Source organism: Trichosurus vulpecula, chromosome 2, assembly GCF_011100635.1.
Source record: "Trichosurus vulpecula isolate mTriVul1 chromosome 2, mTriVul1.pri, whole genome shotgun sequence".
NCBI classification, from domain to species: domain Eukaryota; kingdom Metazoa; phylum Chordata; class Mammalia; order Diprotodontia; family Phalangeridae; genus Trichosurus; species Trichosurus vulpecula.
Window position 1 is genome coordinate 5,714,468 of NC_050574.1, and position 72,089 is coordinate 5,786,556.

The 72,089-nt window shown below is 42.4% G+C and overlaps 2 protein-coding genes and 1 long non-coding RNA gene across 4 annotated transcripts; 2 read left to right on the top strand and 1 right to left on the bottom strand.

Annotated features, from left to right (window-relative positions):
• Positions 1-6,827: 6,827 nt before the first annotated feature.
• LOC118835732 (vomeronasal type-1 receptor 1-like) lies at positions 6,828-7,766 on the top strand. The gene has a single exon (XM_036742974.1). It carries the CDS (start codon positions 6,828-6,830, stop codon positions 7,764-7,766), a length of 939 nt encoding a protein of 312 aa, XP_036598869.1.
• Positions 7,767-19,773: 12,007 nt separating this feature from the next.
• On the bottom strand, positions 19,774-25,961 carry LOC118838598. Its single transcript, XR_005009596.1, has 4 exons — positions 25,695-25,961; positions 24,158-24,224; positions 23,414-23,598; positions 19,774-19,813 (listed from the first exon to the last, which is right to left on the bottom strand). It is a non-coding gene; the product is annotated as an uncharacterized LOC118838598 (long non-coding RNA).
• Positions 25,962-26,745: 784 nt separating this feature from the next.
• LOC118835386 (zinc finger protein 260-like) lies at positions 26,746-37,357 on the top strand. Of its 2 annotated transcripts, XM_036742575.1 has the most exons (4): positions 26,746-26,821; positions 29,545-29,636; positions 31,866-31,992; positions 34,850-37,357. In XM_036742575.1, exons 2-4 carry the CDS (start codon positions 29,571-29,573, stop codon positions 36,589-36,591), a joined length of 1,935 nt encoding a protein of 644 aa, XP_036598470.1. In that variant the 5' UTR covers positions 26,746-26,821; positions 29,545-29,570; the 3' UTR covers positions 36,592-37,357. The 2 variants fall into 2 exon arrangements, with proteins under 2 accessions (XP_036598470.1, XP_036598471.1); XM_036742576.1 differs by lacking the exons at positions 26,746-26,821; positions 29,545-29,636 and adding an exon at positions 30,590-30,610.
• The last annotated feature ends 34,732 nt before the right edge of the window (positions 37,358-72,089 follow it).

Sequence of the window (72,089 nt, forward strand, 5' to 3'; positions counted from 1 at the left end):
CTAAAGCCAGACTGAATTCTTGGTGAATAGCCTTTCCCAGCTCTGACTGTCCTTCCCTTGTGTGGTTAAATAAACCTCCTTTTGTTGACTATTAGATGAATGAAGAGTGTCTCATGTCATTCCTCTTTAAAGCACAAGGTACTAGCCTGGCCTGAGACACAGCTGACATTTGATAGGACCTCATCTTTTAGGGTTTGCCTTTACTCCCAACCTTCATGAGGGCAAGGATTGGGCAGCCATGCCCCTCCCAGTGCCACTGTACCCATAGTCACACTGTCCTCTGCCCTGCCACTGCCTGACAGACTTCCTCAGAAGTATTTTTGCCTGAGGTGAAAATATTCTTGGTTGCATCTTTGGGAAGGATCCCCCTTGAGCTGGGAGACAAGCTGGGAGTAGAGGAATATGGAAAATCAAGACACCCTTTTGTTGTGGCTGCCTGAGTCTCCTAGAAGTGGACACACAACTTGTACCAGTAGTCAAGTGTGCAGAGTTGGCCTAATGTTTCCCAAAAATCAAAAGGGCCATTCAAGTCCTAGAAGACTGGACTAGAAATATAGGGATCTGTGTAGTTTGAGCATTTTAGTCACACTAAGGATGCAGTGGAAACTCTGAGACTGTGGAGGCAGGTTGTAAAATAGAAGAGACCAGAGAGCACCCAGATGGATCCCCAAAACTAAAAAGTCAGAATTTATGTAGCGCTTAGTGTTGGCAAAGTTTTTCATACATATTATACAAGTTGATCCTCTCAATCCAGTGAAGGAGGTGATTCTTTATCCCCATTTTACAAATGAGAAAACTGAGGCTGGGAGCAGTTAAATGCCTCGTCCAAAATCTCAGAGCTAGTAAGTGCCTGAAGCATGTTTTCCTGACTCCACATCTGATGGCCCTGATGATCAGCCCATTTTTCTGGATCCACTCTCCATCCTCAAATTTCGTGACATTGCTTCCTCTGAGTCATTTGCCTACCTTTCTGATTATTCCATATGTGTATATGTACGTACGTGTGTATGTGTGTGTATCTCCAGCCCTTATTTCTCTCTTGAGTTCCACCCAAGAGATTCCTCTACCCGCAATGAAACTGATGACCCAAATTCTGGTCTTGAACAGAAACATAGGGCCTTCACATCTCAAACTTATTCACTGCCACATTCCCCTCTCTCTGTGGGATCCCATCCAACATTCTCATCCATCTCCCTCAAAGCACAGGAAAGTTTCTAGCCAGCTGCTCCTTTCTGTTCAGTTGCCATTTCTCATTATCCATAATTAGTTTCCATTGGGGACCTCATATTAATTAACAGTAATTGCTGATGATAATTTGCACTTGGGGTAAAAGTTCTCTTTTTCTGGGTCATCCCTGACTCCACCTGTTGACAATGTCAATGTCACATCTTTTGCAAGTGACACAATAAACATAGCTCCCAATGAGGGGGGGTTGGAAGGAATTAAGACCCTATAATTTTGGGCCTTGCTTTACATACTCCTGCCCACTCGCACATTGATTGCTGCTGCCATGCCTGATGTTCCAGAAGCTGAGACCAGTCAGGTGAGTTGCATTCCATGTCTCAGCCTCAGAAATAGGGATTGTCTATTAGGAAAGAGAGAGTATTCTTTAAGAGAAGAAAGAGGTACAGAACCTGGTACGGATTTCCTACAAGATGAGGGAAGAAAATTGAATATAAAGGAAGGCTCTGGAAAAAAGTAGGCTTTTACCCCAGGATTCAAAGGAAATAATATATTTCCTTTCTCTTTTCAGAACTCAGCTCAAGGCCTGTCCCTCTCTCTCTCTGCTGAAACTTCTCTGATGCTTCTCTCTCTTGACCCTTCCTTCTTTTTGTTTCTATTATACAATTCTGTAGCATAGTTCTAGTTTTTACCTTTAAATGGTTTTGTTTTGGAAAGCCACAGGTTCATAGAACTACAGATTCCAAGTTGGAAAGGACTTCAGAGTCCATTTAGTCTAATACCCTCATTTGAGAAAGGAAGGGACACCTTGTCATATACATACTGAAAACAGTATTTTAACCATTATGAGAAAAATGAATGAGTCTATAAAACAAAATTATGTATCTCTGCAACATACCAGAAGACTCTTGTCTGGCTATCTAATGAGCTCTCATGAATTTTACTTCCAATATAGGTGATTAATAAGGGAATTCCCTAAATTCCTTAAGGGAATTCCATGAGCTTATAGGGAAGGGAGCCTTGGTTTAGGATTTTAATGGTATTTTCTATCACTAACTTCTACAGGATCTGTCCTCTGGTGATAGCCACCCATGGTGCTGGCCTATAAAAGTGAGCCAAGAAAATATTCCCTGAAGGATTATATTCAGTTTTTCTAGGTAGGTTATTCTTGATTGTAATCTTGGCTCTGTTGACTTCTAGAATATCATATTCCAAGCACTCTGCTCCTTTAACATGGAAGCTGCCAAATCTTGTGTGATCCTGACTGTGGCTCCAGGATATTTGAATGTTTTCTATCTGGTAGTTCGCAATATTTTCTCCTTGACCTGGCATCTCCGGAATTTGGCTATAAAATTTCTGGGAGTTTTAATTTTGTAATCTCTTTTAGGAAGTCGTTGGTGGATTCTTCCCGTTTCTATTTTATCCTCTGAAACTAAGATATCAGGGCAGTTTTCCTTTATAATTCCTTGAAATTTGATGTCTAGGCTCTTCTTGTAATCATGGCTTTCAGATAGTCTAATAATTCTTAAATTATCTCTCCTCTATTTTCTTTTTTCTCTTATCTATTCTCCAGGTTAATTGTTTTTCTGATGAGATATTTCACATTTTCTTCTATTTTTCATTCTTTTCACTTTGTTTTCTTGTTTCTTGACATCTCATGGAGTCACTAATTTCCATTTATCCAATTCTAATTTTTAAAGAATTATTTTCGTCAGTGAGCTTTTGTACCTCTTTTTCCATTTGACCAACTATGCATTTGTTCATTTCTTCAGTTATTTTTTGTGCTTCTTTTACCAAGCTGTTAATTCTCTTTTAAGTATTTTCTTGAATCACCCTTGTTTCTTTTCCACATTTTCTCTCTACCACTCATATCTTTCTTTAACTCTTCCAGGAATTCTTGCCAGGCTTGTGCCCAATTTGCATTTTTTTCTTTGAGGCTTTGCTTATATCTATTTTCACTTTGTTGTCTTCTTCTGAGTTTGTGTCTTTCTCTTCCCTGTCACCATAGTAGCTTTTCATGGGCAGGTTCTTTTTCTTTGCTCATTTTCTAGCCTATTTCTTGTCTTTATACTTATGTTAAAATTGAGCTCTGTTCACCTGAGAGTGGGATGGCACTGTCCTAAGCTTTAGACTTTTACTTACTCTTTCATTCATCTGTTTATTTTTTTTTCTTTAATCCTTTCATTTTTTAAAAATTTATGGAATAAAACAAGAATGTTCATAATAGAGTACAATAAAAAAGATGATTTTATAAGAAACTGCAAATCCACCATGTACAGCTTGCTATTCCTTCTAAATATACAAAAAAGTTATGTAAATTTTTCTTTTTTTTCCTTTTTTTCTTCCCTTTCCCCCTGCCCCACTCTAAAGAGAGCTACTGTTACACACAAATATATATATATATATGTATGTAAAATTATTCTACACATACTTCTATTTATCAGTTCTTTCTCTAGATGTAGATATTATCTATCTTCTTGTGTCCTTTATTTTTAATTTTGTATTTATGATAGTGAAAATGACTTAGTCACTCAAAGTCATTCTTGATACATTCTTAATACAATACTTAATACAAGGTTCTCTTCTTTCTGTTCACTTCACTCTTCACCATTTCATGTAAGACCATGCCTTTCTAGGATCATTTACCTCATCATTTCTTATAGAACAGTAGTATTCCATTACAATCATATACCACAGGTTGTTTGGGCATTCCCCAGTTGATGAGTATCCCTGCAATTTCTAGTTCTTTGCCACCACAAAAAGAACTGCTATAAACATCTTCAAACTCCCCTAAACATCTTTGGAAATAGACCTAATGGTGTTACTGAAGGCATAGACAGTTTAATAACTCTTTGGGCATAATTCCTGATCGCTCTCCAAAATGGTTGGATAAGTTCGCCAATAATGAATTAGGAGACCCTGGCCCTTTCAGGCTGTCTTTTCAAGTTCTCAGTTTGAGTGAGGTAAGGCCCATTTGGTGAACAGGCCTCTTTAAGAAGTTAATCAAGGGATTGCCCCTTTAATCAAAAACTCAAAAAAAAAAAATCAAACTGGGAGGGGAATATCCTCAGAGTTCCTGCCCAAAAGAGAAACAATTACTGTCTCCTAATGCATCCTGAGCCATCTCCAGTCATCCTGGGGAATATCAGGCCGCTGGACCCAGATGGCTCTGGAGGAGGAAGTGAGGCTGGTGACCTTGCACAGCCCGCCCTCAGTCAAATCAAAGTCAGCCGCGAGTCGTGTCATCATTTCATCATTACCCCCGATGTCATGGTCCAGAATGAAGGACAAACACAACCTGTGAGTAGTATCTCCTCTCCTCCCCTCTCCTCCCTTCTCCTCCTTTCTCCTCTCCTCCCCTCCCCTCCCCTCCCCTCTCCTCCCTTCTCCTCCTTTCTCCTCTCCTCCCCTCCCCTCTCCTCCCTTCTCCTCCTTTCTCCTCTCCTCCCATCCCCTCTCCTCTCTTTACCTGAGGGTGCTTTGCCCAAAGGAAGATACATTTTGATGGGGGCAAAGGCTGTCTCTTTAACTTTTGGTTTACTGGCTAGTACCCCTCCTAGCACAGAGTGAATATTAAAAATTTATTAAGCATTTACTATATGCCAAGCGCTGTACTAAGTACTGGGGATATGAAAGACAAACAAAAATAGTCTATGCTCTCAAAAAGGTTACATTCTAATGAAAGAAGATAACATATAGAAGAGATTTGAAAAGCAGGGTAGTGAGGCAGTAAGGTACCCACTAGGGTAATGGTAGCAGAGGCCAACTTGGGAGAGGAATGAAGAATGTCTGGCCGGGGCCCCTCCTCAAAGTGGAAGTTCTGGGAGGAACTAACTGAGGGAAGGGGCCTGGGAGACAGAAGGAACTTCACGGATAAGAAAACTACCAGAGCTGGGGGAACTTTTGAAGTCATGAGCCAGATAAAGCATGGTGATCAAATACAGAGAGTCAAGAGAAGAAATAGTGGCGCTCTTGGGGCCCTCCTCAAAACGGAGAGTTCAATGGGAGAAGGAGGCCAAAAGGACAGCAAGAACTTCTAGCATGAGAAGGCCGCAGGAGCAAAGAGAACTTCCAGAGTGAGAAGGCAGCAGAAGAATGGTGGACGAGTCAGATAATCAGGGATAATGAAGAATCAAGAAAAGATTGGAGGAGGGCTACCCTGAGGCTCCCCCAAAATGGAAACTTAGGGAAAGAAATCACCAATTGTAGAAGGGGACCACAGGAGTAGAAACAGGAAAGTCTACAAAGGAAAGTTAACATGCCATTTTGATGTAAATGAAGACTATGTGAAGGGGGATAAAATGAAATAAGATAGGAAAGAGAATCGGAGGAATGATTGTAGACATATTCAGAGACCAAAGAGAGATGAGTGAATTTTATTTTACAGGCAACAAGAAGATAGTGAAGATTTTTGAACGAGAAAGTGTCGTGGATTAGAAAGGTAAAAGACTTGTGGCAAGAAGTTCCTTTGGAAAGCTGTTGAAATGCTCCCCCTATCTCGATCAAGAGGTGAAGAGCTCAGGATGCAGAATGGAATGTATATTTATGGACATGGCCAACATGGGAACTTGTTTGGTTTGATGATGTATATTTGGTAGAGGGAGTTTGTTTTTATTTTTTCAATGAGAGGGGTGGGATGAAGGGGGTAATGAAATAAAAATTTTAGTTAAAAAAGCTGTTTCAGTATTCTATGTGAAGGGTCACAAGGCTTTAAATGAAAGACCAAAATATAGGAGAAAGGGAAGAGAATGAGACAGAGATAAGTGTTTTAGTTCTCTTTCTCCCTGTCTCCTCTTTCCTTTTGCACATGCAGAAATACATATAATATTTACTGGCATATCCAGCCATGCATCAAACATTTAGGATCTTTTGAGAGCCAACTATTTATAAGAACTTCTTATAGCTAGTGCATTTCCATAGGAAATCAAATACACACAAATATGCAGAAAGCAAACCCTGGTATCGTTAGAGACTGGAAGCCTTCTGCATCCTGATTCTCTAGGTACTCCTGGCCAAAGTGGACCTCCCTGATGTAATCCAGCTGCCTGCACAGTGACACCAGTTTGTTTATGTATGTTTCTATAGAGACACTTTTCTTAGTTAACTAGAATTGTTAAGAACTGGGATAGTTTCCCCTAAGATTTTACACCCTCAGTGCTTAGCTCAGTTCCTGGCACATTAGTAGGTTCTTTAGAAATGTTTATTAACTGATTTATTAATACTGATTATTTGATTGATCCGCAGTGCTGGTTTAGAAAAGTGTCTTCAAAACACCTCCAGGAAGTTGTGTTTGATAATCCTGACACCACAGGACTCCATCCTGCCCCTGAATGGTCATTGGGAGCCCTCATCTGTGGCAAGACTATAATTGTAGGGATAATTATTTGAATATGTCATGAACCATTACCCAAATGAGTAGAGTTTAAAAGAATAGTATCCTACCCCTTACACCAACCTCCCTGCCCTATACAGGGGACAAAGCTACGTGAGAACATCTCTGTAAAGCTATGAAGGAGACATTCTCAACAGGACCTTCTAAGTGAAATCAAGGGGTGAGGGGAATACTCAAAAATGCCCACAGCTTGTGTTTTTCTATAGGTCCCTCTGATTCTCGTGTCATTTCTTCTCCTCAAGACAACAAGAACATGAATACTAATGAAAAAATTATGAGTATCATCTTCTTCTCCCAGACAGGAATTGGGGTGCTAGGGAATTACTTTCTTACTTGTCTCTTCATCTTCATATATCTCAGTGGATATAGTCTGAGACCCATAGATACTATTCTCACCCAGCTGACGTTGGCCAACTGCTTGGTACTTCTCCCTAAAGGGGTCCCTCAGATAATGGCAACTTTGGGTCTGAAGAATATCCTTGATGACACTGGCTGTAAAATCATCTTCTACCTTCACAGAGTATCCCGGGGTCTTTCCCTCACAATGACTTGCCTCCTTACTGTCTTTCAGGCCATCACCATAACTCCTAGCAGTTCCAGTTCAGTAGAGCTTAAAGCCAGAGCCCCAAAGTACATATTTCCCTCCAGTCTCTTCTCATGGACTTTCCACCTACTTTTAAATGTCTTCATTGCCTTGGGAATAAAAGGACCAAGGCACACTGGGAACAGCACAGAAATTCAAGATTTTGGATATTGTTCTTATGAATCTGCTCCAAGATACCAAGCTATCATGTTTTCAATCATATTATCTTTTCCTGATGCTGTGTGTTTGGGGCTCACGGCCTTTGCCAGTGGCTACATGGTATTTCTTTTGTATAGGCATCATAAGCAAGTCCAACAAATTCACATTTCCTCCACTTCTGCCAGAACCTCCCCTGAGGTCAGGGCCACCCAAACCATCCTACTGCTGGTGAGTACCTTTGTCTCCATTTACTCACTCAACTCCATCTTCACGGCATATATGCACTTTAGGAAAATTTCACTCTGGCTCACACAGACCTCCGCCTTCCTGACTTTGACTTTCCCAGCTGTTAGCCCCTATTTGCTGATCAGCAGTGACTCACAAGTTCCCAGGTACTGCTATACTCTTTGGGAGAGGAAAAGACCACATTCCACCTTAGCGGCAGATTAATATCCTCTACCTAGGATGACCCTAAAACAACTCTAAGCAGAGGAAAGGAATAAGACCTGAATCTGTCTCTTGATATTAGACGAGGCTCCCATCTACTAGAAGCAGGCGAAGCTTGAGGTGATTGATCATGGGTGCAGGGAGTGAACAAACTCAGGTTGATGATTCTTGGGGCTATTATTCCTAAAGGAATCCCTAGAATCCTGAAATATCATATGTGGAAGTACCTCTTGGTAGGCCTATGTCCCACAGAAATCAACATAAGCAAAAGGAATTATGTCTACAACAATATCTGTGGTTGTTTATTTCATGGTAGCCTAAACTGGAATCTAACATAGTGTCATTCCTGTTGGGGAATGGTCAAACCAACTGTAGCATAATATTGGAATGGAATATTCTTATGTAATAAGAATTGACAAAAGGCACAATTAATATGGAAAAGACCTAGATGAAATGATGCAGAGGAAAGGAAACAGAGTCAGAACCATTTACATAATGATAAAGCCATTATAGAGAAAATTGTTTTGAAAGACTTTGCATCTCTAGTCAAATCAATGATCAACCACACATCCAGAAGACTGAAAATGAAACATGCCACTCACCTCTTATTAAAAAGTTAAAGAATCTAAAATGCAGTAAGAAAAATACATTTTCAGACATGGCCAACATGAGAATTTGCTTCATTAGATGATGTATTTAAGTATTTAAGGAACTGGTCTGCAGAGTTTGAAAAAATTTGCTCATTGGAGGTAAGGTTCATGGTAGGGATAGATAAATAAAAGAAAAATGGACAAAATAGCATAGTACGGAGAGGGTGAGGTCTACAGGGTGGAGGGATTTAATGATATTAAAGCAAAACAGAAAAATAAAATTTTTCAAAGAAATTGATGTTCCTAAGAAACCTTATGCAACCTTACAACTAAAAATGCCATGTAAAAAAACCTTGACAGTCTGTCACCCACACACAGATTGAAAACCTTTTGAGACAAGAATCTCACTTGCTCATGAAGCAAATAATTCAATTGATAGACAATATTTGCATATTTAACCACCAGGTGGCAGCATGAGCTACTAACCCACTCAATTAGAAAACTATCCATTTGAGATTCCCAAATCCTGCTCACCCTGAGGTGCCACCCCAGTCTGTAGTTGTGCACTCCGACCCATGGGAGCAGAAAGTGCCAAAGTTTCTAAAGGTGCTTGGGGTAGGCAACCTTCCATCTCTCAGCTTCACCTCTCTAGATGGCTATACTCACTGTCTCATCAGTCTAGGTGCTAGGTGGCTGAAGTGGATTAAATTCATCCAAATTAACTCTCTAATCTACACTCATTGGTCTCCTCCCAGAACTTTGGGTATTTGTCAGGTAAACTGATCATAATGGAAATTACTTCTCCAAAAGAATAGATGCTTAACTGGATATAGCACTTTTACTTTGTAAATCTGTAAGCAAACAAACAAAAACCTTTGTAAAAGGAATAAAATTACATATACTATAAAGCATCTATTGTCCTTCTGTATTCCTGCTGATTGTCACAGACTGCTGTCTCCCTAAATACTATAAGTAGATAGATAATAGATAGATAGATAGATAGATAGATAGATAGATGGATGGATAGATAGATTTATATAGACCATATATACATACAAATATGTTTATATTCATATATATTGTTAAACCTGAAAGTTTAGTTAAAGGAGGCAAACAAGTTAGGTGATAGAAAAATCCATGTTGTTTCTTATTTTCCCTTAAAGCATAGCTAAGCTAGCTTACTTGTACGTACAAGGAGTCAGAGCATAAGCTCTGGCTGTCTGAACAAAGAAATGAGAAAATGTATATACATTATTTTTAGCAGATCCAGCATGCCTGTGTTACCTCACTTTTGTGACCCCCATGGATGTTTAACCATGATACAAGAAGAGGATTTTCCTCAGTGGAATAGATTTTTAAATACAATAAGAGTGTTGACAAGAGTCAGTTGAAACTACAACCCAGCATTCTATGTTTCATTAATATTCCATAACATAGTATATACCCATAGAATATTAAGCGAGGTAGTCTCTCTCGATTAAGGTCTCACCTTTTAATGGCTAACAGGGGAAAGTTCTTAGGTCAGCTGGATCTGTCCTTGTTGACAGAGAAAAGATATTCTCTGAGCCAACTTTAGAGAACAAAGAAGCCCAGGTCCAACTGATCATTAATTCGGGCCCTGGCCCTTGACTGAAATTACAAAAATGATATAACACATAACATGGAGTGCTCAGAACCCATGAGTTTTAAGTAGAGCATATTTTGTTTTATTTAATCACAGAAGAAATCCATGCCTTCTATGAGTTACCCGTGGTGTATAGAAAATCTCATACAGTTTCCAAGTAATACTTGACTCATAGTACCCAGTAGGGCTAGTTGAATGGGCATTGGCCAGACCCTGCTCCAACCTCTACTGAGAAATGCACTTGGAGTGTGGTAAGAAGAGTAAGAATTTCCTTAGATGGGAGCAGGTATGCAAGCTTATAAAATAGAGAAAGGGCAAGTCAGAAAAGAATGGTTGTAAAAGATAAAATTGACATGTATGAGGTCACATAGAGCCCATCCTATTTCCTGGGCAATGATTTGAATATAAAAGCCGTTACAGGAAGAGCCATTACACTGTTCCTTTAAACAGAGACCCTCACGTTAGACTGGCTGCTCTAAGACTGAGATCCGGGATTAACCTCACCTTAAGAAACAGAATGAGGCACAGAAAGTCTGTCTGCTGGCTACAACTGTTACTGATTCTAATTTTGTATCACATGCCCTTTTTGTATATTTGGTATCTCTACCCTTGCTGTACACACACCTTCATTTGAATGTTTATCTTTGTATATATGTTTATGGGAAATATAAATATATTTTTATTTATACATAAAATACATATCCATATACACCCATATGTTTAAATTAGTATATATATATATATTATGTACACAAATATATTTTTTAATTTACACATAAAATATACACACACAATGCTCTTGTTTGTGTAGTTAGTTATTTGTATCATTTGCTACATGGGCTTAGCACTGAGCTGCCCTACAGATTTGGAGGCACCACTGGGATGGTGAAAATAATTGCTGGGTATAATAAGGAGAAGAGAAATGGCAAAGATTCTATCTCCCATCTTCAGTAGTGGCTGGATATGAGCTTACTGTATCTTGTGGCACAAGGACTATAGATTTTTTTTGAGAAATTGCTCTGATATAAAAAAAATGGAGAAACAGAAAACCAAGAGGCAGCGTTCTAGAGACAGAAAAGTTTCCAATCCTTTAAGAAATGGGTATAACTCCATAAGTCTTAGAGGAAATTCATATTGTTACCTGACTGTCTAAGCAGAGAGAAGTTGGGGTTTTGGGGGGTTGTCTTATTTTTTTCATTTTGTTTTGGGAGAAATGTCTTCTCTTTGAGTTTGTGTATTAGGTTACTGCTGCCAAATAGATCTGCCACAACATAGAAATTATACAGGTAAAAACCTAAGTTTTATTATGTTTAAGCACAGGTTCCTGAACAAAAATTAAGATTCTAAAGAGGATTTTTTAATAGAAAAAAAATTACATCAGAAAGATGGAGAAATCATTTTTGACACACAGCTGTCTTGTACATCCTTTTAGGTCACAAAAGTTGAACAAACTTAGTTAAACAGAATCATAATCTCATACAATCTCTAAGGAAACAAACATAGTTAAACAGATTTTGTAGGCAAACTAAGTCAGGTTATCGATTAAGCTATACTTAGAGGGTTCCAAATGGGCTGATTGGAAGGGGAGATTTCCAGGCCTCAAAAATAACTACAGTCAGGAAAATTCTTCTACCACTAAAACAAGTCAAATTACTTTGGGAGCCCTTGACTCCCTTCATGGCTTCTTATTTGAAGAATGTTTGAGACCTTAAGTGAATTTTCACACACCATGAGACAGGTTTCAGTGAGCACAATAACCTATCTAGGAGAAATAGCCCTGAAGCCCCCTCCCCAATAATAAAAATTAATTTAAAAAATCAAAATAAAAATTTTTTTAACAATTTCATGTAGTAGTTTGTTGTTGTAGAAACCAAATGTATGTAGCCAACAATGCCTGTACTCTTTATCTGATTATCTGGATACAATTCTTTATTCTTGTGGTCTGATCAGCTACAGAAAAAAAATGGTAGAGAAAAAGAGGGAATTAGAAGTATCAAAAGATACAGCTTTATCATTGCATTTTAATTCTGGCTGGGTTAAAATGTAAGAAAGTCAGATATGAGTATAAGAAAGGGCAGAATAACTTCCCTTCTCCCATCTTCACTTGTGACTCATGAATAATCTTTGTAGATGGATTTCCAAATTCTGATGGGAGGGAGTATTGAAATTTATGCTGAGTCAGTCTAAGGAACTCTATTTTAAAACCCTGCTTAGTCCTGGAGTAAGCGCCAGTCAGTCCATAGAAAAGAGAAGTCTCATGCATTTTGATCCCATCTCTTTATCCCTTGTTCTTATTCTTATTTAGTCATTCAGCCCTGTCTGATGCTTTGTGACCTTGTGGACCATAGCATTCCAGGCCCTTCTGTCCTTCACTATCTCCCAAAGTCTGTCCAAGATCATGTTCGTTGCTTCCATGACACTATATCTGACTCATTTTCTGCTGTCTTCTTTTGCCTTCAATCTTTCCCAACATCAACAGTTTATCCAGAGTCTGTCTTCTCATTATGTGGCCAACCTTCACTTTAGTATTTGACCTTCCAGTGAATAGTCTGAATTAATTTAAGTATTGAGTGATTTGATCTTGTTGTCCAAAGGACTCAAAAGTCTTCTCCCACACCACAATTTGAAAGCAACAGTTCTGCAGCACTCAGCTTTCCTTATGATCCAGTTCTCACAGCCATACGTTGCTAAAGAAAAAAACCACAGCTTTGACTATACAGACCTTTGGTAGTAAAGTGATGTGTCTGCTTTTTAGTATGCTATCCAGATTTGCCATAGCTTTCCTCCCAAGGGTTAAGAGTCTTTTAATTTCATGGCTGCAGTCACCATCTGCAGTGATCTTGAAACCCAAGAATATAAAATCTGACTGTTTCCATTTCTTCTCCCTCTATTTGTCAGAAGGTAACGCGACCAGTTTCCATGATCTTACTTTTTTGATGTGAAGCTTCAAGCCAGCTTTCACGCTCTCCTCTTCCCCCTCATCAAGAGGCTTTTGAATTCTTCTTCATTATCTGCCATGAGAGTGGGATTGTCTGCATATCTGAGATTGTTGATATTTCTGCTAGCAACCTAAATTCTGGATTTTGAGTCATCTCACCCAGCATTTCACAAGATGTACTCCCCATTTAGGTTAAATAAATACAGTGACAATATACAGCCTTGTCATATTCCTTTTCTAATCTTAAGAACTGATTGGTTTAAATCAATTCTTACATGCTAACTGTTGCTTTTTGACTCACATACAGGTTTCTGAGGAGGCAAGTAAGATAACCTGGTATTCCCATCCTTTGAAAGATTTTTTTTTTTCGGGAACTCCCTTGATTTCTCCATAATCCAGCAAATGCTGGCAATTTTGTCTCTAGTCTTCTGCATCTTTGAAAACCAGCCTGTTCTTCTGGTGATTCTCGGTTCACACGTTGTTAAAGCCTAGCTTGCATAATCTTAAGCTTAACCTTCCTGGCATGTGATGGCATGGGTGATTTAAACTTTCTTTGGCATCGCCCTTCTTTACACTTGGGATATAAACTGATCTTTTCCAATCCAGTGGTCACTATTGAGTTTTCCAAATTTGCTGTCATATTGGGTGCAACACTTTAACAGCCTCATCTTTTAGGATTTTAAATACCTCAGCTGGAATTTAATCACCTCTACTAGCATAAACTGTGATGTCGAATGGATTTCATTTGGTTCAAACAGATATCATCCTGTCATTTTGGGGATTATACCCCAGTACTGCTTTTCTAACTTTTTTATTGACTATAAGGGGCATTTCTTCTAAGGGATTCTTGCCCATAGTAGTATATGTAGTGATCGCCTGAATTTAATTCACCCACTCTTGTCCACTTAAGTTCATTGACACCCAAGATATCAAGATGTCATTGTTTAATCTTTCCATCTCCTGTTTGACCATATCCAGCTTACCTTGGTTAATACATCTTCCTATGCATAATTCCTATGCAATATTGATCTTTACAGCATCAGACTTTCCCTTCACCACCAGAAACATCCACAGGTGAGCTTCCTTTTGGCTTTGGCTCAATCGCTTCATTAGTACTAGAGCTACTTGTAGTTATTTTCATCTCTTTCATAGTAGTGAATCTTCTGCTGTCATATCTTTTATTATTTTAATACTGTCCATGGAGTTTCCTTGGCAAAGATACTGGAGTGGTTTGCTTATACCAAAAGAGTTATTAAACAACCTATGCCCTTTGACCCAGCAATACCACTACTAGGTCTATTTGCAAAGATGATCCGGGATGGGGAGCGGGGAAGGAAAAGAATCTTTATGCTCCAAAATGTTTATAGGAGCTCTCTTTGTGGTGGCAAAGAACTGGAAGTTGCAGGGATGCCCTTCAACTAAAGAATGGCTGAATAAGTTGTGTGTGATTATGATGGAATACTACTGTGCTATAAGAAATGATAAGCTCAATGATTTTCGAAAATAATAAAGAAATAATGAGCAGAAAATAATAAAGAAAAAATGAGCAGAACCAAGAAAACATTGTATACGGTAATGGCAATATTGCCTTAAGAAGGACTGAGTAAATAAGTTATATTACCTATTATAAGTGCCATTTACTTCTCCAGTGGATCACCTTTTGTCAGAATTCTCCCCAATGACCTGTCTTAGATAACCCTGCACAGTACTGCTCATAGTTTCATTGAGCTACACAAGCCTGTCATGACAAGGCATTTTCACGTCATGCTGTAATAAGGGAAGAGCTGAGAAGGCACTAGGCCATCCCCTGTTAGAAAAGTGTACTTATCAGGATTATCTTCCCCTTCTATAAAAGCAGCATGGTTTGAAGTTGTGCCTGGGCTACATTCAATGCTGTTGCCTTCATATGCTCGATAAATTCTCATTTCCTGGGTTTGCCTTATTTAGGCAGAATGTGGTTCTTTTCACATGAGTTTTGACTATTAGTATGTACTAAAATAATCTAGTAGGAATTTTTCAGGATTAACCTCCATAGGATTGTCTTAAAAGATTATGTTTTTAGAATCTGCATACAAATTTTCCCAGACCTTTCTAGCCTATTCTTCCTAAAAGAGTTAGGAATCTTCATTGTTTTTATTGTGTTAGTGGAAGAAGTGGTTTATTTGGAAGCTGTCTCTGAGCTCAGAGCCACCTCCCACACTGAAATTTAGCTCCCCTTCAGATCCAGATCAAAGCTATTGGAAAGTCCTAATTGTCACAGATATTTTGAGGGGTATGACCCACTGTATATGAAAATTTACCTTTTTGCTCGATATTTTATGAGTGTGACTAGCTCACAAAACCTTTTTGGTACTGCAAGAGAAGTGACAGGGATATATGTGAGAAAAAGACTGTGAATCTTTAACTTGAGAGAAGAGTAATTAAGAAATTATTTTATATGACGGCCTGGATCTGCTTCACCAATATAGAGACCTATACACATACTCACAGCCAAATGGGATTGTGTTCATTTTAAGAGGCTTTGTTGAGGCAATATTTTGAAAAGTGTATTCATTCAGTGTAGAAATACTGACATAGTAAATTGTCTATCTCAAATATATAGGGAACTCATTCATTTGTTGTTTCTTCTTCCTTCTCAAAGAGGACCGTGACATCAGGAAGATGATGTCATGACTGGCAATTGTATTTGGTTTGAGTGATGGAGGGATGTACAAAGTCATCAGTCTCACTCTGTCCTCTAGAGCCTTCTGGGTCCAATGGCAAGACATAGATCAGGATGAATGCAGATGGCCTCAGATGCAGTGGGAGACCTTGACTTTTTTAAGCTAAGGTTTTTCCCAGGTCTCAGTATGAATGAGGCAATGTTGTTTCAACAATCCGGCTAGCAGCTTCTGTGGGGGTGTAAGATCCACCCACAGCCAGCACCCAGAAAGCTGCTGGCATGCTTCGAAAGCACAGGTTCTTTTGATCTGCTTTAATAAGGAAAGCAAGGTTAAAGGGGTTGACAAATTTACTTTAATTCAGCACACAAATATCATTCACTTAGTTCAGGGGAAAAAACCAGCACCCTGAACTTCAGAATAAAATACAAACAAACTACAAACATCAACGGACAGACCCAATGCAATTCATAGTTACCAACATCTAGGTTCAGCCTGGGAGCTCAGAACAAGGGCTGGCCCAGAGTCACGCGCCACCACTGCTGTAAGGAGGAGCTCCAAAGAACAAACAGCCAACCCCTGGTTTTTATATCTTTTTCAGCATCGGGGGTGAGTCACACATGCGACTCACCCACATGACCTAGAATCGTCACAGAGAGGCAGACTTAAACCCACATGGTCTAAAAGCCTCTGCTCTCCCAGACCTGTAAACTAGGCTTTCCCTGGAGTTAGCCCCACCTTGGGCCCCACCTTAGTTGCCAATCCACACCCACTAAGGTTTTACACCTAATAGGGGTTTGGGCCTGGGGCTTAGCACCTAGACTCAATCAAAGACTCAATCAAAGACACTGAATTAATCAAAGGAAACAAAGGCCAAACTCTTCAAGGGCACTTGTTGAACTAAGTGCTAAGGAGCCCATTTTGATTACCAACACAAATGTCCATTCAGTGATTAAGGCTAGGTAAGAAATGAGGCAAAGAATAGCTTCTTGTACCTAGTTAAAAAATTCAGTCTGGTAGGGGAAGACTCTCAGGGTTTCTGAGCACAACAGAAACAATTACTATTTACCCTCACTCTGAGCCATCAGAGCCCAAACAATGACCAAGTGAGGCTTGGGCTGGGACCTATTGTTGGTCAATTAATGAGATCCCAAGTGATTTGAGTTTAAGGCCCAATACTTAAAAAAAATCTAGCCTATAAACCCCAAGATATTTTAGAAGATTTTCACATTCAGAATTTATATTCCTTTGGGCAGAGCTCTCACAGTTAAGGGTATGATTCCCTATGTGGACAGAGGGAGAGGAGGAAGGAAGGAAGGAAGGAAGGAGGGAGGGAGGGAAAGGAGGGAAGGAAGGAAGGAGGGAAAGGAAGGAAGGAAAGAAGGAAGGAAGGAAGGAAGGAAGGAAGGAAGGAAGGAAGGAAGGAAGGAAGGAGGGAGGGAAAGAAGGAACGAAGGAAGGAATGAAGGAACGAAGGAAAGAATGAAGGAAGGAAGGAGGGAAAGAAGGAGGGAAGGAAGGAAAGAAGGAAGGAAGGAGGTAAAGAAGGAGGGAAGGAAGGAAGGAGGGAGAGAGGGAAAGAAGGAGGGAAGGAAGGAAGGAGGGAAAGAAGGAGGGAAGGAAGGAAGGAAGAAAGAAAGGAAAGAAGGAAGGAAGGAAGGAAGGAAGGAAGGAAGGAGGGAAAGAAGGAGGGAAGGAAGGAAGGAAGGAGGGAGGGAAGAAGCTGCATTGTCCAACTAGAATTGGCCAGTTGGATCCCCAATGGGGCAACTACTACTACTTACAGATCATTGTTTGTCCTTCCTTCTCAAAGCAGACCAAGACATCAGGAAGGTGATGTCATGAATTGCAAAGGAATTGAACTTAAGTGAGGGAGGGCTGTTCAAAGTCACCAGCCTCATTTTCTCCTCCAGAGCCATCTGGGTCCAGTGGCAAGATATAGATCAGGATGACTGGAGATGTCCCCCCAGTTCCAGAGAACTGATTCAAATTTATGAGTATATGAGTCATTCCATTTAACAAAATTTTGGGGAAAACTGGAAAATAGCATGGCAGAAACTAGGCATAGACCAACATCTTACACCCTATATGAAGATGAAGTCAAAATGGGTACAAGATTTAGATATAAAGGCTGACACTACAAGCAAACTAAGAGAGCAAGGAATAGTTTCGCTGCCAGATGTATGCAGAAAAGAAGAATTTATGACCAAACAAGAGATAGAGAACACTATGAAATGCAAAATGGATTATTTTGATTACATTCAATTGAAAAGTTTTTGCACAAACAAAGCCAATGGAACCAAGATTAGAATGGAAGCAGAAAGCTGGGAAACAATTTTTAGGGCCAGTGTCTCTGATAAAGGCTTCATTTCTAAACTGTATAGAGAATTAAGTCGAATTTATAAGAATACAAGTCATTCTCAATTGATAAATGGTCAAAGGATATGAGCAGGCAGTTTTCAGAGGAAGAAATTAAAGCTATCTATAGTCAAATGAAAAAATGCTCTAAATCACCATTGATTAGAGAAATGCAAATCAAAACAACTCTGAGGTACCACATCACAGCTATCAGACTGGCTAACATGAAAAACAGGAAAATGATAAATGTTGGAGAAAATGTGGGAAAATTGGAACACTAATGCATTGCTGATAGAGTTGTGAATTGATCAAACCATTCTGGAGAGACATTTGGAACTATGCCCAAAGAGCTATAAAAATGTGCATATCCTTTGACCCAATACCACTTCTAGGACTGTATCCCAAAGAGATCATAAAGACAGGAAAAGGACCCACATATACAAAAATATTTATAGCACCTCTTTTTGTGGTGGACAAGATTTGGAAATTGAGGGGATTTCCATCAACTGGGAAATGGCTGAACAAGTTGTGGTATATGAACGTAATGGAGTAGTATTGTGCTATAAAATATGATGAGCAGGCAGACTTCAGAAAAACCTGGAAAGACTTATACGAACTGATACTGAATGATGTGAGCAGAACCAGGAGAACATTATACACAGTAACAGCCACATTGTGCCATGACTGACCTAGCTAGACTTAGCTCTTCTCACCAAGGCAAGGACCTAAGATAACTCCAAAAGACTCACAATAGAAAATACTATCCATGTCCAGAGAAAGAACTTTGCAGTCTGAATGCAAATGGAAGCATACTATTTGCTCTCTTTCTTTTGCCATTTTGTTTTATTCTTTTTCATGGTTCCTCCCATGAGTCCAATTCCTTCTTTACATCATGACTAATGTGAAAATATGTTTAATATGAGTGTATACATAGAGCCTATGTCATATTGTACACTGTCTTGGGGGGGAGGAGAATGAGGGGGAGAAAATTTAAAACTCAAAGTCTTATGGAAGTGAATGTTTGTATTAGCAAGGTAATAATCACAATATAGGTAATAATTATCAAAAATGTCTATATGGTTCCATATCACAAAATATAATAGATTCTCCACATAGAAGGTAGAAGTAAAACATTTATTCAGACACCAGAGGACCAGATTCCAAAACCAATATGCTCAATCCATCACAGCAGCAAAGAAGTCAATATATAATACTACAGCAGAGAAAAACTCCATCCCATAACCATCTGCCCCCATGCTAGTGCCTTGGCAACAACAAACCCACTCACAGCCACCACATAGCTGCTCCTTCTCTCAGCCCTAACTGCTCTCTCTTAGCATTTACTGTGATACTGTGATACTCCTGAGATTCTCCTCTCCTCCCACCACATGTGACTTAGGCTTCCTGTGATGTAAGCAGGTCACATGGCCTGTTAATGGGTGAGAAAGATCTTCAAATCTAAATTGTCATTAGATTTGGCTCCAAGATCTTTCTTCTCCATTACATACGTCAGTGGGGCAATCGACAGGAGTTTGGAATAACTTTATAACAATATACCAGGGATAACAAAAAAATGGAACTATATCGTCATTCTCCCCTCGAATGAATGGGGCTCAAAATCTTGAGGTAAGGGGTGAAGGCCTTGTCCTCCATAGCTTCTTCCTGCTGAAATTGGACAAAGAGCTGTCCCTGCCCCAAGAGGTAAAGAGTCCTATTCGAAAGGTCAGTTCTTTAGCAAGCTGGCATCCAGAACTCGGTTGACACCAGGTCCAGGGATGACACATCACAGTTGTGGACAGGTCCAGAGGTGACATCTGAACACATCAGAGAGTGACATCTGGCTTAAGCCATCAGGCATCTGCAGGTGGATGGTACTAAGCCTGCAGGAAACAAATCTCACAAATTTAACAGACAAAAACCAAAAAGAAACAAGGAAACAATCATAGCCTCACTCATGACAGAATACATGAGTCATGAGTCAAAGATACAGTTTCATAATCATTTTCTCCTGGATAAACAACAGTTACAGTATTTGATCCATTTTTCCATTATATAATCAGATTAATATGAGGTCTGTAATCCCGTCTATGTGTTTCTTTAATCTGAGGTGGGGCTTGGCCTATTTGCTAGTCTCCCTGAAGGTGTGACTCACTTGGATACAAGGGTTCAAGATCTGTAAGATTTGTAGGGGTAGTTCTTACTTCTCTATTGCATCTGGCATTAAGCCCCTTATCTCGGTACATTTTATGTAGCTTATTAGCTGGAATACCACCTATTATTCCAAAATCTACCCCTGCTCTCAAAAGAGCAGTAAACAATTCTTTTCTTATAGTTCTATTGGAAATTTATGTTTTCCCCAGTCTCCTAAGTCACTTAACTGTGAAATCTTATCTAGCACCTCTAAAAGAGATGGTATATTGTAAACAATATTTATAAGCAAGAGGAGCGTGAAGCCAATCAGTAAGTGAAAAAAATCTTTCCCAACCCTTGAATAGGCTTCAGGTGGGGCTTCTGGTGGGGCCAACAAAGGGAGGTCTGATTAGAGAGAGGCCCATACCCTTTCACTAATTAGTTGTGAGGCACCAGGCTGGTTAGCAAACTAGATCGCTAGTTTGAGAGAGTCAGGAAGCCCTCAGGGTCCTAAGGGGAATTGATAAGACCAGAGCCAATGGAGCGTGCCTGAGTTCTAGTCAATCACACAATGTCTAAGGATCGTATAAAAAAGAGAGAACAGAGCTTAGAAATGGCAGAAGCTGAAGAAACTGAGAAATGGACAACAGCAGGATTCAGGAGCTGAGGGCTAGCTTCCACAGCGTGCAGAGCAGAGAGCGCTGAACACAAGAGGGAGTTTTGGAACTTGGAGCCAGCAGAGCCACAGGAGTGAGAGTGCTGAACAGAGACTTAGGATTTGCGAGTGATCTTCTTATAGGAGGGCCCTAGCATTGAGAGGATGGTGCAAGTATGGTCTGGTTTGCTGCTATAATATTTTGTTGTAACCTCCTTTTTACTATAGTGAGGTAGGCTTATTGGTTTTGGAATGTTGTTGTCATGATATCAAACTGTGGGCATTGGTCCTTGGGTCTGATCCTTTGGAGTCTAAACAAATGTTATACTTCCTCTGCCTTCTACCTAGAGAATTCATTATACTCTGCAATTCCAAACCATTCAGGCACGCTCATGGTCCTCTTCGAGGTCATGAATTTTGCCTTAATGATATAAGGAGCTGTCTTAACTATAAAATTTCTATGAGAGAGAGACTCCTGTAATGGCAAGCAAAGTGGGACTTTTTGTTGTTTTTTTTGTTTTTGTTTTGGAGTTTTGGAGTGCTTCTCAGCACTAAGGCAATCAAGTGCCTTTGATTGAATCTTACCTTTGTTTGTAGGAATGCCCGCACCCTTTTGCTAGTTAGGTCACAAGAGGCATGAAACCCTCAAGAGGTGTGAATCACTCTGACCCTAAACAGGGTATACTTGCTCTGAGGTTGGCATTTTGTTTGGAGCTCTCCCTCACTGGAAAGCCCCTTGGCTTTGAAAACCCAGATGCTGGAGCTTCCCTCTCTGTATGCATTGCTATGGTCAGACAGATAGAAGCCTGTCTGCTGATTTGTGTTATTTTGCTCTGTAATTTGCTTGTAATTTCTGTTTGTATTTGCTCTGAAGTGCTGACATTTCCCCCTGAACTAAGTGACTGATATGTTTGATTAAAGTGAGATAGTAAGCTCCTTTAAGTTGCTTTCCTTAGAAAAGCAGATCAAAGAACCTGTGCTAGTAGCCCGCCTGTGTGCTGGTGTTTTTGGTCTTACACAGCCACAGTAGCAGCAAGTAGCGTTGTTACAAATACCAAGGGAGTTTGCATCTGCATTTCCCATCATAACAGTCTTCATCACCTCCTTCTTTACCTTTCTCATACAGTTGCTAAGTGAATACCAGGATCTAGCTGCACTGGGACAAATAGAATCAATTGGATATTCTCTGTTACATCGCTCGACTGTGAAAGCTAACAAGCTAATTGTCCTGTTACTGCCTTGCAGATGATAATCACTAAAAACTTGTTGCACAAAAGGATTCTGACCAATGCTTATGAATTTCATACAGTCCACACTATCCACCAATACTCCTGCAGCCCCCTCATCACTGATTCTCACAATCCAAGATATTAATGATTCTCCCATTCCTTGGGTAAACATACTCAAGATATCTCTGATTTCCTGATGTGTAAAATCCTCCAAAACCTCTATGAACACTGTATTCTTATCTTGGGTTTCTTGACTCCTCTGCTGTATAGGGCACACTTTTGTCTGAGTATCTAACAATGTCTCATTCTCTGTGGGAGGAGCACCACATGACAAAGTGTCATCTTGTGCCTCAGCTTCTAATATTTGTATCATTCTCTTCTTTCTTCCCCTGTCACCATGGGAACCAGACTGGCAGCTAGACTCAACCTGGGCTGAACTCATACTGAATGATATATTTTGTTATAGTTTGCTATAATTCCCTGATTTATTGAAGGGATTAACTTGCTTTTACCTAGGGGTGGATGGCATATTGTAAACAAGCATTTTGGGGAGGATACTGAATGATATATTTTGTTGTAATTCCCTGATTTATTGAAGGGATTAACTTGCTTTGACCTAGAGTTGGATGGTATATTGTAAACAAGTATTTTGGGAATGACGCCGAATGATATGCTTTGTTGTGAATGATGTTTTAGTGCCCTGATTGATTGGATCACAATGTATGATGCCTCTATTTGTTCCAGGATCCACGGCTATGTAGATTATGTGAAGTCATGCATCCTGGAACAAGGGTGGAGTGTATTGGCAATTAAGGAGAGCTTTTAGCACTTATTCATCCAAGTGCCCTTGAAGAGGTCGGCCTTTGTTTCCTTCATTAAATTAGGAGTCCTTGATGACCTCCTTGCCCCAAGGGAAAGCCTAGTTTACATGGGTTTGCGTGACATGTTTGTGACATCAGAGGCTTTTAGACCACATGGGTTTGTTGCATTTTTGTGACGTTTTTAGGTCATGTGGGTGAGTTGCATGTGTGACTCACCTTTGACCCCGAACAAGATATATTAAACCCAGAGGTTGGCGTTCTCCCTGGGGGCTCTCATTCACTGGAGGAGTGTTGATGTGGAGACTCTGGGCAGGTATAGTTAAGAGCCCTCCAGCTTGTGAACTCAGGTGTTTATGCCTTCTTGGTAACTATTTGGTCTGTTTATAATGCATCTTTGCAATTTGTTTGTATTTGCTCTGAAGTTCAGGGTGCTGGCTTTTCCCCCTGAACTAACTGAATGGTATTTGTATGTTGGATTGAAATAAGATTGTTAACCCCTTAAAGTTGCTTTCCTTAGTAAAGCAGATCAAAAGAACCTATGCTGGCAGTATTCTTATTGTTGGGCTTGTGTTGGTCTTTCATCCCCACAGCAGCTGCTAGCCAAATTGTTGCAACAATTGGGAATTAAATGAGAAGAATACCCACAATTCTGTTATCTTGGTGATGTTTCCAGTGTGCTTTCATCCACTGATTCCTCAGGGTACAAAGAAATTTAAAAGCATATAGAGATTCCAACATAAGACACTGGAGAGGATAATGTCCTTTGAGACTCTGGCCAACTGTCGGTGATGGCGTGGAGGCCATGCTGAAGGAAAGACCTCAAGCTCACTCTGTGAAAGTAGAAGACAATTTTTCAGTTATTCGGGTCTTTGGGTCTGAAATTTTTCAGACCCAAAGTTATCATTCTTTGAGGAATGTCCAGTGGGAGCACCAAACAGTTGGCCAGTCAACTGGGTAAAAATCATGTGTATGGCTCTCAGTCTATATTTACAGAGAACGCTGAATATAACTGGAAAAATGAGGAAGGGGCTCTGTAGAACCCCATTTTCTGTCTGGAAGAAGAAAATACTCAGGACAATGTCATTAGGGCTCATGTTCTTGATATCTTGCTTGGGGAGAAGAAATGGCACCAGCGTCAAAAGGGCTAATAGAAAAATACAAGTCAACGGCAGTTACTAACACTGCCCTCTCACTCCCATTTAGAAGTTGCTGAGGAAGTCTTCAGGTTTTTACACAAGGGTGTTCACTTATCACAAGGACTAGGAGAAAAGGAAGGGGCTGGAATTTGCAAATAATAGGGAAATGAATCTAAGAAATAGATTGAGAGAGATCTTCTGAGAAAGGTAGATAATTAGAAGGTTCAGGTTCTTTCCTCTAAGCATTCCCTACCTTATGGAAGGCAGAGTTCAAAGACTCAACTTCATAGGTGAAAAATCAGGTGTGACTAGATGTTCACCTAAAAAAGACATGGCGTTAACTGTAGATCTGATAGGAATTAATGGCGAGTTGAAAGTCAGACTGTACTATACATATATCCAAGAGAACTGGAGACTTGGGGCGAAGCAGGGAGGCAGGGTAGGGATGATTTGCCCTCCATTAATTTTTTTTTCCTTTTTTAATTCTCATTTTAATTTTTAAAATGTTTTCAAAAGCATTTTTAAAGAAATTTGTCCTTCCTAGTACTCTACTTCCCTCACCCCTCAATGAGCAAATTACAAACAAATCTCTCAATCACTATCTGCTTAGATCAGCGAAACATCCCCAGGTTAGCCATGTCTGAAAACATGTATTTCTAGATTTTAAGTCCTTCACCTCTCTGTCCAGAGGTGAGAGGCCTGATTTATCTTCATTTTTTAGACATGTTTATAATTGTGTTAGAATTCTAAAATCTAAGTTGTTTTTCTCCACAGTGTTACTCATTTTCTCTACAATGTTACTTACACTATCAGTTCATTAATGTCTTCTGAGGTTCCTCTGAAATTAACCATTTCATCATTTCTTATGGCACAATAATATTCCATTACATTCATATGCTATAGTTTATTTAGCTACTCTCCAACAGGAGGCTCTCTCCTTAGTTTCCAATTTGGGGCTATCATGAAAAAACCAGCTATAAATATTTTTGTACAAATAGATTTCAATTTCTTTGATTTCTTTGTACTATAGGCCTAGTATTGATATAGCTCAGCTGAAGAATACACAGTTTGGCAACTTTCTGAAAACAATTCCAAATTGCTTTCAAGAATGGCTGTACCCATTCACAATTTCACTAATAGTGTAGTAGTGTACCTGTCTTTCCACAGTCCCTCCAATACTTGTCATTTTCCTAGTTTGTCATCTTTGCCAGTATGATAGGTATGATGTGGAACTTTAAAATTGCTTTATTGGCATTTCTCTAATTAATGGTGAGTGACTCAAAGCATTTTTTTCACGATTGTTGAGCAGTTGTATTTCTTCCCTTGAAAACTGCTTGTTATTATCTTTTGGCTTTTTATTTATTGGTGAATGACTCTTATTCTTACAAAATCTAATCAGAACCCTTTATATTCCGAAATGAGATCTTTATCGGAGAAACGTTGCAAATCTTTTTTTGTTACCTATTTCCTTTTTGGAGCAACTAGGTGGCTCGGTGGGTAGAGTTCTGGGCCTTAAGTCAGAAAGAGTCTTGGACCTGAGCTCCAAACTGGCCTCAGACACTTACTGGCTATGTGAAGCTGGGTAAGTCACTTCACCCTGTTTGCCCAGTTTCCTCATCTGTGAAATGAGCTGGAGAAGGAAATGGGAAACCACTCCTGTGTCTTTGCAGAGGAAGCCCCAAACGGGGTCACGTAGAGTCCCACACCACTAAAACCACTTAATAACAAATATCCGTTTTAATTTTCCCTACATTAGATTTTTTAAGACCTTTCTAATTTCACGGAATCACCTCGTGGGTTGGTCTCCATCGCTTGCTTTGTCACGAACGCCTCCCCATCCACAGACTTTAAGGGCAATTTCTTCCTCACTCCTTTCATGGGCCTGGGACGTCACTCTTGGCCCCGTGCACTTCCGCGCTCATCTTGGCTTCCGGGTTTGGTCTAGGGTGGGGGACCTGCGGCCTCGGGGCCCGACTTGAGGGCCTAGATCTGATTTAAACTCCATCTTTTTCCAGGCCGTTTCCTCGCTTTCCCGGGAGCTTTTGTCCTTTCTGTAGCGGAGGCCTGGAAAGTCACTCGTAGTCTCCTCACCATCCACGCTCACCCACGCCGCTTCACCCCGGGAGCCCCGCCCCCACGGCGGTCCTGGGCCACGGCCCGGACCACCCCCTCCCGAGACCGCTCATTTCCCATCAGCGCCCGCTCTGGGCACAACTCCCTCGGGTTGCCCCTCCTCAGACGGTAAGCTGCTCGAGGGCAGGGACCGCCTCTCCGGCCCTCGGCAGTGCTTGTCACACGCTAGGCCCGTAATAAATGTTTGTTGACCACTGACCTGGGCTGCTATGGTCTTAAAAAGACGAAAGCCAAATTGCAACACCCAAAGATGCATCAAAAACCGGCCACTCAAGGTCCCAGCAGCAGGCAGACTCAGAAACTGGGAGGTGTCGGAGCGAAGGCGGGTCCCGAAGCCCTCTGGGAAATGGAGTCCAGTTCCCTCCCCCCTCCCCCCCATTCCTGGGCGGGCTAGGAAGTAAGGCCACACACTCATACCCCTGGACTACAATTCCCAGAATACATCGGAAGGTCCGTCGACCAACTGGCCCCGTATGGTGGATGGCTGCGATGCCAGATGCATTGTGGGAAGTCGTCTTTCTCCTGGGCTCGCCTCCTAACTCTGGCTCCTGCGACTACTTGTGAAAGGGGGAGGAGGAGGAGGGCCGGAATGACTGAGTGCCACATGGCTGCTCCAGCCCCTCCTGGCTGAGGGAGGGGGAGAGTGCAGTACGCACGCGCGTTGGCGTCCTTCCTCCCCCCTCCCCGCTCCCGCCTCCGCCTGTCCCGCCCCGTTAGTACGCAGGCGCTTAGTAATCGCGGCCTTAGGGCGGCGCAGTCTCTAGTAGACCCGCAGCCTGGACCAGTGAGTACAGGGGACTGCCGTGGGTGTGTTTGTGCGGAGGGCCCACGGGTGTGAGTGTGACTTGGAGTGTGTGTTTGTGCATGGGAGTGCGCTGCCCCAGTCTGCGTGTGTGACCTGGAGCTGCGCGAGTCCGGGCGTGAGTGTGCGTGGATGTGATCACGCTTGGGAGGGGGGGTATGGGGGGGGGGGGGCAAGCATTCATTAGGCACCTGCTGTGTGCCAGGCGCGCGCGCGCGCGCGCACACACACACACTCCTCACTACAGCCCTGGGAGGGAAGGAGGGAGGCGCTCCCATGATGGGGAAACTGAGGCAGGCAGAGCTTAGGTGGCTTGCCCAGGCTCTCTGTGGCGCCCCCTGGCTGCCCACAGGGGTTCTTGGGGATGGACATCTGGATCCCCACCCCCTCCCCGTCCTGCATGCAGAGATGGGGGCGTCCATCCTTGGCTAGGGCAGATCATGAAGTTTGGGGAGGGGGCTGGGAGGACTCTCCTGGGGGCCTGGCGACCTGCATTTCTGAAGCACCTACTGTATGCTGGCTCTGGACTGAGGCCAAGTTTCTACAGAGATTCTGAGTTCACCTCCTGAAGGGCCAAGGCCCCCCGCCAGGACAGTGACCTTGGCCCTTCAGGGGGGCTTTCTCCAAGTCTTTCTTGCCACCCCCCCCAGTGAAGTGGGTTCTCTGTCCATCTGGGTACACAGTCAGTATCAGGCTCAGGAGCCCCTGAGTTACTGGTGGGATGTGTGCCCCCCCACCTGCCGTGCTGTGGGGGTTCCTTGGTCCCCCTCACTTGCCCATAGGATGGGGTTCCTTGCTCCCCCCACTTACTCATGGGATGGGGGTTTCTTGGCCCCCCATTTACCCATGGGATAGGGTTCGTTGCCCCCCCCCCACCGAAGTATAGCCAGCAGCACTCCAGGGAGAGAAGGAGCTGAGCCTCCTAGGGCAGGTCCTAGCCAACCTAATCTTGGTTTTGAGCCCCTGGGCCTGAGCTTTAAGGGGAGGTGAAGGTGGTGGACCACAGCCCCAAGAAAGGACTCCTGCCCATAAAAAGACACCTGTTCTGAGGTGTCGGAGTGCTGCTATGCCTGATCATGGTGGCTGGGAGAAAGCATCTGAGGGGTCAGAAGGTTGAGACAACAGCAAGGCAGCACTGACCATGGAAGACTTGGACTTAATGCTTGAGAGGAGAGGTGAAAATCATTTATGTGCTAGGGAAAGGGTCAGTCAGTCAGTGAACACTGATTAGGCACCTACTGGGTGAGGAGCATACTCACACAAGCACCCACTGTGTGTCCACCTCTGCCTGTGGGCCTTTGCATGCTGGTCCCAGGCCTGGAATGTTCTCTCTCCTCACCGCTGCCTAGCTCACGTGCTACCTTCAGCATGAGACCTTTGCTGTCCCTACAGTGGGAGGCTTCCACCTCGAAATGATTTCTGGATTGTGTTTTATTAGACATCCCCCCGGGAGACACAACACCCTGCCCCAGTGGGTGTTTAATAAATGATGAGTGAATTGAATTGATTTCCAATCCAATTCAGCCAAATAGACATTTATTAAGCGTCTGCTATGTGCCAGGCACCAAGCTGAGCTTGGGGATACAATTAATCAAAAAGACGGCCCCCGCCCTCAAAGGGCTTCCAGTCTAGAGGAGGGAGGCAGGAGAGAAGGGTGGAGAGGGTGGGATGCCAGGGGGTGCCCGAAATGGGGATGTCTGGTTCCGTGGAGTCGATGGGCAGCTGATGCCAAGAAGAGTCTGGTTTCCAGCCTCTGTCGAAGGAAGGCATTTGGGACTGTGCCCTCTGGTCCAGGAAGAAGAGGCTGAGGGAGGCGGGGGTCGGTCCAGGCTTGAGGCCACATGGTGCTGAAGAGCTTGCCCACGTGCAGAGCAGAGTGAGACAGGAAGCTGAGGCAAGGCACGTTAGGGGCTTTTGTCTTTGAATAAAACGGAGGCCAGTTCTTCCAGGCCTGTGCTCAGTCGTTTCCTGCTCTTCGCGACCCCTGGGCACAGTCCGTGGGGTTTTCTGGGCAGAGACACTGGATGGTTTGCCACTTCCTGCTCTGGTGTGCCCCCGTTTTATAGATGAGGAGCTGAGGCAAACAGAGGTTCAGTGACTTGCCCAGGGTTGCACACCAACTGTCTAAGGCTGGTTTTGAATTCAGATCTTCCCGACTATGACAGTGCCCTATCAACGGTGCCACCTAGCTGCTCCTTCTGGGAAATAGGGGCTCAGACTGGTCCTCATGGCTGTGGGGAGTACCCAGCATGGGCAGGAACGGATTGACCTGTATCATACAGTTTCCTGGGCTTTGTGGTAAGCCCAGGAATGGGTGGAGAAAGACTGAGCTCAAGGAGTGTAATATAGATAGGGCCAAAGGGCTTGAAGGTGCTAGTGAAGGCCTTCTGTAAAGGAAGTGTAGGGAAGGGTTGAGGGGCGGCTGGGTGACTCAGTGGACAGAGCTCTGGGCCTAGAGTCGGGGAGACCTAAGTTCAAATCCAGTCTCAGACGCTTCCTAGCTGTGTGACCCTGGGCAAGTCACTTCACCTGTTGGCCTCAGTGTCCTCGTCTGTAAAATGAACCGAAGAAGGAAATGGCCGTCCTTTCCAGTATCTCTGCCCAGAAAACCCCAGATGGGGTCACAGAGTCGGACTGATCAACGACAGGGCAGGATTGAACAGTCTCAAGACTTCTTTCTGTTGACATGGTCAAGTATCTTCCAGGCCCAGCCCTTCCCCTGGACAGGTCTATGGCGGTGGTGGCAGAGGAAGAGGAGGAGGAAAGGACCTCCAGGCTCTTGGCAGCCAGCCGGCAGGTGAGCTTCACTTCCATCTGCCTCATGTCTCCTCATGTGGATGCATTTTTTTCCCTTATCTTAGGTGGCCTTAGATTGCCCATGTCCTGCTAAGGATTTGAACTCCCAGGAGCCTCAGGCTCTTTGTATACAAAACATTGTTGCTGGAAAGTGCCATGATGCAAGTGAGCACGTTTCAGAAGGAAGGTGAATTCTTTGACCCCAAAAGCCCCTTCCAGCTCTGGAGATGTTTTAAGACAAAGACAGTCAAGGAAAGGGTATTTAGGATGAAAAACATTGCAGTCCCTGCTTTCCGAGACCTTGGATTCTGAAGGCTCCCCCTGCACACAGATGAGAGAGACAGAGACTCATCAGGAGAAGAGAGGACTGTTTAAGAGATGGAGAGAGGAAGCGTGAGGCAGGAGAGAGAGATGCTGGACAGACAGAAAGAAGGGCTCTGTCTTCAGTCCCTCCTTGTGGCGCTCCACAGCTACAGTGTCACCCTTATCTTCTGCCCTCGTGTTTTAGGGAGGCCATGGAGAAGCTGGAGGATGCCATCTTGAATGCTGGATCCATTGAAGGAATGGGATATTTCCCTTGGAGAAGAGAATACTTAGGGGAAATGTGGTAGCCCACCTTATTGGAGAGTTCCCTAGAAGAAATCTATCAGCTCTCAAGGGAGTTTGACCTCATCATACTGGAAGGCAGAAGCCTATCATCCAGACTCAAATATGCCATTTTCTAGCCTTGCCATAGGATTAGTCCCTAAATATGTATAGCTCGGACAAATGACGCAGATGGGACATATCCTCAACCAGAATTGAGCAGGAAGAATTGAGAGTGGGCTGGATGGCATCTGAGAAATTGTACTCTGCTCTTTATGGCCCCAGAGCTTCCTGAAACAAAGCATGTCTTATGTTACCGCTGTTTTTTTGGTGATGCTGTGTTACCATGACTCATGGAGCACCTCAGTCCCTGAAGAGCAAAGATGAAAGGTCAGCCAAAGGACAGTGGAGGGAAATAGGATGTTTTAAAAGGAGCATTAAAGATAGCATCCAAAAATATGTGACTGGGAAATGAGTCTGTCTAAACTGAGAGGGCAGGTGCGCCTCTGGAGACTCATGGTAATAGAAGAAAAGAAGGGTCATAGGGGTCACCAACAGAGGGAGCCCACAATGCGCACACAGTGTTTGGCATTCAAAGCCCCCCCCCTAACCTGGCTCCCTCCTTCCTTCCCAGTCTTCTCTCACCTTACTCCTAACCACGTACTCTTAGATCTAGTGATCCTGGCCTCCTGGCCTTCCCATGAACAAGACCTGCCATCTTTGGCTCCAGGCATTTTCCATGGCTCTGCATCATACCCAGAATGCTGTCCCTCCTCTGCTGCAATTACTGACCTCTCTGGCATCCTTTAAGTCCCAACTAAAATCCCCTCCTCTACCAAAGCCTTCCCCAGTGCCCCTAGCCTTGCCTCCATTTGTCCTATTTATCCTGTGTATAGCTTATTTGTACATATTTGTTGTTCAGGGCAGGGACTCTTATCTCATTATGTGCCCAGCACTTGGCACTGTACCTGCCACCAGGTACAGTAGTTGCTTAAAAAATGTTTATTGATTGACCAACATATACTTTTTGGAGGAAGTCCTTCCCTCAGTGCTCTGTCCACAGTAGATGGTCTAAAAATGTTTGTTAAACTAAGTGGAGTGCAGAGTATATTCTAGATCTACACTATACAAGGGAAACAGTGACTTTGGGGTGGGGGGGAGGGGAAGGGAAGGTGGTCCTTAGTGTTGTGGAATGGGGAGAACTCCCAGTGTGATAATTCCATTTTGTGGTCTGCTAACTCCTGAGCGAATCTGCCATAAGTGCCCAGTAATGGTGAATGAGTGCTATATTGTTGCTAATTAAACTTCAATACTTGGATTATGATAAATGATAGATTAGTGTTATGTCTAACTGTAGATGCAGGCTGTTTATTCTAATTGTGTGAATTAGGCCTGCGGGAATAAAGTGCATGATTTCCTGGTGGCTCATTGGTGGACAGGATTTGTAAGGGTTTCCTTGCACATCTCATAAGACTATGTGCTAGGGAGTCTGGTACAGAGCGAGGCATATAATAAGAAATAGTAATCAGTAAATGTTTGCCAGGAAATACTCCTAGCCCTCCATGCTGTGAGAACCTCTCCCTTTCTGTCCACCCGTCTCTGTGGCTCTTATGACCTGGTGTAAGCAGTAACATGTTTGATTCAGGAATTGGTGACCTTCAAAGATGTGGCTGTGCACTTCACCTGGGAGGAGTGGAGGCTTCTGAAGCCTGCCCAGAGAGCCTTGTACAGGAACGTGATGCTGGAGATCTTGGAGCACCTTGTGTCCCTGGGTAAGCAAAGCTGTCCCCTGGGGATAAGCCCCCCTGGGACCCCCAGTCACATTCCTGAAGTGTCTCAGCACCCTCCTTGCTGTAGGCTCTGGGACATCTGAGACATTTGACCAAATTTTGATATCTAGGAAGGGTAGCTAACATATCAAATGTTGGAAATCTGGATCTGGTAAGATCTTGACAGTCTAAAATAATGGTATCTGTTTTTTTTTGATTGTACACTCCTAGCAATAATTATTTGAGCACACCAATTCCACAGCCAAACTCCTTGAAAAAACTCCTTCTACTCTGTGTTTCCACTTCCTCTCTTCTCACTTGCCTTTCATCTCTCTGAAATCTGACTCAACTTAATGCTATCTTTAAGGTCACCAATGACCTCTGATCCTTACCCTTGTGTTTTCTTCAGCATTTGCTACTGTAAATCACTCTGCCCTCTTGGACTGTGTCCTCTCTTGTTCTGTGTGACACTGTTCTCTCTTGCTTCTCTCTTCCCTCTCCTCGGTAACCCCCCTTCTCAGTTCTTTGTTGGTTTATCATCCATATCTTTGTGTCCTCAAGGGTAATGTTCATCATAGTCTCGTGATGGACCCCTTTCTCTTCTCCTCTTTTATGTACTCTCTTATTTCACGATCTTATCAACTGCCATGGCTTTAATTATCTCTATGCTGATTTGGTTCTCCAATCTATATGTGTGGTGCTTATCATTCTTCTGAGCTCCAGTCCAGATCTCCAGATACCCATTAGATAATTTCAAATGAGATGTCCCTTTTCTCTTTCCCATAAAGCCCACTTCTCTCTGAACTTCCCTATTTCTGTCAAGGATACTACTATTCTTTTGGTCACCCAGTTTTACAACCTGTGTTTTTCTCAACTCTTCTTTTCTCCCTCACTGCAGATATGTAGTCCATTGTCAGAACTTGTCCTTTCTGCCTTCCCAACATCTTTTGCTTCTGTCCTCTTCTCAGCTGCCCTCACCCTAGTTCAGCTTCTCATCATCACTATGGCAAGAGCTTCCTCATTGGTCTCCCTGCCTCGTTCTCTTCCCATTTCAGTCCATCCTCCACACAGTTGCTAAAAAGTGATTTTCCTGAAAGGGCAAGTCTGTCCCCCTTGAATTGAGAATGCTCTTTCCTAACTTTCCACCCTTAACAATGCAGCCTGACCTCACATAGGACTCTCCATCTCTCGCCTCCATGGAAGATAGCAGATGAACAGCCACCCAGCCTTTAGGGAAAGCTGTCCAGGAAGAGGGTCCTGGATCCTCCCTGAAGCAGCCCATTCCACTCCTGGAAAGCTCTGATTGTTAGAAAGTTCTTCTTTATATCAAGCTAGACTTACTCCGCAGCTCCTCCATGTTTTCTACATCTTCCTTCCACTTCTAAGACACAAGAATCCTCCAGATAACTGAAGATGACTCTTAAGTCCCCCATAAACCTTCTCTTCATCAGTGTGAGTCCCAGTTCCTTCTCCTCATTCTAGGATGAGATGGTACCAGAGCATTCACCATGTTTGCTGACTGCCCTTCTTTGGGTGTTCCAGCTCAGCAATATTCTGCTATTAATGTGGCATCCAGAAGTGAACATCATACAATGGCCAGAGTTTGACCAGAACAGAACTCTCACTTTTCACAGTCTGTACTCTAGTCCCCCAGCGCCTTCTATATGGGTTGAACTTGTTTTAGAAATATTATCTCATTTGATCCTCACAATCCCGTGAGGTTGGTGCCATTATTCTCGTTTTACATTTGAGGAAACTGAGGCTAAGTGACTGCCCAGTGTCATATAGTTAGGAAGTGTCTGAGGCAGGATTTGGACTCAAGTCCTCTCGACTCCAGGCCCAGCACTCCATCCACTGCACTACTAGCTGCTGTAATGAACCTAAGAAAGATCACATCAACCTTGCTTGCCATGCAGATTTGTTTGCTCATGTTGATCTCATGATTTCCTTAAACTCCCGATATTTTTGAATGATGAGCTGCTATCTAGCTCTGCCTCCCCTATTTTATATTCATGGAGTTGTTTTTCAGCCCAAATGTAGGACTTTTATCTCTATTAACATTTCTTCTTACTATTTTTAGACCATTTTTAAAGCCTATTGAGATCTTGTTCAGTACTAATCATCCTCCTGTGTTAGCTATCCCGCCCAGATCTTTGTCATTGGCAAATTTGATTAGCATGCTGTATATACCTTCATTCAAGTCTGATCTAAAATAGGGCTTCAAAATGTACATTACCTGTTTCATTTAATTATGATATCTTGTGTTTTTCATTTCTTGTTTTGACAGAAAACCTTGTGCAAATCAAATTGCTATTAGAAATTCTTTGCCTTTCTTCTTGGTGGCTTTAAGAATTATATTATTGAAAATATTGCGTCTGTGAAATTTTCCTGAAAAATACAAGATACTTTTGTTCTTCACAATTTTGGGGAAGCCTAATAATTCTTAAATTATTTCTAATTGCTTGGTCTTCCAGATCTATCACTTTTATACACAGAGATGTTTTCTATTTGAGTGATGTTTTGAGCTCTGTTTCCCTTTTCTTTGTGGTTTTGCACTATTCTGCCCTTCAGAAGATAACACACCTAATTAACAACAGGTGTTTTAAATAACCTCTCTATGGTCTTTCAGTTCCCTGACATGTAAGTCATTTAATTTTAGGCAGCTAGGTGTTCTATTGCTATGTCCTCAACTCTTTTTGGCTTCAGTTCTTCCTAAAATAGTCTTTGTTCTAAATAGTCTAGATCAAGCATCTTTTTCCTTAATGGAAGAGATAGAAACTAGAACATACTGTGAAGCAGTTTCCTTTTTTCCAGCACAGAGAACAGTGGCTAGTGACATTTCTAAAAAAATTTCTTTCAGATTCCCATAGTCAGGAGACACATTGTGAAACCAAGGACTCAAGTCTCATGTCAGACATTTGGATAGGAACCTCATCCAACAAAATTCTGCCAAAGGATAGTTCCTGGTATTCCATAACAAGAGAAGTTCATTTCAACTTAGAAAGACACAAAGACAGCCAAGAGAGATGGTCCAGACAAGTAACAGATACTCCTAAAACAACATTTAATAGTGTGAATGTGCCTCTCTGTAATACCTTCGCAAGAAGTTTGAGTCTGGGCTCAGTCTTTGTTCCACCCTGCAGAGGTGCTACAGGAAAGAGTCTTCATAAATCTCCATCACTTGGACAGAGCTTCTGGGATTTTTTAAACTTAATTACATCTAATGCATTATCCTTAGAAAAGAATCTTATTAAACATGACAGATACAAGAAGCCTTTCAGTTACCACTCAGATCTAATTAAATTTCATCAAATACATGTGGGAGAAAAGCTACATGAACACAATGAATGTGGAAAAGCCTTTGACAGAAGATCGGATTTTACTGAACATCAGAAAAGTGGAATTGGAGAGAAACATTATAAATGTGATGAATGTGGAAAAGCCTTTAACCACAGGGGAAGCTTGACTAAACATACTAGAATTCATACTGGAGAGAAACCTTTTGAATGTAGTGATTGTGGGAAAGCCTTCAGTGAGAGAGGAAAACTCAAAAGCCATCAGAGAACTCATACTGGAGTGAAACCCTTTGAATGTAATGAATGTGGTAAAGCCTTTAGTGTGAGGGGAAACCTCAATGCCCATCATCGAACCCATGCAGGAGTGAAACCCTTTGAATGTAACGAATGTGGGAAAGGTTTCAGTGAGAGTAGATTACTCAAAAGTCACCAGATAACTCATACTGGAGTAAAGCCATTTGAGTGTAATGAGTGTGGAAAAGCCTTCAATCAGAAAGGAAACCTTATGAGCCATCAGAGAATTCATACTGGAATGAAACCTTTTCAGTGTAATAAGTGTGGGAAAACTTTCAACCAGAAGCGTTTCCTTAAAAGTCATCAGAAAATTCATACTGAAGAGAAACCTTTTGAATGTAATGAATGTGGAAAAGCTTTTAGCCAGAAAGGTTACCTTAAAAATCACAAAAAAATTCATAGTGGAGAAAAACCATTTCAATGTAATGAATGTGGGAAAGCCTTCCGTCGAAAAGGATACCTTATTACTCATCGGAGAACTCATACTGGAGTGAAAGCTGTTGAGTGTAATGAATGTGGGAAAGCCTTTAGCCAGAAGGGTTACCTTAAAAGTCATCAGAGAATTCATGCTGGAGAGAAACCCTTTGAATGTAATGAATGTGGGAAAGCCTTTAGTCAGAAGAGCTACCTTAAAAGTCATCATAGAATCCATACTGGAGAGAAACCATTTAAATGTAATGAATGTGGGAAAACCTTCAGCCATAAGGGTTACCTGAAAAGCCATCAGAAAACACATGCTGGAAAGAAATTATTTGGACAAAGTCAGTGTGAGAAAGCCTTCAACCAGAATTGCCTTGATAGCCATCAGAAAATTAATAGTGGAATAGAGTCTTTTGAATACAATGAGTGTGGCAAATGTGGTGAGAAGGAAGCCCTTATTAGACATCAGAGAACTCACACTGATGTGAAACCTTTTGAATGTAATGAATTTGGGAAAGACTTCTGCAGAAAAGCACATCTTGTTACTCATCACAGAACTCAGACTGGGTTAAAACTTTTTGAATGTAAATGAATGTGGGAAAGCCTTTAGGCAGAGTATATACTTTACTACCCTATAAGAATACTTAATACATTAGAGAAACAATTTTAATATAATGAATGGGAAAAGGGCTTCAGAGAAATCAAGAGCCTTATTAATCATCAGAGAACTCATGCTGGAGTGTAACACTTTGAGTGTAGTAGATAGCTTTATCAAGATGAGGTTATGCCAAAGTAGATAGCCAGCAATTAGGAAATGGCTAAAGCAAATTGTTATACATTAATATAATGGGGTATTACTGTGCTGTAAGAAATGATGAATATGAAAAATTTAAAGTATGGAAAACATGGATGCAGAAGGAAGTAAATGACTGTAACTATATGTATGATGGTTCCAACAGTGTAAATGGGAAGAACAACAGAAAAGAAACTGAACACTATGTCATTTTAATACCCACGTATGGTCCCAGAGAATGAGAGAAAATGATCTCTTTCACTTCTTCATGGAAGTTGGCAACTGTGTGTAATACTGCTTATTCTTTGGTACCTTCTTGGTGTTTTGATTACTTTTATTGACTACTTTTTGATCCTTTTCCTCTTCTTGCCCCTCCTCCACCCTTCAGAATGGCCCACTGGAGGGAAAGTTGGGGAAGGATATATTTGGAAATGAAGGTGGTATAAAAAGAAAACACACCAATGAATTTATCTTTTAAAAACTATTAAACAAAGAACAGATTATATAAGTTTGAAATTAGATCCTTTTCTTGACAATATTACAAAATGTATAGATTGGGAAATATTGTAGACATGTTTGACCTATGTTTCAGCAAAGCATTTTATAAATCCTCATGGAAAAAAGTGGTGACATCTGGGGAACAGAACAGGACAGTCCAGTGGATTCTGAACAATTGGAATGACTTGCCCCACAGAATAGTTATTAATGGGTTGATGTCAGACTGCTAGCCCTGGAATGGATTATCCCAGGGCATGCTTGGACCTGTACTATTTTAACATCTTTATCTATGGCCAGTAAGGTCAAAGATGCCATGTTTATAAAATCTTGAAATCTAGGAAGGATAGCTGATATATCAAATATTGGAAATCTGGATCTGGTAAGATCTTGACAGTCTAAAATAATGCTATCTAGTTTTTTTTTTGATTGTACACTCCTAGCAATAATTGTTTGAGCATACACCCTACATATATGTAAATTCGCTTATTTAGCAATAATGATTGATTTATCTAGCAGTCATTTACATATACTATTTTATGAATGCAGCTGGGTGGTGCAGTGGATATAGTGGCAGGCCCAGAGTCAGGAAGACTCATCTTTGTGAGTTCAACTCTGGCCTCAGATACTAGTTGTGTGACCCTGGGAAAGTCACTTAACCCAGTTTGCCTTAGTTCTTCATCTGTAAACTAAACTTGAGAAGGGAATGGCAAACCACTCCACTATCTCTGCCAAGAAAACCCCAAATGGGGTCACAGAAGAGTCAGACATGACTAAAATGACTGAACAATAACAACAAAAAATTATTTTGTGAATTATTTTTTAAAATAGAATTTAAAAAGACAAAGACAAAATATTTGATTCTAAAGTCATTGGGGAGCCACTGGAGTTTCCTGAGTAGGGGAAGGCCATGGTCAGAGCTTTGCATTAGGAAAATCACTTTGAAAGCTGCATGTGAGATGGATTTCAGCAGGGAAAGATGAGGCAAGAAGATCAGTTAGGAGGCTTTGAAGGAAGGTAGGGAGTGATGAAAGCTTGGTGGCTATATGCATAAAAAGAAGAGGCCAGGGGTAGAAATGTTATGGAGGTAGAAGTGACAAGATGTGGTGACCAATTGGGTATGTGGGATGAGACAGATGGAAGAACAAGGAAGACTCTAAGATTATGAAGCTGAATGATAAGAAAGATAGTGTTACCTTCAGCAGAAATAGGGAAGTATGGAAAAGCAGTAGCATTTTAAGGAAAGAAAATGAGCTGTTTTGGACACAACTATGGAATGTCAGATTCAAAAATTCAGCAGATCTTTGATGTGGGGTTGGAGAGCAGAACGGAAATTAGGCCTGAATGTATAATTTTATGCGTCATCTGTACAGAGATGATAAACCCATAAAACTGATTAAGTCAACAAGTGAGTGTACAGAGAAGAGTGCCCAAGACTGTCTCGGGCAGTACTCACATTTAGGGAAAGTCATACGGCTGATGATCGAGCTACAGAGACTTGATAAAGAAGTCACAATCAGAAGAACCAAGATAGAACCTCACAATGATAATTCATCAAAGAGAAAGTAATTCTAGGAAAAATGGCAGTCAGTAGTGTCGTGCTGCAAAGAGGTCAAGAAGAATGAAGATTCCTAAAATGGCCCCCTTTTTGGCAAATTAGTTGTTGGTAATTTTCAAGAGAGCAATTTCATTTAACTCAAGGATAACAAGGAAGTTACCTGGCAGACTCTAAGGCTGGGGGGCTCTTATGGAGAAAGGGATGAGTTTGAGAAGAAAATGATGTGATCCTAGCCCATCCGTGCCTGTTCCTCCTGGGTTACTTCCTCTTTCCCATGAGAAAATGAAGTGTGCGTAGTAGTACTCACTCCCCCTTCCATTGCTCCTGAGCTCAGAGCCCATCCACTGAGGGCAACCAACCTCTGGTAAGTGATCAGGGGATGGGGTTGGGGGTGCGATTTTAATTTTGCCTGTGTTCTTGCTGATGGTATCTTCATTGGTTTAGATTATAATGGACCTCAGCAGCTACAACAGGTAGGTCAACATGAGAAGGGTCAGAATGGGGAAGTGTTGGAAGGAAATAGTGAGTGTGTGTTTGTGACAAGTCCAGGACTGTCTTGGGGTAAGAGTGGATGCAACCCATATTTTCTCCTTTCTGATTGATCACACACTGGGGTCAAGCTGTGGCCCACGTTGCCACTGCTGATCAAGACTATATGTTTAAATAGTACAGCTTACATTTGTTTTTTGAAAAAATAAATAACTTCCAAAGTCCAAGATAGGAGAGGAATGGATTGACAGCAGCTTGCAATGATTGGATTTTTTTTTTCTGCTAGATTGCATGCTCAATATGGCAGTCAGAAAACCTAATGCAGTTTTGGGGTGTATTAAGGGAATGCATTAAAGTTGCCTGGAAGTAGGAAGTTATCAAACCCTTTTCCTTGTACTCTGCCCCAGTCAGACTATATCTGTGTTCATTTCCATGCAATACAGTCCAATAAAGAAGTGGTATGATGAATTCTTTTCCAGAAGAGGGCAAACTGGGTGGTGGAGGGCCCTCTGAAGGTGTTCATGCCTTGTGGAGATCGTTCATGAGTCTAGGGGCATTTGGCTTCGAGCAGAGAAGACTCCTGGGGAACATGATCGAATCTGAAGAACTTTCAGGTCTGAATGTAGGATTAGACTTATTCTGCTCAGTGACCAAAGGCAAAGTTAGGAGCAGGGTGGAAGTTTCAAGGGGACAATTTTAGGCTTGATATAAGAAAAAAGTGTCCAAATGTGGAATAAAATGCCCCAGCAAGTAGAGAACTGCCCTAGTTGGAGTCAAGGGTAAATGAGTGTTTGTTAGGTATATGGTAGAAGGCCCCTTTTAGGGGCTCTGTGTTACATAGCCTCTGAGAGAGGTCCCTTCTGACTGGAACTATAATACTGATTCTGTGATTTAGTGAATATCGAAAAGTCTTCACTCAGAACATGACATCAAAGAGCTCATTGAAAAGAAGCCTGTGAATAATAAAAATGATAAGAATCAGAAGAAAACTTAAGAAAATTCACATCAGTAGCTCTTAGAGGCCATTCCACATTTTACCCCACTATCTCCTTCATTCCTGGTTGCAGAAATGGCCCTTCTTTCCAAGGCAAACATCTCTCCACATCAATCCCATCCCATTCTTCTCCAGAACATTGCTTCCACTGTCATCCCTATTCTTTCCCTAATTTTCAGTCTCTCCCTACGTTCTGACTACTTTCCTGTTACTTAAAACATGCCCATGTCTCCCTCATCTTTAAAAAACCATTGATTTGATCTGACCATCTCCACTAGCTATTATATATCTTTTCTATTCACCTAAACCTCTTGAGGAAACTCCACTTTTTGTCCCCACTCATTTTTAAATCCTCTGTAGCAGACCTGTACAATCTGCTGCTTGCAGCCTGCCAAAGGATTTCCTCTGCATACAAAGGATGTTTTCCTCTACATTTTTCGTGGGCCACCTGAAATCCTTTCGCTTGCCTAAAGTAGTCCATGAGTAGCATTCGGGCCACAGGTTGTGCAGGCCTGCTTTATGGTCTAACTTCTGACTATCATTTTATTGAAACTGCCCCCTTCAAAGTTATCAATGATCCATTGCTTGCTAAATTGATTATGCTTTTTTAAATCTTTAATTCTTCACCTTTCCACAGCCTTTACTATATCTTGAATATTCTCTCTCAAGGTTTTTCAACACTAGTCACTAACACTTGTGGTACATGTCTTATTTTGCTGGTTTTTCAGTGGACACTAACTAGGTGTTCCCTGAGTCTCTGCCCTGGAGCTTCTTCTATATATCTCTCAGTGATCTCACCAGCTCCTATGTGTTCAATTATCATTTCTATTCATATGATTTACAAATCTATATCTAGTACTAAACTCTACAGAGTTTGTCTTTGGATGTTATCACCACCAATTACCTTTTCAATATCTACTACAATTGGGTATTCCTTAGCCATTCTTAAACTCAACATGTCCAAAACAACTCATCTTCCCCCCCCCTTTTTTTTTACAATTTCCCTATTATTTTAATGAAATGTGGAACACAATGAATTTGCATGTCATTCTTGTTCAAGGGGTCATGTGAATCTAATCTGTCATTCCAGTTTTGGTGTGTGAACTGCTGAAGTTAGCACTTAGTATTACTCCTAAGGCTGCCACCACCTCCCAAGCACCCAAGTCTTGCAACCTTAGTCTCCTACTCAACTTCTTGACCTAAATTGGTCAATAAATATTTAAGCACCTACCACATCCCAGGCACTTTTAAGTACTAGGAAAAGGCAAGAAACAGTCCTTAAGGTATCCACGAGTATAATGCAGGAGACAACATGCAAATAAATATATGCCAACAAGCCATGTACAGGATAAATTGGATATAATTAGCAGAAAGCTTTACAATTATGCAAGATCAAGAAAAGCTTCTTGTAGAAGGTCGGATTTTAGCTGAGATGTGAAGGAAGCCAGGAGTGAGAGAGGAGAGGAAAACATTCTAGGCATAAGGGACAATCAGTGAAAATGCCTGGAGTCAGGAGATGGAGTGTCTTGTTCTTAAGGAGTTAATTATAACTAGATGTAGGGTATGGGGGTGTAATGGTGGTCTAAGGTGTAAGAAGATTGGAAATGTGGAGAGGGGTGGTTTACAGGTTATAAAGGGCTTTGAATGCCAAACAGGATTTTACATATTTGATTACGGAGATGATAGCCAATGGAGTTGATTAGGGTGGTGGTGGTGGTGTTAGTGTTAGGGTTGACTTGGTCAGGCCTGTGCTTTAGGAAGATCACTTTGGCAGCTGAATGGAGGATTGACAAGTGGAGAGAGACTGGAGGCAGGCAGACCCACCAGCAGCTATTGCAATACTCCATGTGATGAGGGCTTGCACCAGTGTAGGGGCAGTATCAGATTAGGGAAGAGGGTGTATGCAGTAGAGGTTAACAAAGGTAAACAACCTTACATGTCTACTCCATCCCCAAATCTTGTCTTTTCTATGCCATATACATATATTCACATACACATATGCATGTATTTACATACATACTAACATATCCCCTTCTCACCATTAACCACCCTCATATGGGCCCTCATAATCTCTCAACTTGGACTATTGAAATAACTTAATTGGTCTCCCTACCTCGGTTTTCTCCCCATTCCAATGCAGTGAATTTCCTAAAGCATGGATCTGAACATGTCACACACCAAGGCTTTGCATTACCACCAGGACCAAATGTAAAGACTTTCTGGCATTTAAAGCCCTTTACAATCTATCTCCTATCAACCTTTCCAGTCTTCTTGCACTTTACTCCCCTCTATGGATGCTAAAATCCAGAAACTTGCTCTTGCAAGAAACTTGCTCTTCCTCATCATACATGTTACCTCCTCCTGACTTGTTTTCAAACTGGCTGTCCAATGCTCCCTCCCTTTACTTTGGCCCCTCATGGCTTCCCTTGCTTCCTTCACAAGTCAGCTTACATTCCACATTCTTCAAGAGGGCTCTCCTGTTCCTCACCTTTTCCCCTTCCTCCCTAGTGTCTCCCCTCTTTGGTTACCTTCCACCTACCCTGTATATATCTTGTATATATCTGATTATTTACATGCTGCATCCATTAGAATGTGAACTTGAGATCAGGGATTGTTTTTGACCTTTGCATCCCTAGCATTTAGCACAGTGCCTAATGCATAGCAAAAATGCTTGTTGACTAACTGTTAATTGAGTAAAATGAATGTGGAAAAATCTTCAGTTACAGAGGAGGCTCCATTAAATATAAGTGAACTCATGTTCATAAGAAAACCTTTGAATGCCATAAATATGTGAAAGCTTTTAGCTGAGTGGATATATGTTACTAATCATCAGAGAATTCATACTAGGGAAAAAACTCAATGAATATAATGATTTTAGAAAACCTCTTAGCTAGAAAGGACTCATATTAGAGTAAAACTCTTTAAATACAACCAACATGGGGGAAAAAAAAGCTCAAGCCCAATGGAATGCCTATAGTATAAAGAATTCATACTAGAAAAAAACATTTTGATTGTAATGAGTGTAGAAAATCCTTCCACCTCAAGTGGACTTCACAAAATAATAGACTCCAGACTAGACAAAAGTGAACATAGGTATGTATTTAGCAATTTGTCATCCTTGATTCACCCTCAGAGACTTCATAATAAAAGGGAAAAAAAACCATAAAAACATCAGATTGTGAGCTACTTGAGGGAACTGTCTTTTGCCTCTTTTTATAATCCCCAGCACTTGGCACAGTACCTATCACAAAGTAGATGCTTAATAAATGATGAATGATTGATCGATTGTGTACATGTTGTGTTCCCCTAGTCCAATGTGAGTTTAAGGGTAAGAATTGTTTCCTTTGGGTCCCCATTTCCACATCATGTACCATAATGCTTAGAATGCAGGATACCCATGATAAAGTTTAAATTTGTTGACTGGTCTTAAGCTATCAGCTAGAGGGGACAAATGCCATGTTGCACATCAGGGAATTTATGCTTATGAGAAACCTTATAAATGTAATGCAAGAATGCTTTCTGTACCAGCTGCACCTACAAGGAAAAACAGTTAATTTGTCTGGAAGAATATATTCTGAATTGCATTGGCAGTGAGGGTACCTTTCAGGGAAAGGAGGCAGTGCTAAACTTTATAGCGGAGATTAATTGTGAGCATGTAAAAATGTGGAGATAACTTCATAAGGAGTCATCTTTTCTTAAATACTACAACTCAGGTTTGCAGCGTGTCAGGTGCTACAATATTGTTTGTTGCTTTGAGAAATAAAGTGGCTGCCCTCCTTCACTCTTCTGTAAAACAATAAAGGTGCCATTAGGTGAAAATAGAATTGAATAAATTAATGTAGCAAGTGTATCTGATACAGGATTTTATTTTTAACTTATCTTTTAAGCAAAATCTATGAAATATTTTTTCGTTTTACTTAAGAGGAAATTTTATTTTATTTTCACTCATTTTTTTTCTAAATTTAATAACCAAAAACATATTCAAATACAATAGCAATAAAAAGTATGTACGTATGCAAAAGTAATCTATACCATTTTAAAAATAAAACTTGTTTATTTACTTTCACAAGATGGTAACCAAAAGGTCCTGTTCTCTTGTCGCCTGGAGAACACTTTTTCTTCTATTTTTCTTAGTGATGTTGTCCCTTATTTGTTGTTATAGTCACTGTGTGCATTGTTCTTGTTCTGCATTCTTCACTTTACATAATGCCATATACATTTCCCCACTTTTCTTTGGAATCTTTACATATTTATTGAGGCAAATCAATATTCTATTATTTTCATAAAATACAGTTTGTTTAGCTAGTGTCTAAATCATAAAACGTGAATTTTTTCCAGTGTTTTGTTATTATTAATCTTACTGTAAATTTTTTTGTACAAAAAGTTGCCAGCCTCAGCTTTATTGCTGTTGTACTGAGAATTATGCAAGCAGATGTAAATGTTGTGGGAAATGAAACTTGAATATTTCCTGATTCCAAGAGACATTCAGATCCTTTTTTTCTTGGAAAATGGGAGAAGAGAGGACCTGAGATGAATAAGAAGGGAATCATGTAGATGAGGTGGAGGGGCTTGAATTCATGAACTAGATGTTGGATGGGAGGAGGAGAATTTTGGCATAATGTGAAAGACATTGAAGAAAATTCAAAGGAGAACATTTTCTAGACCCAAATACAACTCCATACTCCACTTCTGAATTGAAAGACAAGGAAGATGAAGAGAAATTAAGAAGGATGTAAGATAATTAAGAAAGATGAGGGAGTCGAACTTCAGAAAATGGACTCAAGAATGGTAAAAAGATGGTAGTTGACAAGGTAGGTAAGTAAGAAAAGGTAAGTGGAACAAAAGAGCTTTGGACAGCTAGGTGGGGAAGTGGATGGAGAATTGGGCCTGAAGTCATGAAAATTTACCTTCCTGAGTTCAGATCTGACCTCAGATGCTAGCTGTGTGACCCTGGGCAAGTCACCTGACCTCATTTGCCTCAGTTTCCTCATCTGTAAAATGAGCTGGAAAAGGAAATGAAGAACTATTCTAGTAACTTTGCCAAGAAAATTCCAAATGGGGACACTAAAGATTCAGATGTGACTAAACAAGTCAGTCAACAGAGTGGATTAGTGGGTTTTACAATTTATAAAAATTAGTAACTCACTATAAACAGTTTTAACAAGGTGCTTAAGTTTGAGGTGTAAATCCCCATAAGTAATTTCAAGAAAAAAAGACTGAACATTTTAACCTTTATGGTTTCTAGGGGAAATTGAGCAGTGACTTACATTGACTGTGCAGTCTTTATGTTTCTGCTACATTTGAGTAACTTATCCCGGTTCTCAACATCTCTCCCTGGGAGGAGGAAGTGAAAGGGTTTAGAGAAATGCTTCTTTGCACTCCCAACTTGTTAGAATGGAGGATTTTCTAACCTTTCCCCTCCCCAACAGTTACCCAGAATGTGGGTCACAAAGAGATGGGCATGACTGAAGTGGCTCGACAACCATAGAAGGAACTAATCAACGGAGACAGGCTGGCCTGTGGGCTACTGGAGATACAGACAGTTCTCGCTTAACATAAATCTGCATTGCATAAATTCAACTTTGTAAAGAAATCTGAAAGACTATTTGAGGACAATATTGCTAACATCAGATATACGAGGAAAATCAAAAGCCACCATCCAAACATCTCTCAAAAGCTGCTTTAAGAAAGTTCCAGAGCCAATCACCATGATGACAGCTAGGAGCAGTGAGTGGAGAGAGGGCCACATACTGCACAGCTGTGTTAACAGTATTGTGCATACTTTATCATTAACTTTACTTTTCATAATTTTGTTTATTATGGTACAGTAATGTCTGCATTTTAGTACATATTATGCCTTGTGTAAAGGTGTTATTTTGTGTATGCCTTTGTTATATAGGCTAAGTGAAATGGGTGGGTAAGGGCAAATTTGCATGACGCAAAAATCACTTTACATTAAGGTCTTTGAAATGTGTACTTAAGAAAAGGGAGAGCTGTCTGTAGTTGGCTATTCCAATGAGGTGGAAGCCCTGGCCACTGAGGAGTTACACTGAGGCAACAGCTGAGATGAGGTTTTAAAGTCCAGAAATGGGATCAGAACCAGGAAGTGAATGAAGAGAGAGTTGAGTTCCTGAGGATAAAGAAACTGCTTGTCTTCCCAAGAATAATATAAAGGAGGACCCAAAGCTATTAGTCAACTATTAAGTGCCTACTTTGCCAGGCACAATGCTAACCACTGGGGCTACAAAGAAGGGGAGCGGGGGAGCAACCAACCCCTATTTTGAAGGATTCATGAGTATTGGCAGAGACAACATGCAAACTGCTATATACAGGATATATTTGGGGTAGTCACAGAGGGAAGGGACAAAGATTAAGGAAGAGAATAAGTGCCTAGACTTGCCCAGGATCGCATGATGACCCTCCTAAGTGTCTGAGGCTAGATTTTGTTAGAAACATTCTTACGTTGTCTAGGAATAAGCAAGACTCATTGGGAAGCCAGGAACATTTTAATTATAATTTACATTTATTCCCCCTGAATAAATGGGTACCTCCCTTGAACAGAGTATAGGAGAAAGTACAAAGGACTCAGATGGATGCCAGTCCTTTAATAGATCCTCACCTCAAATCTCCTGCCAGACTCTTCATTGGCCAGATACAACCCCCTGAATGCCTGTGTCATGCCCTTCTCAAATGGCCTCTGACCTTTCACCCGACTGACCTGAGGCCTGGTTTCCGCTAAAGCTGGGGTGGGGGGAGTGGGAAAAGTACACCTTCAATTCTGTGGAAACAAAACTCCTCCTTCATTTCTTACAACTTGAACTGAGGTCTTTCCCACTCCTGGCCTAGCATGCCACTTCACCACTGGTTGCCTCTCTAAAGGTGGCCTGGGGAAAATTTCATGCAGATGTGACCTTAGCCAAGATTTGAAGGAAGCCAGGGAAGCTTGGAGGTAGACATAAGGACAAAGAGTGTTCCAGGTGTGAGAGGGTAGGGCAGTGCAAACAGAGTTGGGAGATGGCGTATCTTGAGGAACATCAAGGAAACCGGCGTCACTGGATAGAACGTCTCTGTCTTTGGTGCCTCATCATGGTACTGCACATTTTATGTGTCTTGTTCAATTTGTGGCCTAATATTTTAGGGAGGTCATAGATAAGTAGGAGTGTTGAGAAGAAGCCATCCTGAATGGTGGATACTTCATGTTATATGAAGGTCCATTGATGAGACTGGATATTTCTGTTGGAGAACAGACTGTGTAGGGGGAACAGTGTTGGCCACTTCATTAGAGAGCCTTCTAAAAGAAATCAATGAGCTGTTAAAAGAGTTTGGTCTAACGCCATCCACATCCAGAGAAAGAACTATGGAGTCTGAATGCAGAGCGAAGCAGACTATTTCTTTTTTTGTTTGTGTTTTGTTTTTTTCTTTCTCATGGTTTCTCCCATTTGTTATAATTCTGTACAACATGACTAATGTGAAAATATGTTTAATAGGAATGTATATGTAGAGCCCATATCAGATTGCAGGCTGTCTTTGGGAGGGACAGGAGAAGGAGAGGAGAAAACTTAAAAACTTTTGGGAGTGAATGCTGAAAGCTAAAGATAAATAAATTAATAAAAAAAGAAAAAAAGGGTCAAATAACAAGAACAACAACATAAAGGGGGTTTGGTCTAGTTATCCCCAAAGGAAAAACCAAGGCAGTGAAAAAAAACTAAACCCGTTCTGACTATGACATGCATTTCTCATTTCTTGCCATAGAATTGCTACCTAAGTACCTTTAGCTTAAAAGAAACTCATATTGCTTCCCTGAATCTCTCCCAATTACATGTGTTTTTCTATGCATGTATGTTATTTAAAGTATATGCACTCCCTGAACTCTGTGTCCTCGTCATCTGGACAGAATGACTTTTTCCTATGATCTGAGCAGCCAAAGGAAAAAGGGTGAAAAAAGAATTTTTCAGCTGATGGTTTCAAAGTTTTCAAAGGATTTAGTATTAGCTCTGCATTCCTTATTCTGGCCAGCTGAGAATGCAGATAAAGACCAATTACAAGGAAAGTGTTTCCCTTCCTCCTTTCTCCATTTGAAGAAATGTATGGATTTGGAAACTAAAGAAAAGATTAGTTTTATGATTCAGTTACAACCTTTTCATATGGGTTTCCAAATTAAGATAGGAGTATTGACTTTTTATATACTAAAATATTTGAATGAGACTTTTCGAGTTGTGTCTCCCTAAGACTGTGAAAAGTAGAAACTTTGTGGAATTGTAAACAAATCCATCCATACTTCTCTGTAGGAAACAGGGCAGAAAAGTGTGGGTGCACTTGTATTAGGGATTTTTCTTGCCTTAAGGTGAGGGGTAAGGAGTAATTTAAAATTTGGGATTTGTCTTCTGAAATTAGAGTTTCCTCTCACATTGAAATTTACCCTCTCTCCTGCCAGATAGAAGCTATAGGGATATGTATGTGAATGAGAACCTGAGGAGGGAGTACTTAGAAAATTGGCTTACAGAGGAACTAACATGCCCTCCTCCCCAACTCACTTCCCACCACACTCACTCACAACCAAATGAAAGGCTATGACAATTTGTTATGCAAATGGCTTTAAAAGTTTGGTTACTGAACACAGAAATAAACTACATGGTGATTTTTCTGCCCACTTATTATTATGGAACTTTGGGAAATTAACTTGATTAATTATAAATGGATGTGTATACACCAATTTTTACCACCCCATCAGCTAATTGAAATGTTGCAAATAGAGCAGAATAATGAAACAAGGCTACCTTTATGTCTTTGAGTATAATAAGTTTGTCAATTGTTTCAAGTCATTTTTTGTTATGTATGTAACCCCTGTGCCAAAACCCACCAGTACGGGACTGTCTCCTTATTGGTGGAGATGAATACCCCACCCTGCTGTTCAGTGTTGGTGAAAGCTTTAGTCTTCTTCAGACCTTTCTCACGTTTTGAGTTGTTTAGGGCACTCCTGGCTTTCAGTTCTAAAAGGGAAGATGGATGAGGCTAGCCCCATGTCAGGTTGCTGAAGTAAAAGACTGGGAAGGAGGGGGGTGGAGCCAAGATGGCGGCTGGTAAGCAGGGACTAGAGTGAGCTCTGTAGCGGAGTCCCTCCAAAAACCTATAAAAAATGGCTCTAAACCAATTCTAGAATGGCAGAACCCACAGAACAGCAGAGGGAAGCAGGGCTCCAGCCCAGGATAGTCTGGATGGTCTCTGGGTGAGGTCTATTCCACACGGAGCTGGGAGCTGGGAACAGAGTGGAGCAGAGCCCAGCCTGAGCGGCGTGGACCATCCAGACCAGAAGCCGGGCGGAAGGGGCCCTAGCGCCCTGAATATGTGAGCTGCGGCAATTACCAGACCCCTTGACCCACAAACACAAAAGACTGCGGAGAAAGTTAGTGGGAAAAGCTGCGGGAGTGGAAGGAGTTCGAGGTTTGGCTTCCAGCCCCGGGGGCAGCAGAGGTGGGGCAGCTACAGCTGTTGTTACTTCCGGCTCCAGGCCCACCTGGTGGGAGGAATTAAGTGGCGGATCAGAGCAGGAGTGCAACAGCCTGCTGAAGATCTAAGCCCAGTCTGGACTGGGGGTTCTTGGGGAAGGAGTAGTGTGGGTCTGACAGAGCTGGCACCTCCCCCCCAAATGTGGAACATAGAACTCTGTAGTCTACAAGCAGTCATACCCCACTGAAAAACTCAAGGGTCAAGTTAGTTGGTTGGGAATATGGCCAGGCAGCGAAAACGCGCCCAGATTCAGTCTCAGACTTTGGATTCTTTCTTTGGTGACAAAGAAGACCAAAACATACAGCCTAAAGAAGACATCAAAGTCATACAGCCTACAACAAAAGCCTCCAAGAAAAACATGAACTGGCCCCAGGCCATAGAAGAACTCAAAAAGGATTTGGAAAAGCAAGTTAGAGAAGTAGAGGAAAAATTGGGAAGAGAAATGAGAAGGATGCGAGAAAACCATGAAAAACAAGTCAATGACTTGCTAAAGGAGACCCAAAAAAATACTGAAAAATACACTGAAGAAAACAACACCTTAAAAAACAGACTAACTCAAATGGCAAAAGAGCTCCAAAAAGCCAATGAGGAGAAGAATGCCTTGAAAGGCAGAATCACACAAATGGAAAAGGAGGTCCAAAAGACCATTGAAGAAAATACTACTTTAAAAATTAGATTAGAGCAAGTGGAAGCTAGTGACTTGATGAGAAATCAGGATATTATAAAACAGAACCAAAGGAATGAAAAAATGGAAGACAATGTGAAATATCTCCTTGGAAAAACCACTGACCTGGAAAATAGATCCAGGAGAGATAATTTAAAAATTATTGGACTCCCTGAAAGCCATGATCAAAAAAAGAGCCTAGATACCATCTTTCAAGAAATTTTCAAGGAGAACTACCCTGATATTCTAGAGCCACAGGGCAAAATAGAAATTGAAGGAATCCATCGATCGCCTCCTCAAATAGATCCCAAAAAGACATCTCCTAGGAATATTGTCGCCAAATTCCAGAGCTCCGAGATCAAGGAGAAAATACTGCAAGCAGCCAGAAAGAAACAATTTGAGTATTGTGGAAACCCAATCAGAATAACCCAAGATCTGGCAGCTTCTACATTAAGAGATCGAAGGGCTTGGAATGCGATATTCCGGAGGTCAATGGAGCTAGGATTAAAACCTAGAATCACCTACCCAGCAAAACTGAGTATCATGTTCCAAGGCAAAATATGGATTTTCAATAAAATAGAGGACTTTCAAGCTTTCTCAGTGAAAAGACCAGAACTGAATAGAAAATTTGACTTTCAAATACAAGAATCAAGAGAAGCATGAAAAGGTAATCAAGAAACAGAAATTGCAAGGGACTTACTAAAGTTGCACCGTTTTGTTTACATTCCTACATGGAAAGATGATGTGTATGATTCATGAGACCTCAGTATTAGGGTAGTTGAAGGGAATATGCATATATATATATATATGTTTATGTATATATATATAAGTGAATGTGTATGTATGTATATATCTATGTGTGTATGTATATGTGTGTATGTATGTATATATATATGTTTATATATATATATGTGTGTGTGTGTGAAAGAGAGAGAGCAGACACAGGGTGAGTTGAAGATGAAGGGAAGATATCTAAAAGAAATAAAATGAAATTAAGGGATGAGAGAGCAACATACTGAGAGAGGGAGATAGGGAGAGATAGAATGGGGTGGATTATCTCGCATAAAGGTGGCAAGAGGAAGCAGTTCTGTGGGAGGAGGGGAGAGGGCAGGTGAGGGGGGAATGAGTGAACCTTGGTCTCATCAGATTTGGCCTGAGGGGGAATACCATACATACTCAGCTGGGTATCTTACCCCACAGGAAAGAAGAAGGAGGAAGATAAAAAACAAATAAAAGGGGGGGGATGATGGAGGAGAGGGCAGATGGGGGTGGAGGTAATCAAAACAAACACTTTGGAAAGGGGACAGGGTCAAGGGAGAAAATTCAATAAAGCGGGAGGATGGGTTGGGAAGGAGCAAAATGTAGTTAGCCTTTCACAACATGAGTATTGTGGAAGGGTTATACATAATGATACATGTGTGGCCTAGGTTGAATTGCTTGACTTCTTAGGGAGGGTGGGTGGGAAGGGAAGAGGGGAGAGAATTTGGAACTCAGAGTTTTAAAATCAGATGTTCAAAAACAAAAAAAGTTTTTGCATGCAACTAAAAAGTAAGATACACAGGCAATGGGGCGTAGAAATTTATCGTGCCCTACAAGAAAGGAAAGGAAAAGGGGATGAGAGGGGAGGGGGGTGATAGAGGGGAGGGCTGACTGGGGAACAGGGCAACCAGAATATAAGCCATCTTGGAGTGGGGGGAAGGGTAGAAATGGGGAGAAAATTTGTAATTCAAACTGTTGTGAAAATCAATGCTGAAAACCAAATATGTTAAATAAATAAATTTAAATTTAAAAAAAAAAAAAGACTGGGAAGACATGAGAGGAGTTGGCAGTCTCCATCATGTTCCTATCCCTAGCTTGCTACACTAGAGAATTCAAGGAGATTCACCTGGGCTGAGATCTGGGGCACTTTCTTGGCTGAGCCATGTCACTCCCAATGGGGAAGCTCTTTTCATTCTGTACTGTCTGCTATATATTCTCTTTTGTATACGTCCTCTGAGTTCTGTTTTGCTACGATTTGGATGAATGGATGTTCACTGTGGAGCTGATATTGATTGGGAAATGGGTCAAGCCTTGAATATAAAGCTTGGAGTCTTCCAAACCACCCCCCCCCACCTTCCCGATAATGACACAGTGATCAGAAATTATATTGAACTCAATCATATCCACTAGACCAGGGGTGGGCAGTGTGCAGCCTCAAGGCCACATGTGGCCCTCTACGTCCTCAAATGCTGCCCTTTGAATCCAAATTTCACAGAACAGATCCCCTTAATAAAAGCATTGTTCTGTAAAACTTGGACTCGGTCAAAAGGCTGCACCCAAGAACCTAGAACGCCACACGTGGCCTCAAGGCTGCTGATTCCCCACCCCTGCCCTAGACTAACAATATCTAAGGAAGAAAAAAGACATAATTATAACATAGTACCCCCTCTCCGAGGGGAGCAGAGTGGCCTCTGGTACCAACTTCCTGCTCCTCCCGGCAGGAATTAAAGTCTCCCTTGGAGAAAGGTGGGGGGAGAGGAGGCATTGTTATTGTTAGTCATGTCTCACTCTTTGCAGCCCCATTTGGCGTTTTCTTGGCAAAGATGCTGTCTGGAGTGGTTTGCATTTCCTTCTCCAGCTCATTTTACAGATGAGAAAACTGAGGCAAACAGTTTTAAGTGACTTTCCAAGGGTCACACAGCTAGGAAGTGACTGAGGCCAGTTTCGAACACTGTACCACCCAGCTGCTCCTAGAAAAGATGAGGCAAGAGATGCCTATTTTGTCTCCCTTTGAGCCATGCAATGCTCCCCATGTGGGAACAGTCCTCACTGCATATGGGCCCTTCCTACACGTGTTAAGGCAATCAGACTTTTCTCTGTTCTTCCCTTTTAGAATGCTAAGACTACCAAGTCTCCCCTTTGTTTGAATTGGTGGGAAAACTTGCTATCTTTGTTTTGGAATATTTCTCAGCTATTCCTCAGCGCTGAGGCAATCAGGAATCTTTCACTTGTACGTGATGTGATACTGGGGATGGGGAACTTTCACACACCCAGTCTGGGTGAAGTCAGAGCCCTCAGGGCTCCGAACTGGATATAATTGAGGGGACCTTTTGACTTTTGGGGCTCACACATGGAAGGAGCGTTGAGATTCTGGGCAAGCCGTAGTAACTGACCCCCCCCCCCACCTTTGCTAACCCAGACCCATTGGTTCTCCTCTGGTAACTATGTATGATGATTTGATCAGACAAGGTCTGTCTGTTGATGTTTGTAATTTCTGTTTGTATTTGCCTTGAAGTTCAGGGGGCTGATCTTTTCCCCCTGAACTGAGTGATATATGTATGTTTGATTAAACTGAGATTGTTAACCCCTTAAAGTTGCTTTCCTTAGAAAAGCAGATCGAAGAACCTGTGCTAGCGGCCCTCTGCGTGCTGGTTGTTGTTGGTTTTACACAGCAACAGTAGCTACTAGCCAGATTGTTGCTACCACATGTGGGATTTTTATGTTTGGAAGAAATTCTAGTCCCAATACTAGACCTTTCCACTTCAGGCCACTGAGAAGAGGGATAGCCCCAAAGCCTTCTGAGGAAAGAATCTCACTAGAGACCCCAGACCATGAGCACTGCTGTTCAACACTAGATCCACAGACCCTGTTTAAAAGATCTCTGCATTACGCCATCTGGGGCAATTGTAGCCAGTGACTTTTTGGTTCTGAGTGAAGTGTCATGCATTTACATTTATTTTTTTTAAGCAACTGAGGTCACACAGCTAGTAAGGGTCTGAGGCTGGATTTGAACTCAGGTCCTCCTGACTCCAGGGCTGGTGCACTATCCATTGTACCACCCAGCTAACCCCATGCAGCTACTTTTTGTGCAAGATCCCATAAGACCCAAAGATATCCACTTGTTTCAATAGTTTTCATTTGACCCTGGAACATGTAAGTCATGCTGTGAGGCCTGGATTTGGCTACTGTGATGGTGATGTAAATTTGAAGATCTTCCCCATCCATTAATAGGCTCATGTGACCTGCTTATGGCACAGGAAGCCTAAGTCACATGCGGCGGGAGAGGCTCGCTATAGGAGAGGAACAGGGAAGGGTGGAGCAGGGAAATGCTCAGAGCAGTTAGAGCTGAGGGAGAGGGAGGAGCCATTCACGGGAGGGAGTGGCTCTCTGCTGTGATAATGTGTATTAACCTCTGTGCTACTTGGATAGATTAGACTTACTTGTTTTGGGATTGGGTTTTCTGGTGTTTGAATAAATGTTTTGCTTCTGTCTTCTATATGGAGAGTCCATTACATTTTGAGATTCAGAACCATTCCAGCATACTCGTAACAATTGCAACCGTTGTGAATATTGCCTTGCTAATATAGCTACAAACTGTGTAATTGGAAAAAATAGATCAATAAAAACCAACCAGCACACATTTATCCTGCTCATAGGACCTTTTCTTCTATATTGTAACTTTGCAAACAACTAACACTGTGACCTCGGTCAAATCACTTATTCTTTCTGACTTGCAGTTTTCTCATCTTTCGAAGGAAAGAGCCAGACAATATGATCTCTAAGATTCTTCTTAGCTCTTCAGCCTATGATCCTGTGAATACATGTGTGAGAAAGAATTAAGAGGACAGAGACACAGGCTACCAACTGGATGGGAAGTTTGGCCACAGAGAGAGGGGCGCTTGAACCTGAGATAATGGGGCTCTTTGTCCATAAATCCTATTCCAGTGTCTATCAGAAGAATTTGAAAACTTTGTCTCCCAAAGGAGATAATTCCTTGGATCATAGGGACCATGTCCTATTGTTTCATTTTCACATTCTATCTGCCAGGCATGATACCTAATAAATCAGTTGACTGTTTATCAATATTTGTAGAGTTCTTGGGGAAAAAAAATTAGAATGACATGCTGTTTTTAGCGTTTATGGCACTTACCAGGGTGTGGTGAATTCAAGTGTGAAAAAAGTAGTGGCAAAAAAAGTGACTGAAGAAAAGATGGGGGACAGAGGCCAAGATGGCAGAGTGAAAACAGGGACATGTCTGAGCTCTCTCAAATTCTTTTGGATACCTCTTGAGAAGTGAATCTAAACAGTCTTGAGAGAGGTAGAATCTACTAGGAGTGTGGCAGATTTCCAAGCCAGGAGAGTCCAGAAAGAGAGGGATCTGTTGTACTGGGCCAGGAGAGCACTGGGCACACGAAACCACCACGGACCATACCAGAGCACCATACTGGAATGGGAGCAGGCCCGCCCCACCGGCTGTGGTGGCAATCCCCAGGCCTCTTGGCACAGGATGGGAGTCTTTTGGAGCTAGCTGAGTCTGAAGCACAGAGCCTGTGGCAGCAGCAGCAGCTGCTCCTGGAGCTATCAGCCCACAGTCTAAAGGTTTGACACTCACCTTTTTGAACTTCCAAGAGCCATGATGACCCAGTAAACTCCAAGAGCTCTAGTCCCTCCCTTGAATAACCCAGAGAATACTGCCCTAGGAGAAACCCTGGAAGAGAGGAGCCAGAAGCGGGAGTTCAGTAATCTTTTAGGTCAGGAAGCTAAGGAGACCCCATCTTGTGGTAATGGAAGGAGACCAGTGCAGGAAGGGAGTCATCCCAGCAAGCCCCACCTTAGCAGACCAGTGGGAGTTCCTGAGCTCTAGGGGGATGAAGCAGGCAAGCACCATCACCAGGATTCCAGGCGTGCCTTTGCACCTCCAGGGTCATTAATGGTTGAGAGGGTATCACAAGACTTCTGATAGATGTTTCCCATGCGGCTTGTGGTGTGCTTTCAGTTTCATCCAGAAATGTTCTTGGGATGATCTGCTTTAAATGGGTCTTACACCAAGTTTTTTGTACATCCATTTTCTCTTTTACTGTCTTTTTATGAGGTGATACTATTGACAATTATGGAATTAAAAAATTGGAAGGAACCTTAGGGGCCTGATCCAGCCCAACTTACACCTAAAAAAACACTGGGGTTGTCATTTTGTGAAGCCCCCAGTCATACTCACCTTCCTCTCTGGACTGCCCCAGCTCTTCACCATCAGCCTTGCCCCTGAGGAGGTACCCTCCCTCCCACCCAGGCTAGCCCCCCTTTATATTTTGTCCTTCCTTATGAGAATGTAAGTTCCTTAAGCATTTTGTTTTCCTGTATTTGTATTCCTAGAACTCATCGCAATGTCTGGCACTCAGTAAGCACTTAATAAATGCTCTCAGTCAATAAGCATTTACTAAGTGCCAGGAACTGTGCTAAATCCTGGGGATAACAAGGAATGCAGAAGATGGGGCCTCCCTGGAGGAGCTCATTGTCTACTATGAGAGTCAATATGCAAATGATGATTTACTATAGCCAGGCTATAGATGAGCTAGAGATAATCAACAGGGAGAAAGCATCAGGATTAAGAGGGGTTGGGAAAGGCTTCCTATAGGAGGGATTTTAATTGGGACTTGAAGGAAGCCAGGGAAGCCAGGAGGAGGATGAGGAGGGAGAGCATTCCAGGCATAGGGGACAGCCAGAGAAAATGCAGAGCTGAGAGCTAGAGTGCCTTGTTTGTGGGACCGCCAGGAGGCTGGTGTCACTGAGATGAAGAGAATATGAGGGAAAGGGGTTTAGTGGAAAGGTCAGGGAGAAGAACGGGTTACGAAGGGCTTCAGATGCCCAACAAATTATCCATCCATCCATCCATCCATCTTCCATCCATCCATCCATCCATCCATCCATCCATCCATCCATCCATCTACGTATCTACCTATCTCTCTCTCACTCCCTAGCATCATTCTTTACAAGTATCCTCTGGCCTTTGCTTAAACACCTCCAGTGAAGGAAACCCACTTTGTTCTCACTCTAACTGTGAGGAGGTTGGTCCTCCCACTGAGCACAGAGCTGCCTCTTTGCAATTTGCACATACTGCACATACTCATACAGAACAAGTTGACTCTCCCTTTCCCTTCACGTACTGTTGGCCAGCTATCACGTTATTCCTAAATATATCCGCCAACCTCAGTATTCCCACATTGTTCAAAAGATGCTCATGGGACTTGACCCAAGGCCTTCACCATGGGCCATGGTCTCCTTTTGACACTTGTTTATCAATAGATAGGAAAGGACCTGGACCTATGGGATGCCTTGGGTGAGGAAACTCCAGCCAAAGCAGGCTGGCACACTAGAATCTTTGAGATTTGCCCCGAGCAAATGACTTGCCCAGGGTCACACAGACTATATGTGTCAGAGGCAGGACTTGAAGAAGGTCCTCCTGGTCCCAAGGCCAGCTTTGTATCTCCTATGCCTCTCTGCTTATCAATGGTTTTCCTCTGGCTTTACCCTAGACCATGGAGTGCATCAAAGAAGGAAATCTGTCTCTTCCACATATTTTTTTTCCTCCCTCACATCATTTACTAGGATGACTATAGAAGTTTATACTTTAAGGTCTGCAAAGATCCTCACAACAAATCTGGAATTAAGTAGTGGTATTAACTATTAATTATTACTACCATTGTCCCTGTTTAAAGATGAGGAACTAAGGCAGACAGAGGTTAAGTGACTTGTCTGGGTTCACAAAGCTAATGAGTGTCTAAGTCCCGACTTGAGCTCAAGTCTTCTGACTTACCTGCTGTACAACACTGCCTTCTCCCCACTCTCCCATGCACCGCTCTGCTTATCTCTCCTTCTTTCTTTGTCTTATTCACTTTCTCTCTTCTCTTATTTCTCTACGTGTGTTTCCCTCAAGAGAATGTAAACCCCTTGAGGGCAAGAGCAGTTTCACCTTTATCTCTGCTGAAATCAATTTGTGAATTGAAGCAGAAAACATGGGAAAGGTTGGAAGAGCCCTTCAAGAAAATCTAAACCAACTTCTCAGGCCACATTTAAATGCCTAACTTCCACTTTGCTTCCACTGAAGCAACAATTATTAAAAATGACAACAAAATTTCCTACCAAATTATACACATTCATTCTAAAATAAGTCAATTTACATTATGGGAAAAGTTCAGCTCGAATAATCCCTAAATTCTATATTATTCATATGAATTACCAGAAGTTTCTACAATAAAGACTTGAGTCTCTTTATGGAACTTGAGTGAATTGAAATCACTCAAGGTAAGGGAAAGAAATGTTTCTATACACTGAGAAATGAGATGAAATTTCAGGAGAGAAGGAAAACCTGAACTCACCTGAAAGCAGGCTGTAAGGTACTCAGAGGCCGTTTTCCTCATGCCCCTACACTCCTGTCTGGGAGAAGAGCAGGGTCTTGAGAAGGCCGATATGGATAAGGAGAAAGAAGTTATGGGGGAAACTAACCTCTCTGGACAGCTCTTGAGCAAGCCTCTCTGCCAGGAGGAGCCCGCTCTAGGCCAGTGGTTCCCTGTGTTTTTGTGTTTGTTTCATGAAACCCTGTCACTAACAAGGACAAAATGTGCTGTGAACGCCCAGAGTAATTTAATATATTCTTTTAGAAAAGTGCTTACAATAATTACAATGATAACTTTTGCCCCCGAAAGCTCCGAATAAAAGTTTGCATTACGTAATAAGAATTACAAAATTTTATCCAATTTATAATGAAAACTAAATAAAAATTTATAAACCTCTAATGATAAAATAATTACAAAAATTGTATGTAGACTTAAAACAAGTAATCCAACAAGACCCCATATTACTATTATCTGCAAGACTTCATATGAAATTTGTTTATTTTACAACTTTTGTTGAATATAAGTAACAATTGTAATGAAATAAATTACAACTTGGAAGATGTTTAACATAATAATTACACATAAACTTAATTTCTGGATTCTGTATTGGAACAAAGCAATATTTGGCTCCACGCTAGACAAACACAATCTTAAATATGTTTCTGCATTGAGTTTATTTCCGTATTTTAATGTAAAATAAGAATGAGGTAAAAAAGTTTGGTCACACATATAAGAGGTGGTAAATGATAGAAGAGTTTTACAAACTCTTGCTGAGAGATGAAGCTCCTTTTTATTTTTAGCTCTCTAACCAACAAACAAAAATGAATTAGTAGCTAAGGCATAAAATATTTACTTTTCTACTGGCTAATGACATGTGAAGCATTGAACAATAAATGTACTTAAAATTCAAGTGAATATATTGCTTGGTTTTTTTTTTAAACAGAGTTTATATGTAAACTAACCTTTAAGAGGAAAAATGTCTTCAGACATAACTTTCTTGCCTATTCTCTGGCACACCAGCAACCTTCTCACAGAAACTCTATAGAACAAGGGGCCAGTGTGGCCAAGCAGTTCCCTTGAAAATCCACCAACAGAAGAATAGGAACACGAGTGGAAGGTAAGTTTGAATTAGAAAACAGCCCTAACTCTCCACTCAGAGGTGATACAGGATTTGTTTCTGCAGAACGTTTGTGATGGTCCACGGTGGTTTCAAGATGGCATGGAGTGTGCATGCCCAGAGATCATGGGTTTCAAAGGCCAACATTCATAACACCTTGATCACTTGATCACACAGCCAATGAGGTCTGATGACAGGGTAACAATCAATCAAGCAATACACACTTAGTAAACACCTACTATGTGCCAGGCATCTGTGCTAAGCACTGAAAATACAAAAAAGAGGTGAAAGACCCTGCTCTCAAAGAGCTTGCAGTCTAATGGGTGAGACGACATACAAACAAAAAGAGACAAAGCAAACTGCAGACAATTACAGAGGGAAACTGAGGCAGCTGCTTCACTGCAGTGGACAGGATTTACAAATGTGCAAGCAAGCACATCCCCAACACAAACACCCACTTAGATGAAGTCACATATTGCACATATACTCAGACGTGCACACCTGCCCACACACAATAAAGTCCCTCACACACATACACGTACAAGCAAATACTCATAGGCACAGACACCCCCACCTCCACCACACACCTTCACACTCAAACATGCGACATCATGAGGAAGGAAAAAGCGAAAGGCTCTCTTTGCTTCACCTGCTTGCACGGGTCCCCCGTCCACAGCAGGGGGTGAGGCTGCCCGTAGCTGGAGGGGCGGGTGGGTCACTGCCCCAGGACCATCGGCTGTACAAACCTCCCCCTCATCTCACCCTTCCCTCAAGGGGCCCCTCCTGTCCCAGGGTCCTGCTCCAGGGATCCTGGGCCCCTCCCACCAGGCTCCTTCGAACGCTGGATCCGCAAAGAAAAGACTTCCTTTATCTTAAACCTTTCCCCGGCTCCCTCCTTTCCTCTTCTGGCCCGCCTTCCAAAGACAAAGCTTCTCTTGTCACTCTTTGCAGTACTGGCTATGCTTTGCACCATCTTCCCCCAACTCACAGGTGAAAAGAATAGCGCGCATTTATAGAGCGCTTGCTGTGTGCCGGGCACTGTGCAAAGCCCTTTACAATTATCTCATCTGACAACGATAATAATGCACCTGTCCTTTCACATGCTGCTCAACAGTCACAGGTGCACGCTCACAGGTGCACACAGGTGCACACACCTGTATTTCACAGATACACGCCCAGACATGCACGCGCCTGCACGTTCACACTCAGATACACGCCCAGACATGCACGCGCCTGCACGTTCACACTCAGATACACGCCCAGACATGCACGCACCTGCACTTTCACACTCAGATACACGCCCAGACATGCACGCGCCTGCACGTTCACACTCAGATACACGCCCAGACATGCATGCACCTGCACTTTCACACTCAGATACACGCCCAGACATGCACGCACCTGTATTTCACAGATACACGCCCATACATGCACGCGCCTGCACTTTCACACTCAGATACACGCCCAGACATGCATGCACCTGCACTTTCTCATTCAGCTGCACCCTCACAGGTGCACACAGGTGTACACACCTGCACTTTCACACTCAGTTGCACACTTACCCTTGCAGGTGCTCACTTTTTCCTCTGAGCTTGAAGAGGGAGGCGGGGACAAGGAGCGTAGGGCTGGGGCGGGGCGCCTAGCCTGCCAATTCCGTCCCTCCTTAGCGCAGCAGGTCGGGGCGCTAGGAGTGATGCGAAGGGAGATTCCCAGGATGCAGCAGGCTCTGCGACAATGGCCGGGAGAGACTCCAGCGGCTTCCCGAGGTATTCTGGGGGATGAAGTCCAGGCGCACAAGTACTGGCGTAGAGGGCCGGCCGCATCCCCAGACTCCATCTCCCAGAAGGCACCGCGATGTCCGCAGGATGGCTGCCTTTGCCCCTGCGGATTGGGTGGAGCCTGCCGAGCCTGGGTCCGCCCATCTCAGAGTGGGCGGGGCGGGCGGGAGAGGAGGAAGGCGGGGAGGGGATCACGGCCAGCCCCTCTGGTGCCCTTCTCCCCTCAGCCGCTGCCCTTGCCCTTGCCCTTGAATGAGTAGCCACGCGTTTGGCCGCTGGTCCTACGTGCCCCTACCCCCATCTCCCAGCAGGGTTCAGCCCCTTCTTTCCCAGGTATCCTTCCCTCTAGCCAGCTTCGCCCTCTTCTCCCTGCCTAGATGCGTGTGTGCATCAGTACACGTATGTGTACGTGTGGGCGGGTGCCATGTTACCCGAGGTGACTCATGGGAACCTCCCTGCTCACACTGGAAAGACCCATCTCGGGACCCGGCGTACACGCCTGCACGCGCACACACGCATGCACACAAACGCGCACGCACATACACACGTGCGTGTGAATGCACTCGGGTGGATGGGAACGCCTGCGTCCAGACGCGGTCCCCGCAGGTTGTCTGTTTCGTTGGCTTTCGAAGTGGGGGTGCCGTGGGGAGGTAGAGAGGGGGCCGACAAAGGTGGGTTATTGAAACTTTTTGTTTCAAAGCGGGTCAGGGCGGGACGAGCGGCGGCTGAATGCCTCCGGCGGCCGAGGGTGCGGGCGCAGCGCCGGCCTCGGCTTGCGTCTTACTTTTTCTAGGCAAGGGCTCGCTTATGAACGAGAAGCTCGGGTCTGAAGTTTATTGAGGGGAAGAGACAAGTGCCGGCCCGTGGACGCCTTGCCCTTCTTTAATGAGTGGTCTGTGAAGGCCGTGAAACGATGGACGCCAGCCCACTGGTGATGACCTTCTCCAGGCCGGCCATCAGAAGCAGGACTCTGGCTGTGGCGTGGACCCGAGGTGTCAAAGAAATAGAAAGGGTAGCCACGACCGCATGCATAAGATCCCTGTGGGTGCATAGTGACTTAGAAAAACACATTTTAACATTATAATTTTTTAAAATTTTGTTAAGTGTTTGATTACATTTTAATCTGGTTCAGGCTGCACTGGGGTGTTGTGGGGCCGCACATGGGGGCTCTGGCCTGGATCACCCCCAAGGATTTCCACCCAGTTAGTACCTTCCAGGAGAATCCACCCCAAATGTTCACATGGACTGTTTGCCCCCAACCCGTGGCAGAAACTTGCCAGCTCATATTGGTCGGATGAGCCCCAGTGGGACACACCAAAACTGGACTCTAGCATAGTGATGTCATTTTGGCACTCTTCCAGAATGAAGGACAACAACCGAGCAAACAACTTTCCAGCATAGATGCTGCTGTGGGGTAGGGAAGGGGAGCAGGTCCAGGGCCTGTGGGGAAAGGATGCCATGTGCTGGGTGGGAGGGACACTTAGAGGCCTGAAGGGAATCGAGAAAGTCTAATACAGGATATGGACACAGGAGCTTCCTCCTCCCTCCTGACTCTGCCTTCACACACTGCTACCTCCCAGCTCAGGAAAGTTTCTCTCCTGGTTGCCTGTGGCTGCTTGTTTGATTTTCTCATTAATCAGGACTAATTTCTGCTCATGATTAGCACCTGGGACAAAAGTTGACTTCTTCTGGGACGCCCCTGGCTCCTGTTGCAGACAGTGGCGTGTCTTTTGCAGGTGACACATTAATCACAGCTCTGGGGCCAATTATCTGATGGAATCGGTTATTTATAATGAGGGCTATGGCGGTACACATGCAAACACATGCACACTGATTGCCTGAGCCTGTCACAGCAGGACATGCTCACCTGAGAAGGTTCCCTCAAGTATCAGCCTCAGCCGTAGGAACTGGGCTCCCAGAGGGAGAGGGTGTGCCCTTGAGAATGGAGGAAGAGAAAGAAAGTGGGTCAAAGTGGCTGTTTTCTAGGGTCACCATCACAGTTCTGTTATAGTCCTAGCACTTTCTCCCAGAATCCAAGACAAACAGTAGTCCTGCTAAGGTCTCCTTTGGGTCTTGGGCACCCAGCTTAGGTCTCTTTGGCTCTCAGTGTCTGTCTCTCTACTTTCCCTATCCTTCAAAGATTCTTTCCTTTATGAATTTGGATGCTCTGACATTTCATAATTACAATCCTTACTGTCTAGGATACTTTTAAGCATAACGTAATTTCCCTATTTTTTTCTCTTGGCATTGTGCGCTTTTATCTTTGCTAACATGATTGATAACAAACCAAACCAATCATGGGGCCCTCTCTGAGCCTCAATTTCCTGGTATCTAAAATGTTAGCACTAATAAGATCACATGAGATAACCTCTAAGGAGCTTTGCACATAGTAAGGTGCCTTTCTACCTGTTATTAGGAGAGGACTGACCAGGAGTCCTTGGAGCACAGGGATGGCCTTTCACACTGAGCCAGGGTGTAACTGCACAGAAGCATGGGAGGGGCCTGGTCCAGTCAACCAGAGGTTCCCCGATTGCCCAGCTACATACACTTCTCAGATGTGCTTTTAGCATCCAAATGTGTTTAGACTGAAACGAGTTAATTTGTCATAACGTTAAGCTACCCCAAGAGTGAGTGACAGGCCATACAAAGATGACTTCTCCAGCAATCCAGATGCTCCACATCTCTCTAAGGATCCCTCTTTCACCTCTGCTACACTTACCTTCTTTCTCTCTCTGCCCTCAGTCCATGCATGGGCTTCTCTGCCAGTTTTTCACTGTTTAATCTTTCCTCCCCAAACCTCCCCCTTCCTAACTTCATTGTTACTGTCCAAGGTACTACCATCCTCCCAGTCACTCAGTCTCAAAGTCTGTGTCATCCTCAGCTCCACTCTCACCTCCCATACCAAATCAGGTGGAAGGTCTATCAATTCTACCTTCATAACATCTTTCCCATTCACTCCTTCCCCTTTTCTCCTCTGACATTGCCACCACTTTGGTGCAGGCCCTCCTTGATTCACATCTGTATTATTGCAATAACTCATGGCCACAAGTTTCTCCCCACACCAGTCCATCCTCCACTCAGCTGCCAAAGTCATCTTTCTAAAGTGCAGGTCTGACATGCCACCCTCTACTGCCTTCCCACCTCAACTTAACAAACTCTAGTGGTTTATCTTATCACCTCCAGAATCAAATAGAAAACCCCCTATTTGGCATCTAAAGCCCTTCATCACCTGCCTCTCCCCTTCCCCACCAATCTGGGCTTTTTATACCTTAACTTCTCCCCTGCCCTCACACTATTTGATGTAGGGACACTAGCCTCCTTGGTGTCCTTCACATAAGATTCCATCTTCTGACCCTGAGTGTTTGCACTGCCTGTCCCCCATGCCTGGACTGCCCTCCCTCATCTCCACCTTCTGGCTTCTCTGACTTACTTCAAGTCCTAGATAAAGTCTGACCTTCCTTAAGAAGACTTCCAAGGGGGCAGAGCCAAGATGGTGGCAGGAAAGCAGGGACTTACTTAAGCTCCCCCGACAATCCCTCCAAACACCTGTAAAAAATGGCTTTGAACAAATTCTAGAGCTAGGGAACCCATGAAATAGCAGAGGGAAACAGATCTCCAGCCCAGGAGAGCCTGGATGGTTGCTGGGAAGGCACTATTACACAGTGCTGAGAGTGAAGGCAGCCCAGCGTGGACCATGCCAGGATAGACCAGATCGGAGTCAGCCAGCCAGAAGAGACCTTGCGGCCATGAAACAGTGAGCTGTGGCAGTTACCAGACTTCTCAACTCACAAATGCCAAAGAGCAGGTTAGGGGAAAACTGTGGGATTGAGTTCAGAGCTGTCTGGCTGCCAGCTCTGGGGGCAGAGGAGGTCATGTAGCATTGGCAGTAGAAGCAGCAGGAAGCTCCAGAGGCTGCCTCCAGAGTGCCAGCATCAGGGCTTCCTGAGTCCCTGGCTTGGATCTGTATTGCAGTCCTGGTTGGCAGTTCTTGGGAGAGGAGGAACGCTGCTGTGACAGAGCTTGGGGTGACAGTGGAGTAGAAGTAGCTCTGAAAACAGCAGTGCTTGGACCCTGAAGCTTGGGACAAAGTATTCTCTACTCTACAAGCAGTCGTATCCTGACAAAAAGCTCAAGGGTCAAGTAGTTGGCTGAGAACATGAACAGGCAGTGTAAAAGGACTCGGACTCAGACTCAAACTCAGACTCAAACTCAAACTCTAGATTCCTCTTTTGGTGACAAAGATCAAATCATACAGCCAGAAGAAGTCAACAAAGTCAAAGAACCAACATCAAAAACCTCCAAGAAAGATATGAATTGGGCTCAAGCCATGGAAGAGCTCAAAAAGCATTTGGAAAAGCAAGTAAGAGGAGTAGAGGAAAAATTGGGACAAGAAATGAGAGTGATGCAAGAAAACCATGAAAAACAAGTCAACAACTTGCTAAAGGAGACACAAAAAAATACTGAAGAAAGTAACACCTTAAAGAATAGACTAATGCAAAGGGCAAAAGAGCTCCAAAAAGCCAATGAGGAGAAGAATGCCTTGAAAGGCAGAATTAGCCAAATGGAAAAGGAGGTCCAAAAGACCACTGAAGAAAATACTACCTTAAAAATTAGATTGGAGCAAGTGGAAGCTAGTGACTTTATGAGAAACCAAGATATTATAAAACAGAACCAAAGGAATGAAAAAGTGGAAGACAATGTGAAATATCTCATTAGAAAAACCACTGACCTGGAAAATAGATCCAGGAGAGATAATTTAAAAATTATTGGACCACTTGAAAGCCATGACCAAAAGAAGAGCCTAGACATCATCTTTCAAGAAATTATCAAGGAAAACAGCCCTGATATTCTAGAACCAGAGGGTAAAATACAAATTGAAAGAATCCACCAATAGCCTCTTGACAAAGATCCCAAAAAGAAAACTTCTAGGAATATTATCACCAAATTCCAGAGTTTCCAGGTCAAGGAGAAAATACTGCAAGGAGCCAGAAAGAAACAATTTGAATATTGTAGAAATACAATCAGAATAACACAAGATCTATCAGCTTCTACATTAAGAGATCAAATATGATATTGTGGAGGTCAGTGGAGCTAGGATAAAAACCAAGAATCACCTACCCAGCAAAACTGAGTATCATGCTTCAAGGCAAAATATGGATTTTCAATAAAATAGAGGACTTTCAAGCTTTCTCAATGAAAAGACCAGAGCTGACTAGAAAGTCTGACTTTCAAATACAAGAATCAAGAGAAACATGAAAAGGTAAACAGGAAAGAGAAATCACAAGGGACTTACTAAAGTTGAACTGTTATGTTTACATTCCTACATGGAAAGATGATGTGTGTAATTCAGGAGACCTTTCTCAGTATTAGGGGAGTTGAAGGGAATATAGACAGAGGGCACAGAATGAGTTGAATATGAAGGGATGATATCTAAAAAAATGAAATAAATTTAAGGGGTGAGAGACAAATATATTGAGAGAAGGAGAAAGGGAGAGATAGAATGGGGTAAATTATCTCACATAAAAGTGGCAAGAAAAAGCACTTCTGTTGGAAGAGAAGATGGGGCAGGTGAGGGGGAATGAGCAAATCTTGCTCTCATCGGATTCAACTTGAGGAGGGAATAACATACACACTCAATTGGGTATCTTACTCCACAGGAAAGTAAAGGGAAGGGGATAACAAAAGGGGGATGATAGAAGGGAGGGCAGATAGGGGGAGGAGGTAATCAAAAGCAAACACATTTGGAAAGTGACAGGGTCAAGGAAGAAAATTGAAGAAAGGGGGACAGGATAGGATGGAAGGAAATATAGTTAGCCTTTCACAACATGAGCATTGTGGAAGTGTTTTGCATAATGATACATGTATGAGCTATGTTGAATTGCTTGCCTTCCTAGGGAGGGTGGGTGGGAAGGGAAGAGGGGAGAGAATTTGGAACTCAAAGTTTTAAAAACAGATGTTCAAAAACAAACAAAAATGGTTTTGCATGCAACAAGAAAATAAGATACACAGGCAATGGGGGGTAAAAATTTATCTTGCCCTACAAGAAAGGAAGGGAAAAGGGGATGGGAAGGGAGTGGGGTGACAGAGGGGAGCGCTGACTGGGGAACAGGGCAACCAGAATATATGCCATCTTGGAGTGGGGGGGAGGGTAGAAATGGGGAGAAAATTTGTAATCCAAACTCTTGTGAAAATCAATGCTGAAAACTAAATATGTTAAATAAATTTTTAAAAATGGTGAAAAAAATAATAAAATAAGCCAACTGGAAAAAAAATATTTGTTGCATGCAGCTGGGAAACAAGATATATAGGGAATGGGGCATAGAAATCTATCCTGCCCTACAAGATAGTAAAGGGAAAGAGGATGCGGGGGGAAATGGGGTGAAAGAGGGGAGGGCTGACTGGGGAACGAGGCAATCAGAATACATGCTATCTTGGAATGGGATGGGGGAAGGTAGAAATGGGGAGAAAATTAGTAACTTGAAATCTTGTGGAAATCAATGTTGAAAACTAAAATATTAAGTAAAATATATACAGATGAAAAAAAGAAGCCTTCCCCTTCCCCCTGACTTTCAGTGCCCTGCCTCTGTTGATTACTTTCAATATAGACTATATAGTGTGAAGTGTGAAGACTTCTCTCCAGTGTAATGGGCAAATGAAAACAATTTGTTCCAACAGTTGTGAAGGGGGCTGAATAGGCATTGTGGAGTGCTCAGGCTTGGTCAGACATCAGAGATGCCAGCTGCAAAGATGCATCCCAGGCCAACACCAGTCTTCTTAACTTTTGTCTTGACACTGGACTCCAATGACTCTGGAAGAAATAGTGAGGCTGACAACTTCACCCATGGCATCACCCATACCACATACATCTAGTTAGTACAGAGTTGTTTGCCTGTTGTCTCTCCCATTAGACTGAATTCCTTGAGAAGAGGAACAGTCTTTTCCCTTTCTTCATTTTCCTAGCACAGAGCACAGTGCCAGGCAAACAGTCAGAGTTTAATAAATATTTATTGGCTGACTGACTTAAGGAGTGATCTAAAAATACAGAGGAAACACAGACTGCGGGAAGGGGAATAATGTATAAGGTACCAAAGGTAGGTGGTTGTGGAAGGCCACTGGGTGGTGCCATTTATACACAGTCTAAGTGGCAGAACCTGGAATTGGGAAGTCCTGAGTTCAGCTATAACCTCAGACACTGACTACCTTTGTGACTCTGGGCAATTTCCTTAGCCTATGTTTGCCTTAGTTTCTTCAACTTTAAAATGGGGATTATAACAGCACCTACCTCCCAAGGCTGGAGTGAAGCTCAAATGAGATAATATTTGTAAAGCACTTAACATAGTGCCCAACATACAGGTGTGATAAAAATGCTAGTCATCGTCATCATCATCATAATCGTCATCGTCGTCATCGTCATCATCATCTACCAAGCTAAGTCATTCTTATTTTATCCTGGAAGCCACAGGGACCCACTGAAGGATTTTGAGCAGGGGTGTAACATGTCAGATCTCTCATTATCACAGCTCCAGTGCCAAAACCAAACCCAGATATGTACCACGCTTATGTTTGATTTATTGGGACAATTTTGCAGGCATCTAATTTCTCTTTGAGACAGCTAAGTGGTGCAGTGGATAAAAGGCTGGACCTGGATCAAGAAGACTCATCTCAATGAATTTAAATCTGGCCTGTGACACTTACTGGCTGTGTGACCCTGGGCAAGTCACTTAACCTTGTTTGCCACAGTGTCCTTATCTGTAAAATGATCTGGAGAAGGAAATGGCAAACCACTGCAGTATCTTTGCCGAGAAAATCCCAAATGGGATCACAGGGAGTCAGAAACTGAACAACAATTTTTCTTTGGTTTCATATTGCTCATGTTAAGGTTAATTTTTCTAAAACCCAATTCTCATTATATTACTCTTTGACTGAACAAAACTCAAAATGGCTCCTCATTTTATCACAATGTATGAAGGGACCCCACGGGCCACCTGATCCAACCTATAAAAGAGTTTATTGGAGAACATGGCTGACTGCAGTATTGGCTGCCCTCTGGGTTATAGAAGTGTGTTTAGATACTGGTTGGAAAGGGTGGTCTTTTAGCTTCCTTCCAATTCTGAGATCCCAGGATTATGTGAAAGCATCTCGAATGTCCCCTATTTAACTCTTTCTTAATGTGGATAGGAGCATTCAAAGCACCCAAGGGTGTTGTTTTCCCATACTAGGTACTAACCTTACCCCAGGAGTAGGATATCTCTTTGGCATTTCCTAAAACAAGCATGTTCTAAATTTGCTACTATTTTATTATTTCAGCTTGCGGTTGTGAAGGTTGGAGATGGAGAGATCTGAGTTTCACATAGAGATTTCTTGGGATCCTGTTCATCTTGTGTGGAGAATAAGGTATAACAGAGTCTGTCAGATAGCAGACAATAAATGCTTGTCGATTGACTGACATCTGGTGGGAAGAGAACTAAATATTTGAAAGAGCTAGGGAGAAGAAGGGATGGGTGACCATGAGGAGTTAATCCAAATCCTTCATCTCCTATTTCCATATCTATTTTCTCCACCTACCCATCATTTCTAGCACTTTCTCCCATCCATGAGATACTCTGCTTTATTTTCTTCCTAATGTGATTTTTCAATGTCTTTGAGATTGGGCTCCCCTATGTGGGAAGAGGGAGCTTGCTGGTCACCAGAAATACATACAGGTGTATGGCACTTCATGAATCACAGAGAGCCATCCCATATAACAAATAATATTTTTTTTAAAGACCAAAAAATAAAAAAAGGAAAAACAATCAGCACAGCTAATCAACATTGAAATGTTCAAACACATGTGCAATGCCTCACACCTGTGGACCTCCCACCTCCACAACAGGGTGAGCTGGAGGTGTCTTCTCATAGCTCTTCATTTGGATCCTTCTTGATCTTTGTAATTCTGTTACATTCACTTCTAATTTTCATGGGTGTGTTTGTTCTGTTTACATTGTTGCAGTCATTGTGCTTTCTTGGCTCTGCTTAGCTTACTCTTCATTGGTTCATATAGATCTGTCCATGTTTCTCTGTATTCATCGTATACATCATTTCTTATAGCACAGTAATATTCCATCACATTCATGTACCACAATTTCTTAAGTCATTACCCAATTGGTGGACATCTACTTTGTTTCCGATTCTTTAATATCAGAACAAGTGCTGTATATAGGAACTGTCTTCTCATTGACAGCTTTCTTATGGTAGGAGCCCAGGAGTGGAATCTCTGGTTCAAAGACTATTGACTCAATACAGCAACTGAGGTTTGCACTGGAAAGCAGGTTTGGAGTATCACCTATACAGCATGTGACAGAAAGTGCTTGCCTTTTGGAATGCAACAACAAGTATTCTTTTCTGCCCTGGAACTGTGAGGAGGGTCCCCCCTTCACTGTGGCTGCAAGCTCTGCTATGTTAGTGCCCCTCCTCACCCTGGGACTGCCACTCAGGATCCAGATCTGAGTATAGGCAAAACAACAGAGTTCTGCCTCAGTGCTAGCAAAAAGACCCCTGTAATCTCCTTTGGATCAGGTGTTTGACCCCCTTAGCATCTGTGGGCTGAAAGCTCCAGAAGTAGTTGCTGCTGCTGCTGCTGATTCAATCACTCTCAAGGCCTGCTACTGGTTTGCTGTGGCCAGGGCTGCGCTGGTGTGACCTGTGCTGTACTGTGCTCCACTCTCACCCAAGTGCAATGAACCTTTCCTACTGACCTTCTAAGTTGTCTTTGGTGACTGTGGGCTGAGAGGTCTGGAAACCACCACCGATGTCAATGATTCAGTCACTCTGAGGCCTGAGTTTCCTGGGACCATTTTTACTGGCACAGCCTCCAGTGGACTGTGCTCCTCTCACCCTAGTGCAATAGACCTTTCCTGCTGAACTTCCAAGTTGTCTTGGGCTGGGAATTTGTTTCACTCTGCCTTTTTGTGGGGTCTGCTGCTCTAGGATTTGTTTAGAGTCATTTTTAGAGGTATTTGGAGGGGTTGGGGAAGAGCTCAGGTGAATTCCTACCTTTACTCTACAGTCTTGGGTCGGGAGTAGGGGTGGAGAATATCTCTCTTTGTATCTGGGCATATATCTATTTTGACCTTTTCTTGGTAAATGGTATGAGATACTGTTACATGCCCAATTTCTGCCATACTGTTTTCCAGTTTCCTCTAAAACTTTTTTAACCAAATAATGAATTCTTAACCCCAAATCCTGTCTTTTACACTTACCAAATACAAGGTGACTATATTTATTTGCTGCCATAAATTGTATATCTACTCTATTCCATTGTTCTATTTCTTAGCCAGTACCAGATAGTTTTAATAATTACTGCCTTAAAATAGTTTAAGATCTGGTACTGCTAAACCTCCTCTTTTACATTTTTTCATTAGTTCCTTTAATATTCTTGATTTTTTCTTTTCCAAATGAATTTTATTATCTTTTCTAATTCAGTAAAAATATTATTTTTTTTGGTAATTTAATTGAGATGGCATTGAATCTATAAAGTAGTTTGGGTAAAATTGTGCTGCTTTTATT

Coding starts and splice junctions, on each gene's coding strand:
- LOC118835732 (XM_036742974.1), top strand. CDS start 6,828: ATGAATACTAATGAAAAAATTATGAGTATCATCTTCTTCTCCCAGACA.
- LOC118835386 (XM_036742575.1), top strand. CDS start 29,571: ATGGCGGTGGTGGCAGAGGAAGAGGAGGAGGAAAGGACCTCCAGGCTC. Junction 29,637..31,865: donor TCTTGGCAGCCAGCCGGCAG/GTGAGCTTCACT, acceptor TGTTTGATTCAG/GAATTGGTGACCTTCAAAGA. Junction 31,993..34,849: donor GGAGCACCTTGTGTCCCTGG/GTAAGCAAAGCT, acceptor AATTTCTTTCAG/ATTCCCATAGTCAGGAGACA.